Consider the following 72089-nt stretch of genomic DNA (forward strand, 5'->3'; position numbering starts at 1 on the left):
TCAAGTTACTTTGTCAATAATATTGTACAAAAGATTCCTAATAACCTTCACGAATTGGAATTGAAAAGGAACTCTCGCCCCCCAAAATGATCAAGTTACAAGTTATTATATAACTTTACTCATTTAGACAACTTCTCAAATCATGTGCAACGCATCTTTATTGAATGTGGTTGTAAATGGAACAGACATTTCCACAAGTCCAAGGGAGAAACAATACTTTTTTGTCCAACAGTTAGCTTTTGACAAGGTTGCATTGTTTTTGAGATTCAAATGTCATTTTTTGTCATGCATAACTAATATCTATATATAAGAGTTGCATACAGACAATGGCAAGTGTGTTTGCTTGATGATAATTATTGTCCTCAAGAGGCCATAAATGAAATGTAGGTCATTCATCAAGACACCTACATGATGCAATTCCCCTCTTATGGGATTGATAGTTGTGTGTCTCACAAGTACATGTAGCATCCTTGAAGTCGGTTTCCCCTTTAGCTTTAGAAGATCTTGGATTGTGGATGATAAGTGGGAACCTTGTTCTTATGTTGGCATATGCAACAAAATTGAGTATGCACTACTCCTCATCTTTGACCTCCTGATCCTTGCATATTATGCATGTATGTTGTGTTCCACCTCTTTATCTATGTGTTTACCACATTCCACTCTCAATGGTTTCAACCTCATGGGTACATGTTCTTAAGAGGATAATCACATGTCTTGTAGGAGAAATGTGAGGATGATGAGGTGGAATATGTGTGTTCGGATGTAGTTCGATAACACAAGTTTTAGAGGTTTTGGTAGTGTTGTAGTTTGTCATGCTTTCCCCCCACTTTATGTTTGGCTTTTTATGATGTTACCAAAATGGAGCTCAGTATTGACCATAGTTCTTTTTATCACAAAATGATTCTCATAAGTCTCACCTTGTCCTGTGTCCAATTCAATGAGAGGGTATTTTGTATATATTTTGAAGATGCGGTTTCATGTTTCCAATGGTGGACAATTTGATATATCCTTCATGTTGTTCATATACATCTCGATGATTTCCTGAACTTGTAATAACAATAACCTCACTTAAACACAATATTCAAAGTATCTCTTTCATGCGTAAATATTGCTTTAGATTTCAATATATCAAAAATGAGAAGACTTTCGCTACTAGAAAAGAACAAAGAAATTTTTAATACCTTATGTGGTGAGTTGTGACTCAACAGCTTGATTAGATGGTCATCATATATTTATATCTTGGAAGTACTCCAAATTGGATTATTGCCGAATTAATTGTATTATGGTATTTACATTTAAAGACTCTAACTTAAAGTCTATAAAAACTTAATGAGGGTAACAAAGTAAGGAGCGTATGAAATTGTCATCGGTTGAATTCCGTCTACACTAGTTATTATTTTGGAAACTTCTAGCATACTATTGCAAGAAGTTTTTGAAAACTCTTGAGAACTGCCGCATGATAGGCTCTATTTCCCTCCCTTAAAATAACAAATCTCTTACACTTAAATGATGAAACTAACCTACCTTCAAAATGCTCAACAAAAGTTTTGAGGCTAAACACTCATACATAAAATTGGTTACTTCAAAGGAACTACTAATATAGGAAGTTTAAGGGTTGTCACTGCGTATCTAGAAAAATAGACTAACTTCTAGTTAGAGGTTGACAAAAATTGGAAAGCCGATGGTGTCTATTGTGGATGACATGTATGTTGTGGCTTTGTAGGGAGAGAGAATATGAGAGTAGTCAAATCCTTACGATGGGTGGGTCACACACAATGGCACCACAGGTGTGCCCCGATTCACACAACACAACTAAGCTCATCTATACAAGAAAAAGAAGCATATGTAGTTTGTGGGGACGCAAGTTGTGACTCGACCCCAATATACAACAACGAATGGTATTATGCATTGTACGCCACACACAAGATCAAAACAATAGAGGATCACACAAGATCAAAACAATAGAGGGATCCTCTATTCGATATACAAGAGTGTAGTGTAGGATCTCAAAATTATGCATCGTAGCCAAAGGACTTGCGAGTTGGATGTCCGGGCAGGTGCTAGAAGGTCACGCGTTTGAAAGTAAGAAACGAAGGTATGTAGTAAAGAGAAGAGGCCTTTTGCTTGTATTGGTGGTAGTAGGTAGTTGTCTTGTCTCTTTGTTTATCTAGCAACAACACAACCACCATTAAACCTAAACTAGTTGTTAATTATGAGAAAAAGAAAAGAAAAGAGAGATTAATTTATTTATCATTCATTCTCCATCATCAATCAATCAATCATCAACGGAAATAGCCGATCGACGCCAAGTCCCCACCCAAGTCACAACACCACACAAACCCCATACATACCCATACATACATACATACATACATACATACATACATACATATATAGAAGAAAGGGGCCGAGAAGATGAGAGAGAGAGAGAGAGAGAGAGAGAGAGAGAGAGAGAGAGAGAGAGAGAGAGAGAAGGATAGCAAGTAATAGAAGTGTAGGAGCATGGAGGGGTAATCCTTTGTGTCTAAATTAAGCGAAGCTGTAACCAACTCACGCACTGGCTGCCTATTCATTCTTGATACATACATACATACATACATACATACATAATGAGAATGAGAAGAATATGGGTAGGTAGGTGGGTTAGTTGGCTGGCGGCGTTTAAATGATCTCCATTCCATTTTGCTTGCTTTACATCAGTAATAATAGGAAGGAACTCCCCCCCCCCCCCCCCCCCCCCCTCTCTCTTGTCTCTCTTTGTTCTGTCTTTATACATACATACATACCAACACGTACCATATATGCCATACATGTATGTAATATATAGTATGTAATACATATGTATATAAAGAGAGAGGGGAGGGCATCGGAGAGGAGAGCTCAATCATATCATTACTATCAGTAGCGATACGACGTAGTAGCAGTAATAGTCTCTCTCTCTCTCTCTCTCTCTCTCTCTCTCTGACTGCAGAGTCAAGTCACATCTCGCGTATTTGGCGACAAGCAGCATCAGCAGCAGTTGAGGTTAGAGGTCAAATTTACACGTATCATAACCCGTATATTTTAACTGTAATGGGGCCTACGCTAGCTTAACTTAACTAATCAGGCGATGAGATGAGCAGTGACATACATAATCTAATGTCTAATCATCAGTCAATTGTTGTTCGCCAAGAGACTCATTTTGCGCTACAGTTATGAGCTAACCAGTTCTTCCGTCCTTTCCTTTCTGTTTCTAAGATCATTTATCTTTTGATATACATATACATATTATTATCAAATCCAGCTTGCGGCTCAGTCATAGTAGTGTGTGTGTGTGTGTTTTGGGATTGCAGGTCGTCAAAGTTATTGTAGTAATATATAGATTATTGGATCATGAAGTCGGCAGCGTGCGCTTTGATGGTGATGGTGGTGGCGTTGGTGGTGATGTGGGGGGCGGGCGACGAGGGTTTCACAGCCACGGAGGCCGCACGTGTGGGACCGTGGAGCATGGCGGCGGCCAAGCATTTTGTGAGGCGCCAAGCATTTGATGTGAGGAGGGAGGAGGAGGAGGAGCTCCCTCCCCTTGCAGAGCAAGAGAAGGTGATGGCGCTGCGGGAGGACATGGATGCTGCAAACAGGGAGCTCATGGCCGCCGACCCTTACTACACGCACTGGTAGACACTAGGACTAGTCTCACTTCACTTCACTTCACTTCACTTCACTTCACTTCAAAGTTTGGCGTGGCTTCCTTTTATATTTATAATTTATTGGTATGATTATTTCGTAGCAACAGCACTAGTAGTAGCAGTAGCAGTAGCAGTAGCAGTAGTAGTTGTAGTAATAGAAAGCTGTGGTTTAGCTAGAATTCCATAAGTACATGATTGATTACTTTTGATTGAAAGTTGTGGAAAATCATCATTTCCAAATGCTGCTGCTGGTTACCCCCAAACCATATGTTATCCTCACAATCAGAGTAGCGCTCCCATGTATGAGTGAATTCTTCTGTAAAACTTCAATCAATCTGAACATCTAATCACAAATATTTAATTCGTTATATTCCTTGTAGCGCTTCTTTTGATTACGTTTATGGAGCTCGTTTTAAAGCGTTTCTGATATATGGTGTTTTCTTTACTGCAAATAAGAATCGATGTTTTCCCTCCACATGAAGCATCATCCATGCTCTCTAATTCTGTTTATTGAGAGAGGAATTAGGCGTCCGTTTCGGAACATGTAACCATTATGCAAGATGCCTTTTCCTGCGTGATCATACGATTTCGATGTGGCCGTTTATTGCCATGAGAACAAGTGGCGTCAGATCCCCGGATCTTGACGATGGTTAATAGAGAGTGTTTGGGAAGTAACCGCCATAGATTGATTAGCCATAATTTGAAGACATACTTATATTCAGCTGTCTGTTCTTCCACTCTACTAGTAGCCATTTTAGTTTGATATTTCGTGTAATCATACAGTGGCGTTTTGCTAGTTAATAAATAATATGATTCCCATCTCCTACCCCGTTTCTTTGTTTGCATATTCTACGTGTACTCAACGCATTAGTTAACAATAACTAATGAATCGAATCCTAACCATTAGTAAGAGATTTTAATTTGTTGTTTTGGAATTATTAAACTGCCTAACACATGAACTAAAGAAGCGAATCCTAACCATTCATAAGAGATTTTAATTTGTTGTGTTAGAATTATTAAACTGACCTTACACAAGAACTAAAAGAAACGAATCTTAACACCATTAGTAAGAGATTAATTTGTTGTGTTAGAATTAAACTGCACCATTGGTAAGAGATTGATTTGCTGTTTTCGAATTATTAAACTGCCTTACGCATGAAAAGCGTGTCTCATCCTCAAAAACAAGGTACCTGGTAATCATGAATGAATGGTAGTCTTGCGGTAAAGATTGTACATATGATCATTAATTAGATGCTTACAGCGATAGAACACTGCATAGTGTGTACCGACGCTTCAACAACATATTGTGTGATCTAACAGTAGAAGCAAAATCCAACCACATGCTCCACATGATGGTTGCCTATTGAATGACCAATGACATTTTTGTGTTGAAAGTTTTTTGTTTTTCGGTTTCATGGAGAGACCAGACTATTACATCTCTTGAAAAGAATTGTCTGCTAATAATACAGTTTCCCTAGCACATTATTTAAAGACTCTCTCTGTCTGATGACCATATATTTGAACCTGCTTGAAATACAGGACCTTGCAATTCTGGATATATGCTATTTCATATTGTTGAAAGCTTATGCTGGCAATGGAAGATAAATCGCACGATGGGTTTATAATGTATGGACAATGAAACCAGCTTGCACCATGCTTTTAGCTGAAGAATGAAAATGCAAGTAGCTCCTCTACACTGCCCACAATCAGGATCAAGATCATCGACAGGATCATTCATTGAGACTTCTTGGCGGAGGGGGCAACAGGAGCAGCAGGAGCAGCAGCTGCAGCAACTGCTGCAAGGGAGGATGCAGTCGTAATGGATGCTTCCTCCAAGGTTCTCTTCTTCGCCACTAAATTAAATGCTTCAATTGTGTCACCTTCTTGCCATTCATTGAAGTTCTCGATGCCGACCCCACACTCGAGACCTGCAACCACCTGATAGAACCATCCCATGCTTGCAATGAGGACTGATGCTAACAAAAATTCTTTCCATATTTTTATAATCTTACTATTTTGTACTGATAATAAATCTCAAGAAGGGAAGTCTCTCACCTCTTTCGCCAATTCTTTAACTCTCCTTAAGGAGGACACAGTGCCAGTGTAGACCACATTACTGCCTCGAATGACCTTGCAACCACATCCCTTGACAAGTTTTCCATCTGTTACCATACAGCCAGCAACTTTGCCACTCCCACTGGTGAATATAGCTCTAACTTCAGCTGTACCAATGGGCACTTGTTCCTAGATCAAGAAAAAAAGGTGCAGAGATGTCACCAAACAAATGAATGCTGTCCGACCTTAAAAGAGGGCAAGTTTCCCACTAAGATGATAAATGTTGTCTTAACTTTTCAGGAGTGTTTTCTAGAATCAATACATGTACTGAGAAACCATGCAAATTTAATGCTCACCTGAACGACATCAAGCAAACCCTCCATCGCATTTCTAATGTCATCAATAAGTTCATAGATTACTTTATACAACCGAATCTCAACACCTTTATCGTCAGCATATGACTGCACTGCAGACGACACTCCCACATTGAAGGCAATAATAATACCATCACTTGCAACTGCCAAGTCCACATCACTGATCGTGACATCTCCTGCAGCTTGCATAAGCATTCGCAAGTTTACTGTATCTTGTGGCAGAACCTTTAAGACTTCTCGAATGGCCTCCAATGTGCCCTGTGATAAGTTGAAATCATCACCTTATTAAAAACATTAAAGTGTGTAGCTCCCAAAAGGGTGACAGCAAATTTGTTATTGAACATGACTTTACAATAAGTTACAATACTACAACACACCTGTCATACTAATAAGAATGCACTACTAGCACTTCACGTATATACAGGGAAGAAGTTGCACCCCAGTGTCAGGGCAAAATGATAATATCAGCTTTCATATCCAATGCACTTCAGGCAAAGTGAGTTTGGGTACTCTGGCCAACATGGATAGCTCGCAACCATATTCACTATGGTCAAGATTTACTTCGATACACATCCTATATTCTAGTTTCTCTGTGGCAAGCATTACATTATACCGATTCATGTCCTCTTCTTTGAATGTTTCCAGTCCAATGATATCCTGACCATCTGCTCATTTCTTTGGGTTAACCTATGAGGGGTTTTCACCTGATTTTGAGATCCCACCAGTGATAAATATTTATTGCTGTTGCAGGATAAGCGATTTGAACTCTACTGGTAATATGGACATTGCACAACCATATTCACTATCGTCAATTGGGTGCATATCCATATCATACATTTTAGTTTTATACTATCTCAATGTTTACCAGATAATGAATGCTGCTAATTCCCCATATCTCCTGACGCCCTAGACATTTATTTGTCATCATGTTTTGTGGTTTCACATCACATCAAAGTTTCCCACCAAGAAATATAAAACTACACTAATAATAATGATGATCGAAAATAAATACACATAGGGATATTCTGCTATAAATGAAAACGAGGGTTGAGTCACTACCTGCACATCAACCTTCAGGATGGCATTCAGTTGATGCCTTTCCACGCCTCCTTCTGCACCTTGTGCAACAGATGTAGCAAGAGATGCAAGTGTCACTTTCCCTTCAGCTGCTTGAGCCGCAAGACGAGCAAGTCTTGTAACTTCAGCACATTCTTCCGCTCTCTCCCGAGCAACATCTAGGGAATCGAGAACCTCAAATTCCTCTCCAGCAACAGGAACGCTGCTCAAACCAAATACCTGCAAACGCAAGTGTGCAAGTGCATGAGAATAATGACTCTAAAACTTAAAATTACGCAGGATTAGGTATATACAAAGTGTAAAATCCCTAACCTGTACAGCTGTGGATGGTCCAACCATATCCACACGAACTCCAGTATAATCAACTAAAGCACGTACCTAGATGCATGTTTTAAATGAGTGGTCACAACAACGAACCAGAATACATGTTTAACCAGTTCAAAGGAAAGAGACGCGACTGGAACCTTAAACATCACTTACCTTACCATAGGCCTCACCACAAAGAACTACATCACCCTTCTTCAATGTGCCATTCTGAACAAGTAGAGTGGCCAAAACTCCCTTTGTTTTATCGAGGCATGACTCTATGACAGTTCCTTTTGCACTTCTGTTTGGATTTGCTTTCAACTCTTGTAACTGTCAACATTTTGATAAATGTATGGTCTTAGTTTGCATGAACATATATTGGTAAATCCAAAATTAACTACTCGTACAGGAACCATACATACCTCTGCCATTAGCATTACAGTCTCTAATAGAGCATCCACATTTTGACCATTAAGAGCACTAATCTGAATATACAAAACAATGCTCAGGTATGTTAATTTGATGTAAATATGTTGTGGAAATAGGGTAATTACTGCTCATAAACTTGACGTGCATACTACGAGTATCATTACCTGAACCATGGGAACATCTCCACCCCAATCTTCAGGCAGGAGACCAATGCTAGAAAGCTCTTGCATCACCCTCTCTGGTTCTGCACCTTCCTTGTCAATCTGAAAACCACATTGATAGTCCAAGTTACAAATTAATATGATGGCATAGTTTCAACTTCCAAACACCCATTAGTCCATCAAAGCTAACAAGAAACTATCAACATTCACCTGTCACCTAGATCCATGTTTTTGAAATGTTTGCGATTCTTAAGGAAATACAATTCAAAATGTTCCCCATTATGAGATATTCCTAATACATGCTTGCAAAATTCTTTAACGTAGAGACCTAAACTGTAAAGAAAACTCAAAACAGCGAAGAAAGAAAAACAAGGGAAGAAATATAATAGTCCTAGGATAAGAAAAGAAATGCAAACAAGCATATAAAGACGTCCATGTGATGATGTGAATGCAAAGGTCTTGGCTCAAGGAATGCAAGGTACTCAACTTCAACATGCACAGACTGGACAGAAAACTGTTATGTCCACCAAATACCTGCAGGTTGTAACTGCTGGTGATGGCATATGCTCCCACGAGCTGAAGTCAGCCACGTGGTATGCTGTGTTAGTGCTGTGGTAGTCAGGAGAGATTCATATTCTACACCATTAAATGACCATATCATTTCTTTCGTATCTACAAGTCCATCCACATATTTATAATGTAAATTCCTTTTTCCACAGCTCAATTTGAATGGTTCAAATATCATATGCTAATCACACTGGGATCACCATTCCAGTTACTCTCACATCAATTCTAACGGATTCATTACACTTACCAAAATATTCCAATTACTCTCACATATGCATTACAAGCACAATGATTGACAAACTTTACCCTTCATCATTTTCTGGTGGTTCAAAGACCTGTTTGTTTGAGATTACATCCATACCTGAGAATCACAATATACCTCTTGCACCCTGATTTTCACTATGTAGTCAGCCTTTTCACCCCTTGATCCTTAGCTAGCGTTTCTAGTGAGGTTGGACTTTCTTTACACTTTTATGTTGGTTGTATGATATGTTTAATGTTGGAACTTGGCCAGAATATTCTCATACTCCATCATGATTTATTCAGGTTTTGATGCAATTTGTTTTCAAGGTTTTGCAGGTCCATTAGATTGCTGCTTCATTTTTGGTTTTAGCCAATCACTCAGCCATTTCCCTTTCATCACTGTGCTCACCTTTGCTATTTGTACTTTTTAATTGCGTTTGAAAAACCACACTAGCTAGAATTGATCAACAAATTACACAAATATAAAAGAAAGGTTGACCATAAGGGAGAGAATCTCTCGTCCCAATGTTCACTGAAACCTGTGACTGTCAATCAACTTTCATGCAAAAGTATGCGCATAGGGGGTCACTAAGAAAATCAACGAGACAATAACAAATAGAACTTGACCTCATTTACTCATTTCATATTCTACTCAATGTGAAGCTAAAGCTCGATCATAAAATATACCCATAAACATAGACGTGTTATTACCTATAATGCATCAAAGGAGGCTATGAAGACTATTATTTTTACAGCTAGAACCCAGGTTACAGACACCTTAATACATTCAATATGAAACGAATAGTGTCTTCTAGCGAAATTACTATTCATTTGTCACTGCCCACAAACTTGATGGTACATTCCTCGTAAATAGCTTCCTCCAGTATAGAAACATAATGACACATCCATGCTTGTAGCCCATTGAAAATAAAGCAAAGCCGGGAGAAACATAGGACATGGACCAAAAAGAACTCATTAGAGAAGAAGACAAACCTTATTGATAGCCACCACAATTGGAACATTTGCCGCTTTAGCATGAGCGATGGCCTCTTGTGTTTGTGGCCTCACTCCATCATCAGCTGCAACGACAATAATTGCAATGTCCGTCACACGTGCACCCCGAGCTCGCATTGCAGTAAATGCCTATGAGACAAAGCGACCAAATATAATATAACAATGAGATAGAAGAAATTGATGGAAGAAAGAAAGACATGAAACACTAGTAGGCTCATGGTCACAGGAATCAGAGGCTTCACCTGATGTCCCGGTGTATCTAGGAAAACACAAGACTGAACTTGGTCGTCAACAATAACAGGTACACTATATGCACCAATACCCTGAGTAATGCCTCCTGCCTCACTAGCTGCAACCTACATATTTATTACCACTTCCAGTTCAGCGACCAATTGAAGTTTACATCAATCAACAATAATTACAAAAGCTTTGTCACCTTGCTCTTCCTGATGAAGTCCAATAAGGAAGTCTACAACCACAAAACACACTTATATATCAGTATTTTTCAGGACAAGTGATCTAGGTAATATTAAAAAAAACAAGGGTGAAGACTCTGACCTTTCCATGATCAACATGGCCCATTATGGTTACAACAGGAGGCCGTACTTCCAGATTATCAAGGTCATCCTCATCCAAAAACTCAGTCTTCTTGGCCATATCCTCTAACTTCAGAGTTCCAGCTTCGACAACCTCCACATCAAATGCTTCGCAAACAAGTTTGATGGTATCTTCATCAAGAGTTTGATTAACAGTTGTTGCTATTCCTTTCATGAAAAGTGTCTTGACAATTTCCGCATCATTGACAGCCAATTTTGAAGCCAAGTCTGGAACAGACATTCCTTCTTTCCCCACTTCTAGAATGTCCACTTTCACGGGTGCTGCAGCTCGGGCAGCCTCTGCTCGAATAGCCTTGCGGCTTGCCTTGGACATCTTCCTACCCCCTCTACGAGCATCCATAGTACCTGTTTGACCATCATCAGCATTGATCGCCTTTCCGCCCGTCCTTCTCTTTAACCCTTCTCCTAATGATGATGAGACTGATTTCTTTTTCCAATCTTCCTTGCCCTTTGGAGCACCTGATTTTCCCGACTTGACTGTTGGATCTAAAACATTAGCTCCTGGAGATGTCGGCTTCCCAGTTCCAGGCTTACTAATGGGACCCTGGTTTACACCTGGCCTTGTAGCTACACCTGGCTGATCTCTCGCTCCCACGTTTCTTAAAATCACGGGCTTTCTTATAGCTTGGGCACCTTCCTGATTCAGAGGCAGTGGCCTAGGAGGGGTTTTTGATGGCGGCCCTCGCAATTCTGGCCTTTTCACCTCTGATTGTTGCTTCTGTTGTGGCCCTCCCATCCTAGTGATTGTTGCAGGCGAGCTTCCATTGCTTCTAACGCTGTCAGCCTTGTTGGCGTTGGACCCAGGAGAGGGTATGAATGCTTGAGGCACATTGGTAGGAGGTGTCGGAGTGGGAGGAGGGGGTGTTTCCAGCCCCACTCCTTTTCGCCATGTAGACTTGGTATAAGTCCTATCTTTCTCCTTCTCTTTTTGTGACAACGCGTCATTCTGCTCTTGCAATTTCTCAGCCTTTTCAAGTATCTGCCCAAGGGAATCAATAGGGCTTTTAGCTTCTGAATTTTCACTGGCGCCAGCTACCTTATTTGCAGGCCTAAATGTCTGCCTAACAGTCGAACCATCATCGGGCTTGCTTCCATTCAACCTGGGGGTCCATTTCTTGGTGACATTTGTACTGTTATCCAGAATGAGAGGGCTAAGCTTAGGCCTTGGCTGCGGCGAAGGCCTCCGAACTAAAGGGTCCGATACTTTGGTTGTTAACAACTCATCGGAAGATGATGATGACTGGTCTGAAGTATCCAAACCTGGCTTCAGGGTTGAGGATGAATTCGGGGTAGGTTTGGATTCAATACCTTGCTCGACCACAGCAGTGGTGACTACACATGTAGTCAAAACTCTCTTCTTGCGGGATGATCCAGAACTTCTGTTGCTGAATCTCTCGCCCAAAAACTGCTTGGAACCATTGAATTGGCACACAAGCCTTCGATGATGGTGATGGTGATGAGAATGAAGATAGTTCTGATTGTGATGATAAGGATGAGAATTCTGAGATGGAATGGTTACCTGGACAACACTAACGCCCTTCTGGAAGTTGACCACGTGTTGGGCGGCAGCAGCAGCAGCAGCAGCAGCCATAGTGGAGGCGGCAACGGTGCAGAGCCCTGCCATATCTATATGTATCTATAGGTGTCGACAGGAAATTATACTACAACAAATGATGCTGTTGCATTCATGGTGTAGCAGAAAGAAGAGAAGCTGAGAGAGAGGGGGAGGGAGGGAGAGCGCCCACGTCAATAGGCCATGAAGAAGAAGAAGAAGAAGAAGAAGAAGAAGAGCACTTGTGGTGCAGCGATGCTCCCTGTGGTAGTAGAGGATATTTTGATATGATAGTCTTTTATTTTTTGCTTCTTAGTTTCGCTCTCACAAATATATATGTACATATATACATACATATACTGTTATACATATTTTGTGTGTGGGTTTTCTTCTCAGCGCGTGTGTGTGTCATGAGCAACTTTATCTCTAACAACAATAGTTCTCACTAGTAGTAATTGAATTTTCGTGAGGGTGAGAATGAATGAGGAGAGAGGGGGGGGGGGGGGGGGGGGGGGGAGCGGTGTGAACTTTGACGTATCAAAACATTATCCTATCCCATCCAATCCAATGCAATCCATCCATCCCCATGAATCAACCCACATCATTCTTAATTCAGCTTCTGTCACGACTCGAGTGTCATGAAGTTATGCGCATGCATGTGAATTGTGCGCAGGATTGTCAAAGAATTGAACCCAGGAATATGGTTTTGATGGCGGAATTGACAATTAAGATAAACTTCTTAAATATCAATTTTATGTGGGTATCATCTCTCTTGGAATGTCCAATCGAAGTTTACATGGGCGCTTCTTCTTTTTTGTGTCTTTATATTGATGTGAATTTCAATTCCATGTGAGTAAGTTTATGAGCTTGTGTGCACCTATGACCGAGTACACACAAATTAATGAGTATGTGTAGAAGTATGTGCATGTACATATGTGCAGTTTTATGCATAGGAATACGTTTATGTCGACAAGCAAGGGATGTGCATTGGATTATATGTGTATATACATATATATATAGGTATATGAGTATGTGAGTTTTAATGAGCATGTATATGTGTATAAGTGTTGAGAATCAAATTCAACTCCCCTAGTGTGGGAGCACCCCTTGGGAATAGTCAAGTTTGTGAACACCCCACCGGGCCACAACTAGTGTGTCATAGAAGTTAGTCCTATGGCACATAGTTACGAGGTAGTTAAGTCTCCACCTCCCTCCCAAGAGGTGTTTGTAGTGAGAGAATGTAGATAGAAGATGATTACATAAGCATCTTCTCCTCTTCTTTGTAACTATTGGTTGTTTTTCTTTGTCAATACAGTTTTCTTGTTTTTTGTATACTGTGTTTCTCTCTCTCTCTCTCTCTCTCTCTCTCTCTCTCTCTCTCATACGAACACACACACACACACACACCTCTTCTGTTGCACAAAATCACACCCGATTCTTTACATGGTATCAGAGCAATTGCTAGCTTGATCCAAGCCCATCCGCGTGTGTTGTGTGCACGCCAACGTTCACGAAGAAACGACCGATAGTTGTAGCAACAACCCCCAACCCTACACAGTTCATATCACAGAGAAGAAGAAGAAGAAGAAAAGTTGTTTCAACCAAGTCAACCATCATGAACACTCAAATGGGCAGCTCTCTTCCAAGTGAAAAGCTGGACAAAAATAACTTCACATTTTGGGAATACAAGATGCGCCAATATCTTGTCGGCGAAGGTTATTGGAGTTATATTGAGGGAGCACAAGAAATGCAACCCAACACAACACACGTCGACTACCCAACATGGGAGCAAACAACAAGACGTGTGCACTGTATTGTCTAGCATCATTCATGATCACATGCTCGGCTATATTCGAGAGGCCAAAACGTCAAAGGAAGCGTGGGGGGACCTTAAAAAGATATTCGCAACCAACACAACTGCACGAAAACTTCAATTCCATCAGGAGTTGATCGGAAGCTACACCTTGAAGATCAAGGAGTCGTGCAACTCCCTTGGGTTGATCAATGTTAACATTGACGACGATGAAATGGTGTAAATATGCCCTGGTGGCCTAGCACCTCAGTTCAATACAATAAGGTCGACCGTCCTCACAAGGGAGAATCCTCCCTCCTTCGATCTCCAATCGATGCTATTGGTCGAAGAAAATCACGTCTGAATGAGGAACAATGTACAAGAAGGACACATGCTCTATTCGAACTCAGATGGAGGAAGGGGACACGACCGTGGAAGAAGAAGCAGATTCGGCCAAGGACAACCCCATGAACACAACAAATTCTACTACCGACAAGACATCACAAACACACGAGGAGGAGCGTCTGGTAGAAGGGGGAGTGTAAAAGAATATGATTGTGGAAGCTATGACAAAACCAGCTCGTCCAGATAACAAAAGAAAACAAACACAGGTTTAATGGAAACCTTACACAGGAGAGAGAGTTAGAGCAACACTGAAACGTTTATATTCCAAACACTAAAAACTCTCTGTACATACAAATGTCCTATAGAACACTTTTTATACAAGTCCCTAAAAGGATTGATAGAAGTATTGACAGGTACTTCAATGCTCATATGGGCGATTGACACTGACTCCCAAAAATATGCCTAAGTACTAGGCTAGATTTGTAGGCCTCCAACGGCCTACTGGTTCATCTTGATCCGTCTCTTTGATTCGGCTCTTGGTTTCGGATACCAATCCGGATACCTATCCGGTTCTCCATTGCGGCTATGGCTTATTCAGCTAATCCGGATCTGGTTGAGCTTGTCCGCTCAACACTCCTCCTCAAGCTCAACTTGAGGCCAGATCATAGTGTTTGTGTCGGTGGTAGCCGGTCCTCTCCTCCGGCTCCCCCTGGCATCCTCCCGTTGTCATGAAAATCCGTCACTATGTGCGGATCGTGAGGCAGAACCACTGGGGTTATGGATGGGAAGGAAATAAGGCTCACACACACAACACAAGGAAGGCTTACACAAACAAGGCACGAGTATTCGAACGTGTTTGTGAAAAGGAGGGGTGCATGGGCAATCCCGAATCAACCCCTAGTCACAAGGTGAATGAATGCATGTGAGGAAGGCTTACACATGGGCACACGAGGAAAAGGCTTACTTACACACACGAGAGACAAAGTTTCGAATGCCTTTGTGAAAAGAGAGGTGCATGGGCAAGCCCGAACGCTCCCTTGTTACAAGACACGCGAACACACAAGGAAAAGGCTTACTTACACACACGAGAGACAAAGTTTTGAATGCCTTTGTGAAAAGAGAGGTGCATGGGCAAGCCCGAACGCTCCCTTGTTACAAGACACGTGAACACACAAGGAAAAGGCTTACTTACACACACCAGAGATAGAGTTTCAAATGCCTTTGTGAAAAGAGAGGTGCATGGGCAAAGCCCGAACGCTCCCTTGTTACAAGACACGTGAACACACAAGCAAGGTTTACACACAGGAGACAATTTCAAACGCCTTTGTGAAAGGAGAGGTGCATGGGCAAGCCCGAACGTTCCCTTGCCACAAGTCGCACGAACACACAAGCAAGATTTACACTAACACGTAAGACACGAAAGTTTGAATGCCTTTGTGAAAGGAGAGGTGCATGGGCAATCCCGAAACGCTTCCTTGTGATAAGACACGCAAACAAATAAGCACAAATGACAATAACATATAAGACACGTAAGTTTGAATGCCTTTGTGAAAGGAGCGGTGCTCAGTACAGTTCGTTACTGTTTGACCAAATCATGAAAGGAATAAGGAGCATCTACAGGATCATCCACAACGAGAAGTGGGGGATTTCGTATAGGATTTCTAGAGCGGGCCCTTACAAAAAGGGGTTGTGATGGACCAAGGGAGGTAAGAAGCCCCATTCATAGCATTGAAGATAAAGTTAAATTATATGTTGCATCGGTAGATGGCACAACTATAATAGAAGATTTCAAAGGAAATAAATTCCGAAAAATAGAAAAAGAATTACAAGGTAGAGGCATGATAGATTCAGAAGTAAAATTAGCAAATATATTTGAAGAATATTGTTTTGAAGATATAGTAGGAGAGTTGGAGTCTCTAATGACGGAAGATGATGAAGTTGAAGTTATGGTAAATTCCATTGAGATGCTCAAAACCATCAAGGAGTATCTTCAAAATGAAGACACTCGAATAAACACAATGTACAAAACGGTGGAGAAGAAGGTCCGGCCAGTAGCAACACCGCTTCCAAAAGACAGTGAAAAGATAATGAAGGTGTTAAGAATTAGGTAAGTAATTAAGGGTTAATTAGTACCTAATTATGTGATTAAGTTAAGTGCAGAAGATTATGTGATATGTGTGTATATGTGTGTGAGAGGAAGAGAGGAGAGATACACTTATGAACAACACAAGATGGGGGATGAGTAACTATATTAAATTAGCTTTATCATCATCAAATACAAAAATACCTACAATGAGGTATATATACATCTCATGTGCAAGGATGCACATGTGTGAGGATGATAGAGGTACAAAAGTGTAAGTCCTATATTAAATGTACTTAGGAGTGGAGGATCTAGAATATCCCACTTAAGTACAAGGTCCTATTTAAGGCGTTATAGTCAACACTTCTAACTAGATTCTATCTAGGTAACTACGAAGTTACATGGTTGACTAACTAACGAAACTAAGTTGAGCTTGATCTCTCAACACGCCCCCTCAAGCTCAAGTGTGAGGCGTCCGACATTCGGCGTTGTTTTCGGCATTGTCCGGCTTTCGATGTCGGCTTCTGTGTGGCTTCCGTCTGGCCTTCGGCTTTCTTCGCTGTGGCAATCTCGGGTCCTCCCCCTCAAGCCGGTGACGAAGGCTTGTAGTGTGTGGGCGAAGGCCGACTACTTCCACCCATCGTGGGCGATGAGCCGCTTTGGTGGAGCTCTTGGGCTCTTGTTCGGCCGCTACCTTCATCGCGAAGGCATAGTGATGGGCCATATGCTTGTTGTAGCCGAGCCGCGTGACGGGGTTCTTAGCTCTAGATGAGCGTCGAAGTTTTTCGCTCGCCGATGTGAGCGCCTTCTTTACTCTGGGTGTCCGCATGATGGGTACACCAAACTCACTATCTAGTGAGGGAGCCGATCCATCGGAATCATTGTCGTCGGGGTGATCGACTTCGTATTCGGGCATCTTACCTTTGCCTTTGTCCAAGTTCGTACTTGGCCACGACGTGCTTGGGTCGCGTGGGGGCTCTTGTGGCCCACTAGGCTTTGTCGTAATCGAACTTTCTTCGAACATGTGTTCGAAGCGATCTCCATCTTCTACCTCTTGTTCGGTGGATTCCGGGTTGAGCGGAGTCGGAGTCGAAGTTATCTCCGGTGCATACCAAGATGCGGACTCATTGAAGACTACGTTGTCGTGAAGAAAACCGGCCATAGGCGGAATCGGAGAGAAAGCGCGTAAACCGACCCCTACACGGATGGACGCGTGACTGGATACTTTGTACACGAACCGGTGGATGTGACTACTAAGCCACACGCATTTATTAGAAGGGGATTGTGCGTATCCCAGAGAGGGGACAAGGAATAAAGGGAAGAGGAGAAGAGAAAAGAAAAGATCGCGCGTTGGGGGAGGAAGGAGGGCTGCTGCAGAACGGAAGGAGGAGCTCTCTCTCTTCGTCTCGGATCGTCGCACGCTCTGCGGGTGTCGGGAGGTCGCTGCCTCTGCTTCGTGGACAGCCCGAGTGCTTCTAGCAGAGTCGCTCCCTTTTCCCCTTTGTTTCTTTGAGTCGTGTGACTGTCGTCGGAGTGCGTCAGTAGGGTCCCTGTGTCGGGTCCGTCGCTGCTTTGCCGGTTGTAACTGTCGGAGTTTGTAGTCTCTTGCCATTATAATTAAGTGTTACGTTCTATATCTCTCTTTCTCGCTTCTACGTGTCGGTGAATCTCTCTCTCTGTTTCTCTCTCTCTCGCTCCTCGGTCCAAGATCCCCGTGGTCCCGCCCCTTTCTACACGTACGCGCGTAACAACGCGACATCTTTGGTGAACCCGACGTGAACGGGCAGCAAAGGAGTCGAAAGATGAGGGGATCGGAGCTAGCAGAGGCAATGGCGGTGGCCGTCGACCGGCTGGTGAGCACTTGTGAGGGAACGGGTACCCTCGACAGAGCCATTGAATCGATTGTCGGCTCTATAGGCCGTTTCGGAGGGAAAGACGCCACAAGTTATTTGGAGGCTTACCGGGCCGAAATGATCATGAGGGATATCCCGGTGGATAGGCGGCTGTCCGGATTCCCTCGGGTGGTGACGCTGGGCATCCATGCGGAGGTGCTCGAGGTGCTGGCCGGATGCCAGACTTGGGAGGAGTTCGAGCTGCAACTCCTTGAGAAGTACGGGTTTGACGACTCGCTCCGGCTGTCGAGGCGGGACTTCATGGCGTGGGTGGAAAGCCCCAGAAAAGGGAGGAACATGTCGGTGCTCCTCCAGGAGTTCGAAAAACGGTTCGCGTGGCTGTCGACGCTGGACCGGACGGTGCTCGAAACAAGTCGAGTACTGCTGTTTGTCAAGTCGGTGGATGTGCTCGATAGGGAAAAGGTGGGACCCCTATCCGAAACGGACGAAGGGTTCACGACGGACTAGGCCGTGGTAAAACGGGTCTGCAGCCGTTTCGACAAACGACGCGATTGGAGCGACGGAAGCACGTCGGGGTCGGGGCCGGTCCCGGGGAGGAGGCTCGAGGAGCTGGTTTCGGTGCCGGCTGGGAGGAAGGAAGAGACCCGAATCTGGCCGGAGTCGGGGTCGGCATCGAACGACGTGGTCAGAGGCCCATCCGGAGGAGCGGCTCTGGAGGAGCTAACACAGATGGTGCGTGACCTGCAGATCGCACAGACCCGAAGAGACAGCGGTGAACAACCTCGCGACCGGAGGTCGCCGGCTGGGCAGCGGTGCATGTGGTGTGACGCGATCGGTCACATTCGGAAGGACTGCGCAGATTTTGTCGACGCGCTCAGGACCAACGTGGTGTACCTCTGGAACAGGCGGGTGCACGCGAGCGAGACCCAGAGAGCCCTGGAACTGAATACGGGGCGCGGAGGAATGAAGAGGTTGATGGAAGAGGCCGCGACACGGCACGTCGAAGCTGTTAACTACTCAGTGTCGGCGGGAATTCGGGTCGGGGGTGATGAGACCCGGAAGGCGAAGGACTCCGGATTTTGGTTGCTAGTGCTAGAAGGCCTCTCCGGAGTTCGGCTGAGGAAGGAAGAGGCAGACCGCGCGAAACAACGGGTCCAGGAGGTCACCGGTTGGGACGATTCGGTCGAAGAGAAAATGGGCTTCGTAGAAGCCGCTTGCCAGAACTACGAGGTTCTGGTGGAGGACAAACGGGCAGGAAAGGCCGGAGGGGTAGGCCCCCCGAGGTATGAGACCCGGTTCGGACCGAAACCGACAGGTGCCGGCAACCCAGGCGTGCCAAATGGGAAGAAGCAGGCGGGGTTTCGGTTGAGCACCGAAATCGAGAGAGCAACGGACCTACGGAAGGTCCTTGAAGAGCGAATCCTCGACAGTAAAGTGGAGCTGTCATTGCGGGAGGTGTTGGGGATCGCCAAGAGGGAGTTCGACGACTCTATCGTAGACTTGGTGAAGCGGAAGAGGCTCTCGACGGAGCCGGAACCGGAGAAGCCGGTGGAAGTGCGGACCACGCACCTGGAAGATGGAGCCTTGGAAGATGAGCTGGCGAGAAGCCACTACACGAAGCCGCATTGGGCCAGGGCGATTACGGAAACCCCTGTACGGATCGGCAACGTTCTAGAACCGGTGGTGGCATTGGTAGACCATGGATCCGAAATCAACCTGATGTCCATGGATTTCTACAAGAAGGGTAAATGGCCGATCAACACCAAGCATGGCTGGAAGATACGGGCAGCGACGCGCGCCACGAAAGAACTACATGGGGCCTGTCTGAACGTATGGGTGAAAATTGGCGATGTCGAGATTGACCAGCACTTCTTCGTGTAGGAGACGTCCTCGCATCCGGTTATACTAGGAGAGCCATATATCACGACAGCACGGATGGAGACCAAGGTGCTGGACAACGGTTCAGCCTATGCAAGAGTCAAAAGCCAGGACGGGCGTCACTCGGTCCAGTTCCTAACGGTGCGACCAAACCACGAGCGTAACCGCGAGGCCCTCAGCAGCGAAACCCAAGGGGATTTTTAGAGAGAGCTATCAAGGCGTGGGGCCGCGATAGTTCGGATTCCCGGGAACAACCCCACCAATGTACAGTACGAAAGAAGACTTGTACCATGGGTAGGAAGTTTTGGTTCTCCGACAACAGAGGTTGTACTATGACCGGCGTCAACGGCCGGGAGAGGAAGCGAGCGGAGGAGCAGCTCAGGGGATGCGGAGTCCTCTTCCCCGACGAGGACATCAGCGGCGCCGTGGAGGCGGTCTCTTTTGACGACACCTTGGGCGAACTACGAAAGGTGATCGGTGAAGACCTTAGGGAAGACTGGACCGTTCCGGTAGGGTCGATGGGAATGTATGAGGTCATCGCAGACTTCGGGGAAAGGATCGGGTCAGATCGGACGGCCCGCGTGGATACGAAATACAAGACTGTGGACTAGAAGGTGAGGCCAATCGCGGCACCCTTGCCGGAGGGCAGCGAGGAGCGGATAAAAGGGGTCCCGTCGGACCCAAGTTTACGAAATCCGGCTGGCATAGGGCACCGGTTCACTGACATAACACTACGGGAGCTCAAGGTCGGTGGGGGCGGCTTCCTACTGCCGGCGAAGGAGGACCGGTTTCGGAGAATGCTCGGGAGGCACGGGAACACTTTCGCATTCTCACCGGAGGAGATCGGGTGCGTAGACCCGACAGTTGTCGAACCGATGGTGATCTTCACGGTACCGCATGTACCGTGGAATCTCAAGCTGATTCCGGTGCCAAGAGCTCACATCCCGAAGTTGATGGAGCTCCTAAAGCAAAAGGTGGAGATGGGCATCCTCGAACCGTCGAGTGCCCCGTATTCGAATCAGTGGTTTACGGTGCCGAAGTAGAACGGCACGATACACTTCATCCAGGACCTACAACCGGTCAACAAGGTGACCATCCGTAATGCAGGGATCGGACCGACCATAGACGAGTTCGCGGAGGCCTTGGCTGGAAGGTCGATCTATTCTGTCGGTGATCTGTACTCAGGGTACGATCAGTTCCAACTAGCCGTGGAATCTCAAGCCGATTCCGGTGCCAAGAGCTCACATCCCGAAGTTGAGTGCCCCGTATTCGAATCGGTGGTTTACGGTGCCGAAGAAGAACGGCACGATGCACTTCATCCAGGACCTACAACCGGTCAACAAGGTGACCATCCGTAATGCAGGGATCGGACCGACCATAGACGAGTTCGTGGAGGCCTTCGCTGGAAGGTCGATCTATTCTGTTGGTGATCTGTACTCAGGGTACGATCAGTTCCAACTAGCCGTGGAGAGCAGAGACATTACGACGATGCGGACTCCTCTCGGCCTAGTGCGGATGTGTACCCTGCCACAAGGAGGGACGAACTCAGTGGCTCACATGGTGAACGCGATGAACAAGGTGCTCAGGGATTGTATCCCGGACATCACCATGTCGTTCTTAGACGACATCCTGATCAAGGGATGCCCAGTGGAGAAAAGGGACGAGGGAATCGGGCCGGATGGATGTCAGAATTTCGTGGCGTCCCACATCGATGATTGCGAGAAGGTGCTGCAGAGACTGGAGCGCATGAGGCTCACCTTCTCCGGGGAAAAGTCGGCCTTCGGACAGTCGGAGATCTTGGTGGTCGGGCACCTATGTGGGCCTTACGGTAGGAAACCGTCTCCGGCAAAGGTAGAGGCCATCTTCGCGATGAGGAATGTTTGCGGGTCGGTCACGGAGGTCCGCAGATTCTTGGGGGCATGCGCGTTCTACCACATCTGGATCCCGCACTACGCACATGTCGCGGAACCCCTCTACGAACTATTGAAAAAGGGGCGTAGCTTTTAGTGGAGGACGGAGCACACGGAGTCGGTTCGGAGACTAAAGGAGGTGCTTGCAGCATCGCCGGCTCTCCGTAAAGCGGTTTACGGCAAGGATGTTCCCATCTGCGTAACGGTGGACACCAGCCCGACCGGGATCGGGTGGGTAATCAGTCAGGAGGACAAGTGCGGCGTACGATTCCCGATCCGGTTCGGGGCGAAGGTATTGAGTGAGCGGCAGCGAGGGTACGCCCAAGTTAAGCGCGAACTTTGGGGTGTCGTTTCGGCAGTCAAGGCTGACAAGGATTATCTGATCGGGACGAAGGTGATTATCGAGACGGACTGCCTACCGATACTCAGCATGGTTTCCGGATGCGCGACGCCGGACCTAGCCATGCTCCGGTGGATAGCGTACATTAAGTCCCTGAACCTGGAGATACGGCACATCTCTGGAAAGGACAACGCCATGGCCGACATGCTTTCGAGGGCAAGCTTCAACGACGAAGACGGCATGGTTTCGGAAGACGAAGAAGTCGGTGAGGACTTCTTCGGGTCGGCTAATGTAACGATGAGAAAAGGGAACACTCCGGCGCTTAACGAATTTGTCGAGAGCAGGTACGACGGGGAGTGGCTCCAAATCGGGAGGTTCCTATGGACGATGACGCCGGACGCAACATGGGCGAGAGAGGAGGCGAGCCGGATACGGAGGAAGGCGTACCGATTCTTCCTGCGGGACGGGTGCATATGGAGGCACCCAAAGAAGAGAAGCAGCATTCTACTCCGAGTAGTGGCAAGGAAAGAAGAACAGGGGAAGGTACTGGCGGCATTTCACGAGAGCCCCTGGGCCGGACACCGTGGAACGTGGGCCACTTTCGAGAAGCTGTAGGAGAAGTACTGGTGGCCAAGGCTATACCAGGACGTGCATCGGTTCGTAACGACTTGCGAAAGCTGTCAGATGCACTCCGTAGTCCAACACCGGGACGAGCTACACTCGACCTACCCGCCTACGGTCCATTTCAAGTGGATGGTGGACTTGGTGACGATGCCGATGGGGGTAGGACAGATGCGATACCTAGTGCTTGCACGGGAAGACTTAACAAACCAGGTGGAAGGTCGGTTCCTGATCGAAGAAGTAGTGTGTCGGTATGGGTGCGTCAGGAGGATCGTGGCGGACCGGGGAGAGCTGGATGCGCGGGAGGCCGAGGAGCTATTCGACCGGCTAGGCGTCAAACTCTCCCTCACCACGGCATACAATCCAGAGGCGAACGGAAAGGTGGAACGTGGGCACAGACCGATTGTAAAGGCGTTGGTGTGTGCATGCGGTGGGCAGGTCAGGAATTGGCCGCGACTCCTTCCTTACGCACTATGGGCGGACCGGACTACGCACAGTTCGGTGACAGGGTTTATGCCGGCGAAACTAATCTAAGGACAAAAGCCGATCATGACGATGGAACAAACGGTTTCTTCGTGGGCGGTGGTAGATTGGAAGGACGAAATGAGCCGGGAGGAGTTGCTGGCGGCGCGGATACGGCAACTTGAGCGGAGGCCGGAGGACGTGATACAGGCGAAGGAAAAGCTGCGAGCGGTGAGGGAGCGGAACAAGACCCGGTTCAACCGGACGCACCAGTTGCGACCAAAGAAGATCGAGGAAGGCGACTGGGTCTTGGTATACGACAGCAGCCTCGACAATCAGCACAAGGCGGTGCGAAATTTTGCCAGGAGATGGTTCGGGCCCTACATGGTGACGAGCGCGAACGGCAACGGCACGTACCACCTCATGGAACTCGACGGTGTCGTGCCTTTCGGCTCCGGATCGTTGCGTGAGTCGGGTGGGAACCACAGAGGTCTTGGACTAGGAGAAAGAAGTTCGTGAGATAGAGATTAATTATGAGTAAATAGCAAAGAGAAAGATAAGAAACTCGTGAATCACACGAGTATACTATATTAATTGGTACTTAGGGTGTTAAGAGAGAAGTAGATGTATAAATCGTGAATCCCACGAATAATTTTTGTATTGATTAATACTTAATCCAAATAATCAACAACCCTTTATATATTTCTCTCCTCCTTATATAAGGAAGGAAGAGCTAAGCATGGCTTCATGCTTTTTTTTTACAAAAAGTGTTCATGTCCACTAAATGTGCATGTGATGCTTTTTTATTTCCTAAGCATAGGGCTCATGCACACTAGATGTGCATGAGTTATTTTTAGTGTCTCGTGTTTTTTTTTTTTTTTTTTTTTTTTTCATATATTAAAAAAATACACGATTTACCTTTTAATAAAGGTATGCATAAATAAAGGTCTTATACGTATTAAATCTATATTTAAAACACTTAAGATAAGTTAATGTAATGGTAAGGTTGGGGTTTGTCAACGTGGAGGTGCAGAGTTTGAATCACGCCCTGCGCAGTAGTGAGTATTTCCGTTTTTTTTACATTTATGTCTCTTTATCCGGCTCTTCCTTGCCGGTATGCCGTTTTCTTCCTTGCCGGTATGCCGTTTTCCTCCTTGCCGGTATGCCGTTTTCTTCCGGTTCTCACCGAGCACTCCATTTTCTATCCGGAGGGACAAAAATATAATTTCCACATAGTGTGCAACCTACACTACGACACTCGCCCCCTCCAAACCCGCACATCCTCCGGTATGTGCCGAAGTTCTTGATTCTTCGTATCCGTCTTCATTCGAAGCTTCCTCCGATTCTCCCCTTATGTCGACTATGAGTTGTAATCCACTTTCTTCGCTTCCCGCATCATTGTGGTCTTCGTCCGATTGCTCCTCATTGTCGGCCTCGACTTGGATCACATAAGGTTTGTCGTCGGTCCGCTTCTTGAAAATCTTCACCCGCTTCCCGGCTATAGGCACTCGTAGTATTGTTCCATCCAACTCGGACAGTCGGTACGTCCCGTTGTCGAAGACCTTCCGAACCTCGTACGGCCCGAACCACCTTTTCGCGAATTTCCGCATCGTTGTATGTTGATGGTCCAAGCTACTATCATAGACGATCACCCAATCTCCTTCTTCAATCCTCCTCGGTCGTAGTCGGTGCTTTGTGTCGAACCGGCTTTTGTTCCGGAACCGTGCTTCTTGTTGTCGGCGTGACGCTTCCGCTACATCTTTCGGTCTTCCCTCCAGTTGTCGTATCCAGACCGCTAGTAGTTCTTCCCGGCTCATCTCTTCCTTCCACGGTAGTATTGTCCATGTCGCGATTGCGGTTTCCGTTGGCATTACCGGTGCTTGTCCGGTCATGAGTTCTGCCGGCATGTAACCGGTCACGGAGCTATGCGTCGTCCGATCCGCCCATAGTGCATACGGAAGCATTTGTGGCCAATCCTTCACCCTTCCGTCGCATGCCTTCGCAAGTGCTTTCACGATCGGACTATGTCCTCGTTCGATCTTCCCGTTGGCCTCCGGATTGTAGGCCGTTGTCAACGTTAACCGAACTCCATGTTTGGCGAAGAATCCCCTAGCTTTGTCCGAGTCGAGTTCTCCCCGGTCCGCAATCACTTGTCCTACGCAGCCGTACCTACAAAACACTTCTTCCAAAAGAAATTGGCACACCGCGGCACACGTTTTCCTCCGAAGCGCTCGACCTTCAACTTGGTTTGTGAGATCTTCTCGAGCTAACACCAAGTATTTCTTTTGTCCAATCCCGGTCGGCATAGCTACAATGTCGACCATCCACTTGAAGTTGATTGTCGGTGAGAATGTCGGATGCAGCTCATCTCGGTGTCGGACCCCGGAGTAGACTTGACATTTCTCGCAGCTTTCTGTGAACTCCGCGACATCTTTATACATGTTCTTCCACCAATATCTTTGCTTGATTTTCACAAAAGTTGCCCATGTTCCTCGATGTCCAGCCCAATCGGATTCGTGGAACTCGGACATTATCCGGTTTCGTTGCTCTTTCGTCCCGACTACTCGAAGTGGTATCCCATCCGGTCTTTTCGGCGTCCTCCATATTAAACCGTTTTCCAAGAAGAACTTTTGGACTTGCCTCTTCTTCCTTCGGATCTCGGCTCTCCTTTCTTTATCATTGGTTGAATCCTCGACCTCTTGTAGCATCTTCCCGATCATCAAGGTTTGCCCCTCGTATTCTTCTTCCCGGAATTCTCGGATCACGTTCACTCGGCATATGTGTTCTGACGTGAAGTAGTCTTCGGAAACTTCTTCATTATCTGATTCGGTTATGTCGTCTTCAAACCGCGCCCTCGATAACATGTCCGCTACCGCGTTGTCCTTCCCCGAGATGTGTCGAACCTCCGGATTAAGTGACTTGACATATGCAATCCACCTTAGCATAGCCACATCCGGTATCGTACAACACCGCATCATCCCGAGTATCGGAAGACAATCCGTCTCGATCACCACTTCAGCTCCGATCAAATAATCCCGATCCGATTTTATCGCCGACACGACTCCCCACAATTCTCTTTTGACTTGTGCATATCCGCGTTGCCTTTCGTTGAGGACCTTTGCTCCAAATCGGATCGGATACCGCGAACCATCCGAGTCGGCTTGATTGATGACCCACCCGATACCGGTTGGACTTGTATCAACCGTTACTATGATTGGCCGCTCGTAGCTTGGCTTCTTAAGTGATTCCGCCCTCCATAGTGTCTTCTTGAGCTTCCTCATGGCTTTAGTGTGTTCCGGTTTCCACTCGAATTTCTTACCTTTCCGCAACAAGTGATAGAGCGGGTCCGCTATATGTGCATAGTGCGGAATCCATATGTGATAGAATGCACACGCACCCAGAAACCTTTGGACTTCCGATGTTGACTCACATACTTCCTTCATAGCTTGAATCACATCGATCTTTGTTGGTGACTGTCTTCGGCCGTAGGGTCCACATAGATGTCCGACCACCAATATTTCTTCTTGCTCGAATGCTGATTTCTCCCCGGAAAGTGTTAGGTGCACATCTTCTAGCTTTCGCAACACTTTCTCGCAATCATGAATATGGTCGACCATGAGCTTTCGGCATCCCCGATCATCCATAGTCTCATCTTTTTCTTCCACCGCGCATCCTTTCATCGGAATGTCATCTAGAAACGGCATCGTTATCTCCGGGATGCAATCTCGAAGCACCTTGTTCACGTCGGGTTCACCAACTGTGTCGTGCCTTTCGGCTCCGGATCGTTGCGTGAGTCGGGTGGGAACCACAGAGGTCTTGGACTAGGAGAAAGAAGTTCGTGAGATAGAGATTAATTATGAGTAAATAGCAAAGAGAAAGATAAGAAACTCGTGAATCACACGAGTATACTATATTAATTGGTACTTAGGGTGTTAAGAGAGAAGTAGATGTATAAATCGTGAATCCCACGAATAATTTTTGTATTGATTAATACTTAATCCAAATAATCAACAACCCTTTATATATTTCTCTCCTCCCTATATAAGGAAGGAAGAGCTAAGCATGGCTTCATGCTTTTTTTTTTACAAAAAGTGTTCATGTCCACTAAATGTGCATGTGATGCTTTTTTATTTCCTAAGTATAGGGCTCATGCACGCTAGATGTGCATGAGTTATTTTTAGTGTCTCGTGTTTTTTTTTTTTTCTTTTTCTTTTTCATATATTAAAAAAATACACGATTTACCTTTTAATAAAGGTATGCATAAATAAAGGTCTTATATGTATTAAATCTATATTTAAAACACTTAAGATAAGTTAATGTAATGGTAAGGTTGGGGTTTGTCAACGTGGAGGTGCAGAGTTTGAATCACGCCCTGCGCAGTAGTGAGTATTTCCTTTTTTTTTACATTTATGTCTCTTTATCCGGCTCTTCCTTGCCGGTATGCCGTTTTCTTCCTTGCCGGTATGCCGTTTTCCTCCTTGCCGGTATGCCGTTTTCTTCCGGTTCTCACCGAGCACTCCATTCTCTATCCGGAGGGACAAAAATATAATTTCCACATAGTGTGCAACCTACACTACGACAACGGGACACGGTTAGCGGTGCCGGTGGCCGGAAAGTGGATCAAAGCTTTCAAAAAGCGGTTCGAAGACGAGCCAGAGCCTGCGAGCGGGAGCGACAACGACAATCAGTTCGGGTCCGGCGAAGAACCGGAGAGCAACGAGTGAGGCCGGGTTTCTTCGATATCTACCCGTCTCTGGCGCATACCGGTGGATGCGCGGTTTGGTGGGGGTGGATGTCGTGAAGGAAACCGGCCATAGGCGGAATCGGAGAGAAAGCACGTAAACCGGCCCCTACACCGATGGACGCGTGACTGGATACTTTGTACACGAACCGGTGGATGTGACTACTAAGCCACATGCATTTATTAGAAAGGGATTGTGCGTATCCTAGAGAGGGGACAAGGAATAAAGGGAAGAGGAGAAGAGAAAAGAAAAGATCGCGCGTTGGGGGAGGAAGGAGGGCTGCTACAGAACGGAAGGAGGAGCTCTCTCTCTTCGTCTCGGATCGTCGCACGCTTTGCGGGTGTCGGGAGGTCGTTGCATCTGCTTTGTGGACAGCCCGAGTGCTTCCAGCAGAGTCGCTCCCTTTTCCCCTTTGTTTCTTTGAGTAGTGTGACTGTCGTCGGAGTGCGTGAGTAGGGTCCCCGTGTCGGGTCCGTCGCTGCTTTGCCGGTTGTAACTGTCGGAGTTTGTAGTCTCTTGCCATTATAATTAAGTGTTACGTTCTATATCTCTCTTTCTCGCTTCTACGTGTTGGTGAATCTCTCTCTCTGTCTCTGTCTCTCTCTCGCTCCTCGGTCCAAGACCCCCGTGGTCCCGCCCCTTTCTACACGTACGCGCGTAACAACGCGACAACGTCTCGACTTACTTGAACCACTTAGGTAGAAGGGTTGTAGCACTTGTACGCCTTCTTCTCGGACGATTATCCTATGAGATTACATTCCTCCGACTTTGCTTCGGGCTTCTGTTGGCTTTCGATCGGGATGCTTACATTCGCAATGCTACCGAACACCTTGAGGTACGACAGGATCGGCTTCCTTCCAACGAGGAGCTCGTATGGAGTTTGCTCATGGACTCCATTGGTGGTGCATCGATTCATGAGATAGATGGTCGTGGATGCCGCTTCAGCCCAATAGAAATTCGGCATGTGCGTCTCATGCATCATGGCGCGTGCTACCTCAAGTATTTGTCGATTCTTCCTTTCGGCTACTCCATTTTGTTGTGGTGTGTGTCGGCACGAGAATTCTCTCCGAATGCCTTCACTTTGGAGGTAGGAGGTGAATTCATCGGAGAAGTACACCTTTCCTCCATCCGATTGTAGGCATCGAATGTGCCGACCGGTTTCTTTTTCGACTTGCCCCTTGAGCTTTTGGAAGTGGGAGAACACTTTGCTCTTCTTCTTCATTGGGTAGATCCACACGTAGCGCGAATAGTTGTCAATGAAGGTTATGTAGTATTGGCATCCGCCGATCGTCGGCGTTTGAGCCGGCCCCCATACATTTGAGTGTATGATGTCGAGGAGGCCTTTGCTTGCGGAGCTCTCCTTCGGGAATGGGAGTCGATGTTGTTTGCCGAGTTGACACGCTTCGCATACTCGGTCGACTCATTTCGACTCGAATGTCGAAAGTCCAATGACGACTCCCTTGGTTTGCATCGCTTGAAGCCGTTGGAGGTTAATGTGGCCGATTCTCTTGTGCCACAATTCGATGCTTGTCTCGGTTTTGAGACCTTTAGCATACATTGCTGATTTCACCTCGTTCGAATCGAGGATGAACATTCAGCCGTCTCTCCGCCCCTTCGCTATGAGTCGGTCATCTTTCTCGATGAAACAACCTTCGTTGTTGAAGCGGACTTGCATGCCTTGCTCCATGATTTGGCCGACCGAGACCAAATTCTTCGTTATTGTGGGCACGTGCAAGACATTCTTTATGCAAGTTTGCTCGCCTTCTTTCCCGAATGGGACATTGCCGATGTGCCGAATGGGGTGCGTGGTGTCGTCTCCCGTCTCTATGAAACCGGGTCGATCCGGCATTCGTAAATCACGAAACCACTCTTCGTGAGATGTCATGTGATGTGAGGCGCTGAAATCGACGGACCACACGTTTTCTAAGTTGGAGGCCATCATAGAGTTCACTCTATGCCTCATTACGAATAGTCCGCCGTAATCATCGTATTCGGAGTTGACGGCATAATCTGTGTGTTGTCGACTTGTGGAAGCCAACTCGCTTCTTCTTTTTCGGCATTCCTCCTCGTGGTGGCCGATTTTGCCGCAATAGTTGCAAGTTGCGGGCCTCATTTGCCGACCATGTTTGGCGTGGAAGCTCCCCCTTTTTCCGAAGGTTCCTCGATGGCTTCCGTGAAGGTTTGAGTTCCCTTCGTGTGATGGGCCGAATTGGCCTCTTCTACTGCCGTGACCTCCTCCTCGGCCACCATTTGAATTCGAGAAGAACATTTGTCCTTCTGACGTCTTGCTTTTGGTTCGGACATGGTTCTCTTCAACCAATAGCATTGATTGGAGGTCGAAGAATGAAGGAGGGTTTTCTCTCGCCAAGATTGCCGTCCGTAATGGATCGAATCGTTGTGCGAGGCCGCCCAAGCATACTTGAACCATCTCGTCTTCGTCGATGTTTATTTTGATGGAGGCAAGCGAGTCGCAAATGCTCTTGATCTTGGCGGTGTAGTCCGACACGGACATGTCTTTTTGCCGAATGTTGTTCAACTCTTGTCGAAGTTGAAGCTTTCGGGCGATCGTGTTGACGGCGAACATTTTCTTTAAGTTCGCCCACGCTTCTTTAGGCGTCTTGGCGTTTCGAATGTGGCTAAGCATGTGGTCGTGGACACATGTTGCCAAGGAATACATGACTCGACTCGCCGCTTGTTCCCATGTTGCGTAGTTTGCGTTCTTTGAGTCGGGTCAATTTTCTTGAGCGTCGTTGATGTAGCTCCAATACCCTTGACTGACGAGGTATTGGGTCATCTTGTACTCCCAAGATGAATAATTGCTCTGGTCTAGCTTTTCACTAGGGAGCGTACTACCCATTTGTGTGTTCATGTTGATTAGTGTCTTCTCTTCTTTTACTTTTCTTCGTTCGATCACGTGCACGTGCTACGTAGCGGCACTACGGTAGCTGATAGCCGGATTTTGTTGTCGGCGTCTCGAACACACAATCACGGAGTTGGGTGGGCTCAGTGGATTTTCTAAACCACACGCTCTGATACCATGTTAAGAATTAGGTAAGTAATTAAGGGTTAATTAGTACCTAATTATGTGATTAAGTTTAAGTGCAGAAGATTATGTGATGTGTGTGTATGTGTGTGAGAGGAAGAGAGGAGAGATACACTTATGAACAACACAAGATGGGGGATGAGTAACTATATTAAATTAGCTTTATCATCATCAAATACAAAAATACCAACAATGAGGTATATATACATCTCATGTGCAAGGGTGCACATGTGTGAGGATGATATAGGTACAAAAGTGTAAGTCCTATATTAAATGTACTTAGGAGTGGAGGATCTAGAATATCCCACTTAAGTACAAGGTCCTATTTAAGGCGTTATAGTCAACACTTCTAACTAGATTCTATCTAGGTAACTACGAAGTTACATGGTTGACTAACTAACGAAACTAAGTTGAGCTTGATCTCTCAATAGAAGGAGGTGTCGACTAAGCCAATTCTTCGGGATCCAAAGAGAATTGGGCACAAATTCGCGGAAGAAACGATTAAAGAACTAAGAATTGGAGGGGGGGACTTCCTAACGCCTACAGAAGAAGCAGAATTTAGAAAAATGCTAGGGCGGCATGGGAAAGCATTCTCCTTCAACCCTGAAGAAATTGGATGTGTGGATCCGAAAGTAGTTGAACCAATGGTCATCTTCACGAACCCACACATTCCATGGAATCTGAAGCCAATCCCAATGCCAAGAGCAAGGATACCACAGCTAATCGAGCTTCTAAAAGAGAAAGTGAAGAGATGAGTTTGTAGAGATGTTCGCCAGAAGCGCGATCTACTCCATGTGTGATCTCTACTCCGGCTACGACCAGTTCCAGCTTGCGGTCGGTAGTCGAGATATCACCTCGATTAGGACTCCTATTGGATTACTTCGGATGTGTACCCTACCTCAAGGTGCAACCAAATCGGTTGCTCACATGATGAATGGTATGCACAAAGTTCTTCGAGATTTTATTCCTCACATAACCATGCCTTTCTTGGATGATATACCCATTAAAGGATGCGAGGAAAGAATGAAGAATGAAGAATTGGATAGTGGTAGATGTCGGAAGTTCATTCGGAATCACATAGAAGATTGTGATAAAGTGCTTTCAAGACTAGAGGAGGTACACCTAACACTTTTGGCTCCAAAATCAATATTCGGGGTTCAAGACGTATTAGTGGTTGGACATATGTGTGAGCCATACTGAAGGAAGCCAGCACCAGTGAAGATCAATGCAATACAAAATATGAAAAAGGAATGATACTCTGTATCTCAAGTTCGGAGGTTCTTGGGTGCATGTGTCTTCTATTGTAGGTGGATTCCACATTATTCCCACATATCAGATCCATTGTATCGACTATTAAGAAAAGGGGAAGCATTCGAGTGGACAGAAGAACACTCAAATGCAATTAGAAGACTGAAGGATAATTTGGCGAAAGCTCCTGCTTTGAAACAACCTGACTACACCCGACCGATAATCCTCATAGTTGATTCAAGTCCGATTGGAATCGGGTGGGTGATTAGCCAACAAGATAAGGAAGGAGAAAGACATCTGATTCGATTTGGTGTGAAGGTACTTACTGGACGTCAACGAAAGTACGCGCAAGTGAAGAGAGAGCTTTGGGGGATAATCATCGCTATCAAGATGGATAGGGACTATGTGATTGGTGCAGAGGTAATTGTGGAGACAGATTGCTTGCCAGTTCTTGGGATTATTGCAAATTGCAATATTCTAGACCAAGCAATGCTTAGGTGGTGTGTCTACATCAAAACCATCAACCCAGAAGTTCGACATATATCTGGTGAGAAGAACACAATGGCTGATATGTTGTCTAGAGCGAAATACGAAAATGAGGAAGTGGCAGAATCAGATAGCGATGAAGAAGAATTAGTTTTAGCCAGAAATGCAATTAGCGGGGATGAGCCACATGAAGAACATGAGTTTAAAGAAGAAGAATATAACAAAGAGTTTAAGGAAATTGGGAAGTATCTACAAGCACCATGGAAGGAAGGAACTTGGAGTGGGAGAAACTTCTCAAATTTCCGAAAGAAGGGACACTGATTTTTCTTGCATCGAGGTTACCTTTGGAAGCACCCAAAGTGTAAAATGGGAAATCCACAACGGGTTATCTGTGGCCAAGTGTAGCGGGAGCTCATATTAAAGGAATTACATGACAGGGAGTGGACCAGACACCGTGGAGTTTGAGCGACATTCAGTAAAATAAAGGAAAGATACGGGTGGCCAGGATTCTACAACGAAATCAAGAGGTATGTCGAGACATGCGCAACCTGTCAAATCTACTCCAACATTAAGCATACAGATGAGTTGCACCCGACCTACTCGCCGGCCATACATTACAAGTGATTGGTAGATATAGTGGTGTAAAGAATCAAGAGATGGATTCTTGTGAAGCGGAAGAGATATGAGTTATGTGTGTGTATGAGAGAGAGAGTGAGTGAGAGAGAGACAAGGAATAAGACACAGAGAATACGCAAGGTAAGAGTATATTAACAAAGGAGAAAGACTCAACTCAATACAAGGTGGGAGGAGGGTGCTTTATTTATATAGTCACCCTCTCTCTTCATTAACTACAAGACTCATGGAGCATGGGGAATGTGAAAGCTCATAAGTTATGTGTCATAGAATATGATTCTATGACTCATACTAAATGCTAGAATACAAAGAGGTGACATAATGGTGACTCTTGACCGTTGGAGTGTCTATTCACTCTCGAGGTGAGTTCACACACTAGACCAAGTTGAGCTCGATTCTCAACACGCCCCCTCAAGCTCAAGTCGGGTCGGTTTCAGACGGTATCCGAAATCCGCTTTGACTCGCATTCCGAAGTCTGCGTCGACTCGTGTCGACTCGCATTTATGCGGAGTTGCGGAATCCGTGCTCCAGCTTGCGTTGTGCGTAGTTGCGAAGTCTGTGCTTCGGCTTGCGTCTTTCTTCGCGGCTTTGCGCGGTAGATCGGCTCTTCAGGGCTTTGTTGCGTGGTTGCATAATCCAGGCGTTCTTGCGTAGTGTGCGGGGTTTGCAAAATCCACGCATTATTGCATAATGTCTTCAGTACTCCCCCTCAAGCTTGGCAGGTCAGGGATTGTCAATCCGAGATCGGTCATGAATTGCCACAGCTTGTCGGCTCCTAAGGCTTTAGTGAAGATGTCGGTCGTTTGAAGATTTGTGCTAATGTGTTGTAGGTCAACATCGCCAACAAGAACGCGCTCTCGGATGAAGTGATAGTGCACTTCGATGTGCATTGTCCGTGCGTGGAACACTGGGTTCCGAGCCAGATAGATACTGCTCATGTTGTCGCAGTAAAGGAAAGTTGGATCCTTGATGGGTACGCCCAGATCCTTCAAAATCCTCTTGAGCCATACGGCTTCACACGCAGCTACGACTGCGCCCCTGTATTCCGCCTCCGTACTCAAAAGAGCAACGGTAGGCTACCGAGGGAGAAAACAAATCCGGAGGTTGATCTTCTATCGGCTTTGTATCCGGCCCAATCGGCGTCTGTGTACCCCTTGAGGCGTATTGACATTGTGGTCTTGTAGAGGATGCCGCAATCCATTGTGCCGCTCACATATCATAGAACTCGCTTAGCGCAATCCAAGTGAGTATCACGCGGTGTTTGCATGAATTGACTAAGGAGACCGACTGGATAACTGAGATCGGGTCGAGTGATCGTGAGGTAGATGAGACTCCCGATGAGTGTCCGATACTGATTCGGCTCACACGCTTTGGTGTTGGAGTTCGCATCCAGTTTGAGATTGCGATCGAGCGGGGTATCCACGGATTTGCACTTAGCCATACCGAACTTGTATAGTAAGTTGAGGATGTAGTGTCGTTGAGAGATCATGATTCCGGCCGGAGTCCGAATGATCTCGATGCCGAGGAAGTAATGGAGCTCCTTCATGTCCGTCATCTCGAACTTGTCGGAAAGGAGGGATTTGACCTTATTGATTTCGACGAGATGCTCATCTCCAATGACTAGGCCATCCACATATAAGATGATGACGATCGAACTTCCGGAATTGCTTCGTATGTAGAGGGAGTTGTCTGATTTTGACATACGGAAGCCGATTTGATGAAGATATTGCATTATCTTCGAATGCCAAGCACACGGTGCTTGCTTGAGGCCGTAGAGTGGTTTTTTGAGTCGACATACAACTTTCAGATGGATGCTCGAGTTGAAGCCGAGTGGTTGTATCATGTACACCTCCTCTTCTAATTTGCCTTGTAGAAAGGCGTTCTTGACGTCCATTTGATGGAGGTGCCACCCTTTCGTTGCGGCAAGCGCAATTACGGTCCGCACCATTGTCATCTTTGTCACTGGGGCAAAGGTTTCTTTGTAGTCGACGCCATGCGTCTGAGCGTATCCTTTCGCTACGAGTCGCTCTTTGTAGCGGTTGACGGAACCGTCGGCGTTGTACTTCACTTTGTAAATCCATCTGCATCCGATCGCCTTTTTGTGTGGTGAGGTGGGAATGAGATCCCACGTCTCGTTCTTGCGTAGTGCCCGCATCTCCTCGTTCATGGCTTCCATCCATCGCGGATCCTTGGCTGCTTCGGAAAAGGTTTTCGGCTCCTGTATTGTTGCTACCTTCATCATAAAGGCGTAATGGTACGCCATATAATCGTTGTAGCCGAATCGGCTTACGGGGTTCTTTTCACGAGTGGATCGGCGAAGCTTTTCATTTGTAGAGATGAGGGCTTTCTTAGCTCCGATTGATACATCGAAGCCGCCGAACTCACTGTCGAGTGAGTGTGTCGACTCATCTTTGTCGAAGCGATCGTCTTCGTATTCCACCATTTTCGCCTTGCCTTTGTCCATCTTCGGGCTAGGCCGTGATGTGCTTTGATCGCTCAAAAGCTCTTGTGGTCCGCTCAGTCGGGTCGTGATCAGACTTTCTTCGAACATGCGCATAAGGCGATCTTCATCCTCTATCTCTTGTTCAGTGGATTCCGGGTCGAGCGGAGTCTGAGTTGGAGTTGTCTCTGGTGCGTACCAGGATGCGGACTCGTAAAAAATTGTTAGAAATTGGCGCTTTCCAATACCTTCACCTCCCGGCCACAACCGAGGAAACACGAATCAGTGCAGCAGTAAATCGAAAACACAGAGAGAGAGACTCGAATGCACAGGGTTTAGCGTGGAAAACCCTAGACGGGAAAAACCACGGGAGTGCAAGACTCCAACTATCACTATACGCAGGGAATGTACAATGGCGAGCTGCAAGGCGACGACCTTGAGCTCGCTGTCCTCGCCACAGGCGGCGGTATTACACAGAGGCGTCGACCTCTTCCTTTCTCTCTCGCTCTCTCTCACTCTCTCTCTCGGCTGCTCTCTAATGAAGTCCTTCATCCATATCATTTCCTTGCCGGCTTCAACAGCCGCCATGTACTCCGCCTCCGTGGTTGACAATGCAACCGTCTTCTGCAGCCTCGACTGCCACGAAACAGCTCCCCCTGCATACGTCATCACATACCCTGATGTGGACCGGCTGGTATCTGCATCAGCTGACATATCCGAATCGGTAAAGCCGTCGAGTTCGGGCTTACCGGAGCCGAATCGGAGGCACACGTTTGCCGTGCCCTTCAGGTATCGGAGTATCCACTTGGCCGCGTTCCAGTGCTCTTTGCCGGGATTGCTCATGTACCGGCTCACCACTCCGACTGCATATCCTATGTCCGGTCTTGTACACACCATTGCGTACATCAAGCTTCCGACGGCAGAGGCGTATGGTACTTTCATCATGTCCTCCTTCTCAGCCTTTGTCTTGGGGCTTTGCTTGCTGGACAACTTGCAGTTTGCCGGGAGGGTTGACCCGACCGGTCTTGCTTCCGACATGTTGAACCGGTGAAGCACCTTTGTCACGTACTTCTCCTGTGACAGCCACAACTGCTTCTTCTTCCGGTCCCGGATGATGTGCATCCCTAGTATTTGCCTCGCCGGACCCAGGTCCTTCATTGAGAAGGTTCGGTGAAGCGCTTTCTTCAGCATCCGTATCTTGACCTGGTCCCGTCCGACGATCAGCATGTCGTCCACGTACAGGAGGAGTATTAGGAAGTCTCCTCCTTCGAACTTCTTCACAAACACGCAGTGATCGGACTGCGTTTTGTGGTACCCTTCGTCAGTCATGAAAGAGTTGAACTTCCGGTACCATTGCCAGGGAGCCTGCTTCAGTCCGTAAAGGCTCTTCTTCAACCGGCATACCAGGTGCTCCTTCCCTTTCTTCTCGAATCCTTCTGGTTGCTGCATGTAGATCTCTTCTTCGAGGTCACCGTGAAGGAATGCCGTCTTCACGTCCATCTGTTCTACCTCGAGGTCCATGCTTGCCGCTATGCTCAGCACCGTCCGGATGGAGGTCATCTTCACTACCGGGGCAAATATCTCGTCGAAGTCGACGCCCTTCTTCTGCTGGAACCCCTTCACCACGATCCTGGCTTTGTATCTCGGGGGGTTTCCGGCATCTCCCGGTTTCAGCTTGAACACCCACTTGTTTCGAAGTGCCCGCTTTCCTTTCGGCAACTCCACAAGTTCATATGTGTGGTTCTCATGCAGGGAATCCATCTCCTCCTGCATGGCACTTAACCACCTGCGACTATGGGTGTCAAGCTTTGCTTCTTCAAAACTCTCCGGCGCCCCTTCGTCGGTTAGCAGCACGTGCTCTGGTTCCGGAAATCTCGGGGGGCCCTTCTCTCTCTTAGAGGATATCTCCGTTCCGGAGCTTCGGTAACCGGCTCCTCCGTTTCCTCTTCATCCGAATCCATTTCGGGATCGGGGCCGGTTCCGGTATCAGTTTCATCTTCCTCGGCCGGTTCTGTTTCTTCACCGTCTTCGGCCGGATCCTCGAGTGCTAACCGGTCCCTTGCCAGTCGGGATTGCTCCTCGTAGAATTGATCCTCACCGGTTGACTTGGAGCTCTTCATCTTCTTCTCCGACTCCCAGTCGGCGAGTGTCTTGTCCTCCATGAAGATGATATCACGACTCCGGAATATCTTTTTGTCGACCGGGTCCCATACTCGGTAGCCGAACACGTCATCGCCGTAACCGAGGAATATGCATGGCCGGGTCTTTGGATCTAGCTTTCCTCTCCGGTCCTTTGCCACATGCACGTATGCGAGACACCCGAACACCTTCAGATGCCGGTAGGATACTTCCCTACCGGTCCACACTCTCTGCGGCGTGTCTCCGTCCAAAGGTACTGAGGGTGATCTGTTTATCACGTATGTCGCCGTCGACATTGCCTCAGCCCAAAACCCCTTGGGTAATTTCGCATGCGCCAGCATACTCCGGACCCTCTCCATTATGGTCCGGTTCATCCTCTCGGCCAGCCCGTTCAGTTCCGGCGTCTTCGGCACAGTAAACTCGAGCCGGATTCCCTTCGAGCGACAGTACTCCTGGAACTGCCCCCGGTATTCCCCTCCGTTATCCGCTCGTATCGCTTTCAGCTTCTTGCCGGATTCCCTTTCCACTCTCGCGTGGAGTTCTTTGAAGACGCACAACACTTGGTCCTTTGTCTTCAACGGTGCCGTCCACAGCTTCCGGCTGTGGTCATCAATGAATGTCACGAAGTACTGGGCTCCGCCATGTGACTTCGTTTCTACTTGACACACGTCAGTGTGCACCAACTCCAATGGTGCGCTACGTCTCGTCGGTGGCCTTGAGTGGAAGGAGGTTCGGTTCTGCTTACCGGCCAGGCAATCGGTGCACTTCTCCAGGTGCACATGCTTTACTGGAATAAGGTTGTCTTCTGCAAGCCTCTTCATCCCCTTCTCGCTCATGTGGTACAGTCTCTTGTGCCACAGCTCACCGGTAGTGTCAGCTGCCACGTTCAGCTCCTCCGGACATAGCCGGGAATTCATCAGGTACAGTGTGTTGACCTTCCGGGCCCGAGCCACTATCAGGCTCCCTTTGCTGAACTTCATGACACCGTTCCGGATGCTACCCGTGTAGCCTTCATCGTCTAGCCTCCCGGCCGAAATCAGGTTCAATTGAACCTCTGGAACGTGTCGAACATCCTTCAGCAGCATCTTGCATCCGGTTGATGTCATCAGCCACACGTCTCCTATGCCGGCAATCCGGCATGTACCTTCATTTCCCATCCGGACACAGCCGTGCTCACCGGCTGTGTAGGATGAGAAGTATCTTCTTTCCGGGGTCAGGTGGAACGACGCTCCGGAATCGACCACCCAGGTAGTCTCATCGCCGGCAATGTTTAGTTCACCTTCTTCGGTGATGAGCATGATCTCCTCTTCACTTGCCGCGAGTGCCGTCGTTCCTTTCCGGTCCTGCCCTCGCCGATCCGAACCATTCCGGTCCGTGGCTCCCCGGTAAGCACCGTTTCGTTCCGAAGACTTCTTCGAATCGGTGTCGTCGGCTCCGTTGTCTTTTCGGTAATGCCGACAATTCTTTCGGAAGTGCCTCGGCTTCCCACAGTGGAAGCATGTGGGCCTTCCTCTTGACTGCGACCGGGTCCCCGACTTCTCCCGTCTTTGTGGACTCCGGTTCCGTTGTCTTCCCCGATCCGATTCGGCAAGCAACATCTTCGGATCAGAGGCCGGTTCTTTATCTCTCCGACGCGCTTCTTCGTTCAAAATGCTTGTCTTTACCGTTTGTAGGGACAAGTTATCTTCGGTGCAGGAGGTGCTGAGAGGCACCACCAAGTTCTCCCAGCTTGCCGGCAATGTACACATCAGGATGATGGCTTGCATTGCATCCTCCAATGGGAACTTGATCGCCGCAAGCTGGTTCACGAATCCCATGAACGTGCTTACGTGTTCCACCATACTCTCGCCGTCCCGGTACTTGAGGTTCACTATCTTCCTCATCAGGGAGGTCCGGTTCAACGCATTCTTCCTCTCGTAGAGGCCCGACAGCTTCTGCCACATCTCATATGCGTTGGTGTCGTTCGCCACATGTTGTAGAACGCTCACGTCGACGTATTGCCGAATGGTTGCAACGGCTTTCCGGTTCAGAAGCCTCCATTCCGTCTCAAGTACCCCCTTGGGTATTTCCGACCTGTCGATCGGTTCATACAGGTCCCGAACAATGAGCAGATCCTCCATCTTTATCTTCCAGTCGGCGTAGTTCTGCGCATTCAGCACTATCATCCTCGGCTGCCCGCTGCTGCCGCCTTCCATTTTCTGCACTGCAGTCGCTCTGATACCAGATTGTTAGAAATTGGCACTTTCCAATACCTTCACCTCCCGGCCACAACCGAGGAAACACGAATCAGTGCAGCAGTAAATCGAAAACACAGAGAGAGAGACTCGAATGCACAGGGTTTAGCGTGGAAAACCCTAGACGGGAAAAACCACGGGAGTGCAAGACTCCAACTATCACTATACGCAGGGAATGTACAATGGCGAGCTGCAAGGCGACGACCTTGAGCTCGCTGTCCTCGCCACAGGCGGCGGTATTACACAGAGGCGTCGACCTCTTCCTTTCTCTCTCGCTCTCTCTCACTCTCTCTCTCGGCTGCTCTCACTTCGCTCCCTCTAAGTGGAAAACAGAAAATGAGCAACAACTACAAAACTGTTTGCCCTAAGTCATATTTATACACATATGACTTTCGGGCTATTTACAAATATAGCCTCAAGGGCCCTTGGCAAACATATTCACAAATATGTCCCCGCATCCGGATCTCTCTCCGGGTACATTCATCATCCGGCTCCGTAGCCGGGGTCTTCATCATCCGGATCCGTAGCCGGGGTCTTCGTCATCCGGCTCCGTAGCCGGGGTCTTCGTCATCCGGCTCCGTAGCCGGGGTCTTCATCATCCGGCTCCGTAGCCGGGGTCTTCATTCCCGATTCCCGGACATCTGACCATCCCATCCGGAGGGACCGTAATCCCAAAACTGTTTGCCCTAAGTCATATTTATACACATATGACTTTCGGGCTATTTACAAATATAGCCTCAAGGGCCCTTGGCAAACATATTCACAAATATGTCCCCGCATCCGGATCTCTCTCCGGGTACATTCATCATCCGGCTCCGTAGCCGGGGTCTTCGTCATCCGGATCCGTAGCCGGGGTCTTCGTCATCCGGCTCCGTAGCCGGGGTCCTCGTCATCCGGCTCCGTAGCCGGGGTCCTCATCATCCGGCTCCGTAGCCGGGGTCTTCATTCCCGATTCCCGGACATCTGACCATCCCATCCGGAGGGACCGTAATCCCAACAAAAATGACGTCTTGACTTACTCGAGATTTTCGAGTTGAGGGGTTGTAGCACTTGTACCCCTTTTGCTCAAGTGAGTATCCTATGAGGATACATTTCTCCGACCTCGGGTCAAGCTTTTGACGCTTCTCGTCGGGGATGTCCACGTACGCTATCGCGCCGAATATGCGGATGTGCGATAAGTCCGTCTTCTTTCCGAAGTATTTTTCTTGCGGAGTGACCTCATGCACGTAGGATGTTGTGCATTGGTTCATTACTTAGACCGTTGTATTTGCAGCTTCGGCCCAATATGACTTGGGCATATGCTTCTCGTTCATCATGGCCCGCGCTACTTCGAGGATGTACAGATTTTTGAGCTCAGCTACTCTGTTTTGTTGCAGAGTGTGTCATATGGTGTCATATGGTTTGAGGCTTCGGAGTCAACAAACCATACGTCCTCCGACTTGAGGGCACTAGTTGAGGTAGAGGCTGACATAGAGTTTGCTCTATGTTTCATCATGAACATTCCGCCACGGTCGGAGTTGTATGCGTACATTCCGCCATGATCCTCGTAGTCGGAGTTCTGCCCGTACATTCCACTATACTCTTCGTAGTCGGAATTGTGCGCGTAATTCGTGAGTTGTCAGCTTGTGGAAGCCGATTCACGCATCTTCTTTCGGCACTCTTCTTCGTGGTGGCCAAGCTTTCCGCAATATCCGCATTCGGTTGAGTTTTGACGGCTCGGGCCGGAGTGGAAGCTCCCCCTTCTTGCGAAGGTTCCTCGTTGGCTTCCATTTTGCGGCCGAAATTGGGAGTTGTTATCGTAGGTCATACCTCGTCCGCCTTGTCCTTGGCCGAATCGGCCTCTCGACCGTCCGCGTCCTCTTCCTCTGTTCGAGTGCGTGTAGAGCATGTGGCCTTCCGGCTCATTGCTCCTTGTACGCACGTGGTTTTCTTCGACCAATAGCATTGATTGGAGCTCGAAGAAGGAGGGAGATTTCTCCCGTGCTAGAACGGCAGTTCGCATCGCGCCGAACCGTGGTGCGAGGCCGCCGAGGCATATTTGAACCATCTCATCATCATCGATATTTACGCTTATTGAGCCGAGCGAATCGAAAAGCTCCTTGATCTTCAAGGTGTATGTCGTGATGGACATGTCCCTTTGTTGAATGTTTTTCAACTCTTGTCGGAGTTGAAGCCTTCTTGCGGTTGTGTTCGCCGCGAAAGTCTTTCGTAGTTTTTCCCATGCCTCCTTCGGAGTCTTGGCTTCGTGAATGTAGCCGAGCATGTGATCGTGAACACATGTCGCCAAGCAATACATCACGCGGCTTGCGGCTTGTGGCTTGCTCCCATGTCGCGTATCCGGGAGCCGCTTCGGCGGGTCGGTCTTCATGCGCTCCTTTGATGTAGCTCCAATAGCCTTGTCCGACAAGGTATTAGTGCATCTTGTACTCCCAAGATGCGAAGTTGTTTCAATCCAACTTCTCGGTAGGGAGAGCGCTCCCCATTTGAGTATTCATTATGTTGAATCTTCTTCTTCTTCTCTCTTCGAATGCAAGTTATGTAGCGATGAGCCGGTTCTTGGTCGTCGGTGTAGAGCACAACACACGATCACGATGAGGTGAATGGGCTAGATCGAGCTACCAAATCACTTTGATACCATGTAAAGAATCAAGAGATGGATTCTTGTGAAGCGGAAGAGATATGAGTTATGTGTGTGTATGAGAGAGAGAGTGAGAGAGAGACAAGGAATAAGACACAGAGAATACGCAAGGTAAGAGTATATTAACAAAGGAGAAAGACTCAACTCAATACAAGGTGGGAGGAGGGTGCTTTATATAGTCACCCTCTCTCTTCATTAACTACAAGACTCATGGCGCATGGGGAATGTGAAAGCTCATAAGTTATGTGTCATAGAATATGATTCTATGACTCATACTAAATGCTAGAATACAAAGAGGTGACATAATGGTGACTCTTGACCGCTAGAGTGTCTATTCACTCTCAAGGTGAGTTCACACATTAGACCAAGTTGAGCTTGATTCTCAACAAGTGGCAATGCCAATGGGAGCAGGTCAAAAGAAGTTCTTGGTACTTGCTAGAGAAGACCTTACAAATCAAGTTGAAGGAAGAGCACAAAGATCAAAGACCACATCGGCAATATGGCAATTCATATTAGAGGATATAGTATGTAGATATGGGTGTATAGGAAAGATAGTGGCTAATATAGGTGAGCTCAATTATGATAAAGCAAGGGAGTTCTTTGATAGAATTGGAATTCGGTTATCATTGACAACAACATATAATCCTGAGGCAAATGGTAAGATAGAAAGAGCTCATAGCCCAATAGTTAAAGCACTTGCAAAGGCGTGCAAAGGTAAAATAGGTAATTGGCTGAAGGTCTTGCCATATGCATTATGGGCGGATAGGACCACACACAGTTCGGTGATAGGATATATGCCGATAGAGCTCATGACAGGACAAAGGCCGGTGATGCCGATTGAAGAGAAGATTGTTACATGGGCAATGCCAGCATGGGAGTCAGAGATGAGTAGAGAAGACTTGCTAGTTGTTTGTATCCAACAACTACAATGTCAAGCAGAAGATGTAGAAAGGCTGCTAAGAAATTGAAGGACGCTCGGATAAAGAACAAAGCAAGATTTAACAAAGTAAATAGATTATGACCATGAAAGATTCAAGAAGGAGATTGGGTGTTGGTATTGGACAGTAGCCTCGAGAACCAGTATAGTATAATGAGGAAGTTCGTAAAATGGTGGTTTGGGCCTTACAAAGTAAGGAAGGTGACTGATAAGGCTACCTACTACCTGAACGGGTTGGATGGGACTGAGATACATACGCCGATTGCGGGAAAAAGAATAAAGATTTTTAAAAGAAGAGAAGATACTGAACCTAATTTCATAGAAAATGAGGATGAATTTTTTTCGAAGAGGATCAAAATGAAGTGGTGTGAACTCGCCCATAGGTGTGCAAGTTTAGAGGGGGTGGGTGTCGTGAAGTTGTTGCTTCACGATGTCAAAACAATGTCAAAAATCTATAGAAGTACATTTCCCGTCTAGAGCTTATGACGAGGAGCATGTAGGAATTTTCGGTTCGTGAATCGGAGTTCAGAAGCCCAAGATACAAGCTTCGGATGGACTAATGCAACTCAGGACACAAATGTAATTATGTAAAAAGAGGGATTCGAAATTAAATAAGGGTCTATTTTTGTAATTTCTCAAATGTACAACCACAAAATCGAATTTGTAGAATTTATACATAAAATAAATAAATAACCACCTGCATGAGGTGGTCTATCAACAGCCTCAAGAGGGTGGTAGGGCGGTTGACCACCCTATAAAAGCCACGCCCATGGTGGCTAAAGAGGAAGGGGTAGAGGGGGGAAAAGAAGAGGAGAAGAAGAAGGGAGAGAAGGAAGGAAGCGAGGGAGGAAGCTTGCAAGAAGAAGGGATGTAGAGGTCGCTCATGAAGCTAGTGACCTACTGAAAAGAAGACAAAAAGTAAAGAAAAGAGAAAGAAAATGAGAAAACCAAGAAGTTGAAGTGGTGTATCTCAAATGCCTCTTTGCAAATAAAAGGTTGTGAGTTTAAATCCTCTCAAAACAACTTTTTCTGGTAAACAAATTTTGTAATATAAATTTGGTATATATAAGGAGAAAGAGACTTGAATAAATAGAAATCAAAGAATTTGAAGCGGTGTGTTTAAACGTTTCTTCTCAAATAGAGGTTGCGAGTTCAAGTCTTGCCAAGTAACTTTTGGCAAATAAATATTGTAAGTGGTGTTTTACAAATAAATTTCTTTTCATGACAACGTCACATCTATCTTGCTTTCTCGGCTTCTTGTCATCACACCATCTGTGATTACGCCTTGTCATCCCGATCATCCCCGAGTCGCAGAACCCCGACGATTGCGACACACAACCACAATCTTCTTGACACCGCCATGTTTGCCAAAGGGTAGAAAGTCGAATCAGATATCGACTTGTGGCAAAAGCGGTTCGGTCACGTCAACTTCCCGTGGTTTCGGGAAATGCAAACGGAAAACATCGTTTTCCACTTGCCGAAATCTAGTGGTTGAAAGGGCCAAGTCTGTGAAGCCTGCCAGTTAGGGAAGCATCACTAACTTCCATTCACAAATGAAAGAAATCGGAACCAAAACAAGCTCGATTTAATCCATTCGGATGTATGGGGGACCGTCGTAGAACATGAGTATTGGTGGAAGTCGTTACTATTGATGTTCAACAGTTTTGTTACTCCTTAGGGCCGGGCAATAGCCTAACACAAGGTGTCTAAAGAAGACACTTCACCAAAGGGTGTTACAGTGAAACAGAGTTAGACCGACAATTAATCGGACCTTAATCGGTTACTTAATCAACATATCATTAATCTTAATACACACGTAAGATAGAAAGTAGTTAGCACAGAATGGTAATCAATTCATCGAGATAAGACAATAGAACTTTATTAATTATCCGTCATCATTTACAATGTAATCGGGCCTTTTTATAGATCACCGGCTCTACCTACAAAACGGTGCCAACCGGCACACTAATATGAACTGGTCCAGATCCGGATCGGCATACCGATTCTGGTCTGTCCGTTCACTTCTCAAAAATCTACTTAATTACTTAATATCCTAATAACAACTTCCGATTATTCCTGCCCTTTCACATTCTGGACTGTCCTCCACTCCTTGCCGGTTGGCTAACAAGTTTGAGGAAACATATGTATGTGTGTATGTCAGGACCTGTCGTATGTGTTTAGCAAGCTAAACAGAATGGAGGCAAGAAGATACAACAGAAGATGGACACAATTTAATCTTTAATGGAAGCTCTGTTATTGCATTCATTCTCTCTCTCTCTCTCTCTCTCTGAGACTCGATGTACAAGATGATCAAGAATATTCTTTACAACCTTAGGTTATTGCTTATATACTAAGCCCTAACTCTTTGGACAAGTTCACACTAGGATACAAATTGGAAGGAGACGGCCTTTTATGCCAACAAACTCCCCCATAAAAGGACTACTCTTTCCTACATATACAAATGTTTCAGGTTATCTCCGCTATAAATCTAGATTACAAGATTAACCTAAATTTATATTACAAGTCGGTCGACCAACATGTAGCCAAGTCGGCAGAGGTGATGTTTGTGTCAAGCCTAACATGGCTAGTCATTATGATTGATTCTGTTGAATCTTACCTTCTGCTCCTTGTCCGACTTTCTTCTGCTTGGTCGTTTGTCACAGTCCCATCTTTGTCCTTAGTGCTCCAAAGTGTTGATCTGGGAGTGGTTTCATCAAGCAATCGACGATGTTCACTTCGGTGTCGATCTTCCGGACTTTGAGTTTCTTTTCAGTTATGAGCTCTCGGATGTGATGATACCGCACCTCAATATGCTTTGTCTTTGCGTGATAGACTGGACTGTTGATGAGGTGAATTGCGCTCTATGAGTCGCAATAGATGGTCAGCGCTGGTTGGTTGATTCGGCTTGTAGCTGAGAAGTTGGTAGACATTCGGTGCAACCAGATCCCTTCCTTTGTTGCCTCCGATGCGGCTATGTACTCGGCCTCTGTGGTTGACAAAGACGTGCACTCTTGAAGTTTCGACCTCCATGATATCGCACCGCCACCATAAGTGAAGATGTAGCGATGTCGACTTTCGATAGTCCGTATTTCCGGCATAGTCGGAGTCAGTGTAGCCTTCGACTTCGGTTGAGGTTGTCAAACCGAAAATCAGCTATGCATCATGGTTCCTTTTAGATACCTAAGCATGTGCTTGACAACCTCCCAATGCTTTCGTCCTAGGTTTGACATGTACCAGTTGACCACCCCTACGATATAGGCTAGGTTGGGTCGGGTATCCACGGAGTGACTCCTTGGCCAGTCGCTGGATCACTTTGGAAAATGATTGATCCGAATGAATCTCTTCCACCTCCTGCTGGAAGGCCTCTCGCTTCCGCAGCCACTCAACGAGTCTCCTTGCTCGATCCGTAACCGGTCCGCTCGTTGGTCTAGTCATCCATTCCCGTCGTTGTTCGTTGCGCTTATGCAGGAATCATGGTCGCCAAAAACTGTGTTACTCCTTAGGGCTGGACAATAGCCTAACACAGGGTGTCTACAGAAGACACTTCACCAAAAGAGTGTTATGGTGAAATAGAGTTAGACTGACAATTAATCGGACCTTAATTGGTTACTTAATCAACATATCATTAATCTTAATACATGCGTAAGATAGAAAGTAGTTAGCACAGAACGGTAATCAATACACCGAGATAAGACAATAGAACTTTATTAATTATCCGTCGTCATTTACAATGTAACCAAGCCTTTTTATAGATCACTGGCTCTGCCTACAAAACGGTGCCAACCGGCACACTAATATGAACCAGTCCGGATCCGGATCGGCATACCGATTCCGGTCCGTCCGTTCACTTCTCAAAAATCTACTTAATTACTTAATATCCTAATAATAGCTTCCGATTATTCCTGCCCTTTCACATTTTGGACTGTCCTCCACTCCTTGCCGGCTGGCTAACACATGGCATGCCCGTGGGACAGTACCTTGTATGTCGAATCCCACTATCCGGCCTTCAATCCTCATCCAAAATGTCCAGAATTCTCTGATCGAGGGGCTCTAAGGGTTCTTCGGAAGGCTGATCGGATCACTGCTGCTGTTGCGCCTACTGTTGTTGCTCCTGTTGTTGTTGCTCCTCTTGCGGCTGCTCCGTTGGTTGTGACCGTAGCTCCGGCGGCTGCTCCGTTGGCTATTGCTGTGATTCCTACTGTTGCGTGGTCTCCGGCTCTTCTGGGCATTGTTCCTCCGATGGTTGTTGCGCGGCTCTTGATGCTGGTGGTTGTTGCGGATCTTCCTCCCTTGGCTACTCCTCCTGAGTTACATTCAGTTGGCTTGTCCCGGCCTTGTCTCTGTCTGTCCCTTGCTCCGACGATGGCTCTTCATCACTGAGATTGATTGTTGCCGTGCTCTTCGTCGTCTCTTACCATAGCCTCTCCTTTTCGTAACTTTCAAACTGGATTTGGTTATCCAGCCGATCATCGTCCAGTAGTACCACTAATTGTTGGACCACCGTTATCTCTTCATCAGCCAACGTTACGAAGTTCTCCACCAATTCATCTTTTATGGCAGCAAAGTCTTCCTTTTCTAGCTTATAGAACTCATCTCCTTCCTTTTGCCGGTTTTCCTGCGTCCGCTCTCAGCAACTGTAGCTCGGCAACATGCTTCGCCCATTTTGACCACCATAATATTGAGCTATCTTCAATCAAGCGCTTCATTCAATTCTTCCATGCATGGACAATGCATCGGATCCGCTCCAACCCCATCTTTGATTTGTCTTCAGTGGCCTGTCGGTCATCTTTCAACTGTTTGATCAGGTTCGCCGTCACCACCTCCTGGTCCTTGTAGCGCACCAGTTGATTTTGATACGTTGTCTGCACTCTTTGTAAGACCATGGTAGCGCATTCCGTTTCCTCATGATGTTGCATCTAGAGTTCCATGCGTTGTTGCGCCGCTTCAGGTCATATGGTTTCCTTCTCAGCCCGTTCTTCCGCTAGTGCCGTCTCCGCCCTTTGCACTTCATTCTGGAGCTCGAACATCTTCTCCTACTGCCGGTCGCTGTCGGTGATGAGCTTCTTGTATTCCGACTTGACATGTTTATAATCCCGGTGCAGGTAGTCAAAATCTTATGTTTTCTACTTCAACTTCTGATTGGTTTGGCGGCGAGCTCGGTCTTCCCTATCCTTTTGCTGTCGATGCTCTTCTTTGAGTCTCTCTATCTCCGTTTCCGCCATCCTTCGGAGTTTATCCTTCTCTTGCAACACTTTTTCTTTCTCTTCTTTAAGCCGGTCATAGGCTTGGTGTCCCTTCCGCAGACTTTCTTCTGCTCAGCGGAGGTTGTCGGCAGTCTTCCGTTGTTCCTCCTCCGCCGCCATTTTTAATTCTCTTTCCCTGGCCTGTAATGCTTCCTGTGCGGCTAGGTCTTCTTTGAGAGCGGCAAGCTCTTGTGCTTGCGCTGTAATTATATCCGAGTTTGTTCCCGTCACCGGGGTCGTATTATTATGTACAGTTGTCGGTGTTTCATTATTCTGTACATGTATCGGAGCCACCGGTTCTTGTTCCTAGGGTCCTGTGATGACCTTCTTAGCCAATTCATCCTTGGCTATTTCCAATTCTTGTTCCAAGCTCCGGATCCTTGACCAGGCCTTCTCTAGTTCTCCGGTTGTGGCTACCAACCGGTCCACTTGTGCTTTCTCCTGTACCTCCATATAATGGACCACTCCGGCTCTTTGTTCACTGATCCACCACAACCATTGGCTATCGGGAGCTTCTTGTTGTGTCGGCGCGGAAGGTTGGCTGATTTCTGCGCTTGCCAGTGTCTGATCTTGCCTGGTTGGCAACTTTGGCTCTGGTTGGGTACCACTTGGCAGTACCGGCTCTAGTTGTGCCTCAGTTGGCCGTTCCGGCTCTAGTTGGTCCTGGTGTGTCGGTGATGTAGACAACTGAATCACGGGTCTTGTCATGCTCTAACCCGCCGGCGGAGCCTGCGGCGCAAGGACTTTTGTGACCGGTTCTGTTTGAACCGCTTCCGCTTCCACCCTTGGCTCTGGGCCCTCGGTGTGGGGTATCGGCGTCCTATCCTTTTCTAGACCCGATTGCTTCCCGGCATGGTCTGCAATGCTCTTCTTCTGGCGTCGCTGGAGGTGCTCGCTGGGCTCCTCCGCCGTTTCCTCCTCTTGAGTCCCAAGATTGATTTTGATGGTCAAGGGATCTGGCTCCTGTTGACCCGGTCGGCAAAATGTAATTTTTATTGGCCGTGCCGGTGTTGCCTCCTACGTCTCCGCCTAGTTAGGCTGCTCTTTCTCCGGTTTTAGAGTATCGGCCTCCTTCCCTTTGGTTGCCTTAGCAGCCAATAGTTGCTGCTGTTTTGAAAACGTTTTGGAGGTTCCTTCGGTTGATCTTCCCCGCTTCTTTGTCGTGATGGGCTCCACTGGTGGTGCCAACAGTGTGAGCCATTGCGCCATCGCCAACCATATTTTCCTGCCATCCTTCCCTCTTACTGAGTCGATGGCCGCGCGCAGTCCATCGGCGATCAACACCGACCAGTCCACCTGTATGCCTTTATATGTGGCAATAATTAATCCGGCCCTGCTCCTAAGCATTGCCGGGGGTCGAGGGTACACATGGCCAAACTCGTGGAGTACACGAGCAATCTCTCGGAATAAGCCATCCTCGCCGCCCTGTGTGCCATATGCCTTGCTGGCTAGAGAGTACTCACCGAAGTATTTCGTGAGTTGCTCCGGGGTTGGGTTGTCGATGGTGAAGATGTCGCCTTCGGGTAGGCCCGTCAGGGCACGGATGGCCTCCTCTGTGATTACTTCTGTGTCGATGTCTTTGACAACCCTTTCCGCCTCCATATGTGGTGGTGCCTCCATGATCCTCAAGAATCCTTCCAAACCGTGTTGCTTTAACCACTTCTTGGCTGTCTCAGAGAGCGTCATGCAGTCCATTTCTCCTTCTCAGTCGGTGGTTGGTGGTGAGCTAGGTGCGTTAGGGGGCTCTGGGTGCTCGCGTTTGATTATCCTTAATCGTCTGTGTGTGTTTGCGATTCTCTGTTCGCGAAATGAGAAGGCCTCCATGCGGTGTAGGTTTTCTTTCTACATGTTGGTGCCTTTCTCGATGCTTGCGCACGTGTATGTCGTGTACTATAATGGCAATGAAGTGCCACGTAGCTTTTCAAAGTGCCTGTTCACTCCTCCCCTTTTAATTGCATGTGGTCGTTCGCTCCTCCCCATCGCATGATTTGGAATTCATTGGATATGATTTTATTTTATTTTATTATTATTATTATTAATCCGTGTCCGGCCCAAACGAACCTTTCTCCGGATTGTGGTCCCTTTCCCCGGTTCCGTACTTTCCGATTGCTTGACCAGTTATCATCTTCTCGTGCTCACCGATGTCCGGTTCGGTGTCAGCCTTTGTCTGTTCAAACGGGCTTAGGGGCATGGGTCCATAATATGGTTTGAGTCGAAACCCATTGACCCATTTACCCATAACTTCTCTGGCAAGTGTCCCTAGCTGGTAGGAACCATTGAACTCTCGTGTAATCTAATATGGTCTGGTCCACCGAAACCGTAGCTTCCCCGACATCTTACCCATCCGGGTCTAGAATACAAGTACCGGCTTGCCGATCCTGAACATTTTTTCGTTACCTTTCTAGTGTCGATCGACGAACACTTTCCTTCTCCGTTGCTCTAGTTCCATGTGCATCAGGCTAGTTATCCAGTGTTCCTCCAATTCGCATAGTGTTGCTAGCCGGATTGTTTCCGACTCCTTCTCGTTTAGACGTTCCCGAACCTTTAACCGCAGACTGGGAACCTGGAATTCGATCGGCATTACCACTTCCAATCCGAATGCTAAACGGAAAGGTGTTGTCTAGATACTTGTCTTATATGTTGTCCGGTAGGCCCAGAGTGCACTGTGCAACTTTGTATCCCAATACGTTCAGTTCTCATTTACGATTTTCCGGAGGATGTTTTGTAGTGTCTTATTTGTGGATTCGGCTAATCCGTTGGCTTGCGGATAATACGGAGTGCTTCGCTTGTGCACCACCGCATAGAATGTCGTTAAGCTCTCCACCACTTGTCCTAGGAAATGCCCACCTTGGTCGCTGATTAGCTCGATCGGACATCCATACCGGCACCAGATATATTCATATAAAAACTTTGTCGTGGATGCCGCGGTGTTGTCACGTAGTGCTTTGGCCTCCACCCACTCGTCGTAGTAGTCCGTAGCGACAATCACGTATCGGTTGCCGGTTCTGATTGCTTGTCGTATAAATGGGCCGATGAAGTCCAGGCCCCATTTCTGAAATGGTTCCAATGGCAGCACAGGCTAGTGAGGCATTCTTGCCTGTTCCGTTGGTTGGCCCATCCACTGACACAAATCGCATTCTTTAGCATACCGGACGGCGTCTTTTAATGTTATCGGCCACCATAGGCCACTCTGCCATATTTTCCTTGCCGTAGCATCCCCAACATAATGCCCTCTAGCAACGCCGCAATGTGCTTCGCACAGTATTTGGTCTTTCTCATCGTTGTGCACCGCACACTGCCATATGCCAGCTGCGCCTTTATGGTACAATGTGTCCTATAGTAGGCAGAAGTGTCGGCTTTGTACTGCTAATCTTTTCCGCTCGTCTCTGTTCATCTCCTCTGGAGGTAATCCAGTGCTCAGGAATTGGTACATGTTAGTGAGCCACTTGTCCTCCTCGGCGACCGTACCATCTGTTGTCGTTTCTACTATAACCCTAAACAAGTCTGCATCCAGAAATTTGTCTGCGACTCCGTCACTGGTTTCTCCGGAGTCTAACCGGCTCAAATAATCTACAACCGCATGTTGTATGCCTAGTCGGTGAAATATCTCGAACTCAAATTCCTGTAATAATAGCGTCCACCGGGCCAGCTTACCTGTGAGTGATGCTTTCGAGACCAAGTAAAGTAGCGCCGAATGATCTACATGAAAGGAAAATTTCCTCCCCAATAGATAGTGTCGGAACTTGGTGACGCTATAGATCATGTCCAAGGCTTCTCTTTCCATCATAGAGTAATTACGTTCGGCCTAGGACAGCTTTCGGCTGGCATAATACACGGGCCGGTACCACTTGGGTTCGATAAGCTGCATTAATGTACTCCCGATTGCTATGTCGGACGCGTCTACAAATACGTGGAATTCTTTAGACCAATCCAGAGGTTGCACCACTGGTGCTTGTGATAGTAGTACTTTTAATGCCCGGTAAGCCATCTCTTCTGTGTCCGTCCATTGAAACGGTGTTCGGTGCACCGTGGCATGCAATGGTGTGGCTAGGTCTGCTAGATACCGGAGCAACCGGCTATGCCACCAGATTTGTCCTAGGAATTGACTTAATGCTTTCGCCGTGGTGGGTGCTGGTGCCTCCAAAATTACTTTGACCTTGTCCAGGTCTACTGCAATACTGTCCTTGCTAACAATGTGGCCTAGTAATGCACCGCTTGACACACCGAGCACGCATGTCGGCAGTTTAAGGCTTAACCGGTAAACCCTACATTTCTCAAGACATAGTCGGAGGTATTGGAGGTGTTCCCCTTCCTGGCTGTACATGACAAAATTGTCTAGGAACACCTGCATGAATGCTAGAATAAATTCTCCGAAAATCTCCATGATTATCCGCTAAAAGGTTGTCGGCGCCATTTTAAGTCTGAACATCATGACTACGGTGACAAATACTCCCCATTCGGTAACAAACTATAAACTTCGTGACCGGCTATTGCATCTAGGACTCCATCCGTAAAGGGAGTGGGAAGGTGTTGGTTACCGTTGCCGCATTCAACTTCTGGTAGTCGACACATACCCGGATTTTTCCGTTCTTTTTCTGTACGACGACTATCGGGCTTAGTCATGTCGCCTTTTTGACCGGTCAGATGAACCCTACCCATAACAATTTGTCAATTTCATCCTTTACTTTTGCTGCATAGTTAGGGTTCATCCGATAGCGTCGTTGCGCCATCGGCTTGGCATCCTTACTCAAATGTATCTGGTGTTGATACAACTGGGGATCTAGTCACCCGCATGTCCTCGTAAGACCACGCGAACACGTCCCGGAACTCCTTTAATAAGGTGATCATTGCCGTCTTCCTTTTGGGAGTCATTTCTTTGGCGATGTGAACCGGTCTTGCGTCTTCTGCGATGCCTAGGTTTACCTCTTCCAGCTGAGAGGCTTTTACGCATTGAGATATTTCCAATTCCTTCTCCAAAGCTTCCTGCGCTTGTTGTAACTCTCTGATGGCTTCTTTATCCGGTTCTTCATCGGCATCCTCCAGTTGTATTGTATATGGAGCCACTGCTTCAACGACATCAACTTCAAATAAGGGTACAATTTTTGGATTCTCCTGTAAGTACTGACTGGCTTCATCAGCCAATCCTTCAAGCATGTTGACACATTCCGCATACAGCGGTGTCAGCTCCTTGCCGGCACTCAAACGTGGTTGTGTAGGTACTCGTACTTTCGCTTTGCCGCGCCGGAAAGTAATTATGTTTTTCCGCTAGTTTTGCTTGATGTGTGTTGTTTTTAACTGCAATAGCCGACCTAATGGAAGCGTGATTTGGCTTTCTTGCAACGCCTGCCATGTTGGGTTTTCCGCTTGGCTATTGCCAGTGGACTCCTCTAGATTCTCCTTTTGTTGTTCCAGTTCTGCCACATTCTGCTCATTTGCCTTCTTTACCCATTCGGTGGCCTGCTTCTGGATGGCTTCTTGGGTTTCCCACTCTGTTGCTTTTCCTTTTGCCCTCGTGGTCACTTGTTGTATGTCCGCGACCTCCGCTACCACCATGTTTACCGTTGGTCGCTTTTCGTAGCTTTTCGCCGGACATTGGTTACTGTAGTGTCCCTCTTGTCGACAATAGTAGCAATATGCCTTCCAGGTGTTGCTGGATCCTACTTTCGCCCCGGCACCCGGTTGAGGTCCTATTGTAAGTGCTTGGCCTTGGTCCGGTTGGTTGCTTGATGTACCCTGTTCCGGCTCCCATTGGTGACCCCCTTTTTTATTGAAATGCCGTTTTTTGTTGAAATGCTTTTTGTTCCGGTAATCCTATCGGAGCCGGTCGTCATACTTGCCATAATCCTCCCTTTGGGGGTTGTAACCGGGGGAGTGATCCCGGTTATATCGCTCATTCCATTCCCCATTATAGTCCCGATATCTATCATATCTATCATACCGGTCGTGGTCATAAGCGTTTCTTCGATCACCGTACCGGACATCTTGTGCCGGTCGGTAACGCTCCTCTCGCCGCCAGCGCTCTTCTTCCTCCTCCTGGTTGCTCCGTGGTTCGATTTGCCGGACCGGTGGTGCTTGCCGATTCAGCAAATTATACTCACACCTATCCATTGTGTGGTTTCTGGAATGGCAAAGTAGGCATTGAGAACGCATGGTGCACTCCAGTGCCGAGTGTTCGGCATTCAGGCAAGTCGTACATTGAATTGCTTGTCGAAAGCGGAGGTCTTCATCAGTTGGTAACATTCGTTGGAGTGTCCCCATCATCAGCCACAAGCTGGAGTTTTCCATTTCCCTAACTCGGTCTATGACCTGGTCGACGGAACTCGTGCAAAAATCAATGATTGTGCACACCGTTCGTAGGGGTTCCCGGAGTGCTACTAGGAATATCGCCTTAGTCTCTTCCTCCGGTGGTGCCCGATTGAGCTGGTTGTGCATTCTCTGGAATCAGATTACAAATTGTTGAATGTTCTCCCTGGGCTCCTGCCTGATGGTATAAAATAGGCCGACCATTTCCCATTCATCCATCTCTTTGTGAAAAAAGTGTAAGAATTTAATTTTCAAGGCCTCAAACGTCGTGATGGTATTGGGATCTTGCATCAGGCATCATCTGGCGGTGGGCCCTTCCAGGGTCATGCCGAACTCCGCCATCTTTGAGCGTTCTGCTTCGGCCGTGGTTAAGCGTTGTGACACATGATTCGTTTCCCAGGTCTGCTGAAATGCATAGACGTGGGCCTCTACGTCCGGATCATCCCGGTACTTGGGATATTGAAACGGCATGTCGTCGTCCGGTGTTGGAACGCAGGTTGGTGGTGTCAGAGGTCTTTCTTCCTCTACGGGAGGTCTTTCCGCCTTTGCTTTGGGTGTTGGGGTTTGCTCAGTCCTTGGCCGGTCTTTGGCTTCTAGCTCTGTCAATTCTGGTTCCGGTGTCGGTAAGGTATCCGATTCTTCATCCGCCAGTCCGTCTGGGGTGTCGTAACTGTTGCGGTAATTGGAATGAGCACTATATTCACCGTTTGAGTCCGATTCAAAGGCCAAAAATGGTTCTGAATCGCCGTCTCCTGCAGTTAATGCCTGCAGAAGGGATTCCATTTCCTGAAGACTACTTAAGCTGCTTCCTTCATCGGGGTGGAAATCTTGTTGCAAACGGAGTGACTCCTCGGCCACTTGCCGGATCAGTTTGGAAAATGATTTATCCGAACGAATCTCTTCTGCCACCTGTTGGAAGGCCTCTCACTTCCGCAGCCGCTCAACGAGTCTCCTTGCTCGATCCGTAACCGGTTCGCTCGTTGTTCTAGTCATCCATTCCCGTCGTTGTTCGCTGCGCTTATGCAGGAATTGTTGTTAAGAGTCTATTACTAATCAATAGACCAAATCAAGTAAAAAGGAAGAAAATAGATTGGATAGAAGAACCCGTTCCACCCGACCACCCCCGAGCTATGATCTAGACATAGCCAACCTACCACCGACGTCCCATACCGCCGGATATTAGGATGACTAATACCTTGGAAGAGATAAACACGATCGTCGAGACGAAAGCCTAGCCCGCACCACCGGTGTCTACGACAGCAGCCTTCCGACGTGATGATCTCTATGAGGGTAGCTAAGCCTCATATTTATACCTTTTCCTAGGCCCCTTGAATAGATGTGCCTTTCTAAAAGGCTCTCTATTCATTGGTTGTCTAAATCATGATAGTGCATGCACATATCATTCATTCTATCCAATCATTAGTCCCCTTTTTAATAATAGTGAACATACCCTTCACTAATGTAAATATTAGTGACCTACCCTCACCAACGTTATGTGTACATAACATACTCCCCTACTTCAAAAGATTGCACTCTTGCAATATAAAGTGAGGAAATTGTGCCTTAAGCGAATGCTCGCGTTCCCATGTGGCATCATCAATAGGTTTATCCATCCATTTGATCTTGAATAGCCGAATCTCTTTAGAACGTAAACGTTTAGTACGAGAATCAAGAATTCGTTCAGGAACATGAGGTTTGTAAGAAAAATCCTCTAATGTTACAAGATCTTGGATTGTGATGGTGTTATCACCAGAGCCTAAAAATGGTTTTAGACGACTGACGTGAAAAACAGGATGAATACCAACGTTACGAGGTAAGGCAAGGTGATAAGCAGATGACCCAACTTGCTTAAGGATTTCAAATGGGCCACAATATCGTGGGGCTAACTTAGCGCACTTGCCCGTAGATAATGACGTAGAATCAGTCGGGACACGCAAAAAAACTTTTTGACCAATAGTAAATGCACGAGGACGTCTATCCTGATCAGCATAAAATCGAGCACGATCTTGAGCTGTCTTGACATTTTCTTTGGCAATATGCAACATTTGGTTCATGTCTTGCAAAAAATTGCGTGTACTGTCTAATGTATCACGATGAATCGTGACATCAACTGGGGCACGTGGCTGAAAACCATACATCAACATAAAAGGACTATATCTAGTGGATGTATGTTTAGAGCTATTATAGGCAAATTCTAAGATAGGAAGGTATTGCTCCCACTTAGAAGGGTTTTTTGCTACATAAGCTCGAAGCATGTCCTCAATAATTTGATTAACTCGTTCAGTTTGTCCATCAGACTGAGGATGATCTGCGGAACTCATGCTCAACGTAGTTTCTAGTTTCTTAAAGACCTGAGTCCAAAAGTCACTAGTAAACTTGGAATCTCGATCACTAACAATATCCATCGGTAATCCATAAAAACGAAATAACTCATCAACAAATTGATAAGCCAACTGTTGAGCGGTTACCGTGGTTTTTGTAGGAATAAATCTAGCTAATTTTGTTAGCCTGTCAACGACAACCCATATGGCATCATGACCCCTCTGTGTACGAGGTAAACTAACAATAAAATCCATCGAGATACTTTCCCATTTATTGTTGGGAATATCTAAGGGATGTAAAAGACCAGCAGCTTTAAGTCGTTCCGACTTATTAATCTGACATTGTAAGCATTGAGTTACGTATTTATGCACGTCAGAGCGCATCTTAGGCCAGAAAAAAGTACACGAGATGAGAACGAGTGTGCGTTGTATTCCAGGATGACCAGCAGATGGTGCATCATGACATTCATGAAAAATTTTCTGTTTAACATTTGGTAAATCTGGAACACAGACCTTTCCACTACGGTAGAGCAAACCGTTTGTAATGTGAAAGGTCGCCTTCGAGGGTAGGGTGCTAGTATCGGCATCTAAACCAGATTCGGCTTTCGTCCAGTATTTTGAGAAATAACTGTCATCAAGGTATTTCCCTCGAAGGTGATCTAAAAGATCAGATTTTATTTCCGTGAAGCTAAGCATGTTAACTTCTTTAATGCGACTAAGAGCATCAGCAACGGTGTTCATAGAACCCTTGCGATATCGTATGGAAAAATCAAAATCTTGCATAAGGTCAGCCCAACGGCCTTTACGACCAACAAGATCGGGCTGGTCACAAAAATACTTTAATGATTGATGGTCTGTTGTAACCACAAATTTATTTCCATAGAGATAGTGCCTCCATGTTTTAAGTGCGTGTATCACCGCAAACAACTCTTTCTCTTGAACCGAATACCGAGATTGAGCAGCATCAAGCTTCTTACTTTCAAAAGCAATAGGGTGACCACCTTGATAAAGAACGGCACCAATAGCATAATCACTAGCATCGGTTTCAATTGAGAAAGGCTTAGAAGGGTCTGGTAATAGAAGAGTGGGAGCCTGACACACATGCTCCTTGAGTGTCTCAAATGATTTGTCAAGTTGTTCATTCCATGAAATTGGTTTGACAGACTTACGTGGATGACCTTTTAAAAGATCAGTTAATGGCGTAGTCAATTTGGAATAGTTACGAATTGATTTTCGTAAAAATCCAACAAACCCTAAGAATGATCTAAGTTCACGAATATTACGAGGAATGGGCCAAAGTTTAACCTTTTCAATACGAGAAGGTTCAATTTCAACGCCCTTTTCTGTAATTAAATGACCTAGGTACACAATAGATTTTTGGAAGAAGTCACATTTTGAATGTTTTGCATAGAAAGAGTTGTCACGCAACTTTCGCAAAACAAATCGAACATGTTGAACATGATCTTGCAAGGTACGGCTATATATCAAAATATCATCCAAGAAGACGACAACAAAATCACCGAGTTGATCTCGGAAAACATCATTCATCGCTTGTTGGAATGTGGCTGGAGCATTAGTCAACCCAAACGGCATGACTAAAAACTCATAATGGCCATAGCGCGTACGAAAAGCGGTTTTAGGAATATCATCCTCGGCGATGCGAATCTGATGATAACCAGTTCGTAAGTCAATTTTCGTAAAATATCGAGCCCCGTGCAAACGATCAATCAAATCATCGGCACGAGGTAATGGATATGCATTCTTAATTGTCATTTTATTCAAACGGCGATAATTGATACACATTCGCCACGAACCTTCCTTCTTCTTGACTAATAGAACTGGCGCACCCCAAGGTGATTTACTATACCTAATGTGGCCCATACTCAAGTATTCCTTAAGTTGTTTAGCGATCTCATCCTCTTCTAATCGACTAAGTCGGTAAGGTGGAATGCTCACAGGAGCAGCCCCAGGGATGAGTTCAATTTGATGGTCCACATTACGTTTAGGTGGTAAAGTAAGCGGTAATTCAGTAGGAAACACATCTTGAAAATCCTCTAAAATAGAGTCGAGTAATCGTTGCTCAAAATGTGGTAATTGTGTGGCGTCAATATTAAAATAATAAAATTGAACCGCAGGATCAATTACACACGAATAAATTAATGAACTAGAATACTCACTTAAAGATTTAGAAGACACAAGTGAATGAGAAGGAAGTTTGGAACATTGAATAAAATGTTTACAATTATTAAGTTCAAATGTGATTGAGTGATTAACCCAATCAATGGACAAAGAAGGGTTTTTATTAAAAAACCAAGGATATCCTAAAATGACATCTGCGGATTGTAATTTCATAACATGAAAGTCAAGCTTCTCCAAATAAGTATCTATTTGAATTGGCAATTGACAAACAATGCCACTGATGTATTGAACGTTTCCATTTGCCATGTGAACTTGATAGATATGATCACTTGCGTTTATGTGGAGCTCCATTTGCTGCACAAAGTGATCATTAAGAAAATTGTGAGAACTACCGGAATCAAACAAGAAATGTGCTTGTGTTCCATTGATATATCCGACTGCTCGGAGTAAATCATTAGGTCCAAGTAAATGTGAAGGAAAAGTGCATTCACATAAACTTAAGTGATTGGTATGAACTTCAACAATATCAAAAGACTCACCTGTGTGACTCGTAGATTTGTCTTGAGGAGGGGTGTTCATTGACTTCCTCTCAAGACGACGACAGGTATCCTTTGTGTGGCCCCGCTTCTTGCAATATGCACAGAAGAGGTTCGGTTTCTTTGAGTCGCGGTCAAGAGTGTCACTGGATTGCTTACGTTTCCCAATGAACTTGACATTCGGAGTTTTGGCGAACTCAGGTTTATTGTGGTCTTTCTTGGAAGTCCTATGGTATCGCAGCACAATGTTGACGGCTTCCTCGAAAGTTGTGGGGTCCTTGTCATGGACAATCCAATGATAATCCCCATTGGGAATACCATTCAAAAAACAAGCGACAAACCATTTCTCACCCGTAAGTCCCGATTTTTGGATCTGGGTCCGAGCGTGATGCACATAATCCTCGAGAGAGGTAAATGGCTTACTAGACAATGTGAGCAAGTGTTGCGCTTGTTCGGTTTGAGAAGGTGGCTGCAAGAATTGTTTCTTAAAAACATCAATGAAACCTTCCCAAGTTGTGGGTAAGTTTTTTTGCGGTCCTTAGGCCACGCCACCAAGCAGCAGCTCGGTCACCTAACTCACGACCGACATAACCAATTTTTACTGCATCGGGCTTGGGATGAAGCTCAAAGTGAGACTCCCAACGACCAAGCCAAGTGCTAATGGCCTCCTCGGTTCTTTCTTTCTTATCTCCCTTGAAAGGCGTGACTACGAAGGAAGGTTCACCTTCTTTCTTGGACTCAATAGTTAATTCTTGGAATTTCTTTTCCAATGCCATATTGGCCTGTCTCATTTCGGCCAATTGATTCAAGGTAGTAGTGAGCAATTGCTCAATAGTGATCTCAGCTTGTGTGCGAGATGCGGATTGGGGTTGAGAGGTCTCATTTGGAGAGATCGTTCCAACTGCGTTCAAAACTTGTTCCATGATGCACGCTGTGGGTATGCAATAAAATAAGGAGGTTCAGAAAATACACAAGCAAAATGAATGCTTGAAATTTTGATTGAAAGAACTTTATCCAAGAAAGTATCTCATGTCTTTACCCCTCTAGATATATGAGATGTGATTCGAGATCCGATAACTATGGTAACACTATGGTGTTTTAAAAACCATGGGGGAAAACATAGCTAAGATGTATTTCTCGGATCTCTATCTTGAGTAATCATGGCGGCTCCCCGAGGCTCAACCATGGTTCTTACATCAATGAAATTTCCTAGATAGCCTTATATTAATGCCAAGCCATCATGTATTATATGGTCGAGAAAGTGTATTACGTGAAAAACAAGTGCACTCACAAGTAATATTCTAGTCTTGCGAGCAATAAGCAAACGTGATGATAAAATGATAAAATAAGGCACTACTCATAAGAGTTAAGTAGTGACGAAAACAAGGGTAAAAAAAAGAACCCATGTGTTACCTACGAAAAAAACAATGTCACAAATAAATGGGAAGTGCAAGGTATGCACATATACATCCCAATATGATTGTTATAACTTGCACAATTGTGACATAAGCCACAAATTGATACAAGTGATGACGGTGTTGTGCGCAAAGATGTAATACTCAAATCCATGAGTAAAACATCAATAAGGGAACTCATATGGTTTTACTCGTTTTCTAAGGCTTGATGATAAGAGTTAAACCTAGATGACCCGTTGAAAAAAAATCGTTCAACAAGCCACTCCATACGAAAAAAATAGTCTACACGTAAAGGTTACATTAAAAATAAACGATGTAAATACTTTATACATGAAAAGGAAGTGGAAAAAGGATAGTTAATTGTGGGCGGGTAAATAATAATTACTAGAAAATCATATAAGTGAAACAATACTTATGAAATTAAAATTTAATTAGAATAATCAACAATTAGGTGTATGGAATCAAACATGCCCTAAGATACGAAACCCTAGGGTAGTTGACATGCACCTCCTCAAGACCACCACATATCCCTAGAATCGGCCAAGTAATGGCTAATTAAAGAGGAAAGTGGCATAGGTAAGTGACATATACCTCGTCAAGGCCACATCATCCCTTAGAATCGGCCAATTGATGGCTTAATAGAGAGTAGAGTGGCATAGGTAGGCAACATACACCTCGTCAAGGCCACATCATCCCTTAGAATCGGCCAAGTGATGGCTCAATAGAGGGGAAGAGTGGTATACTCAACATCATATGCAAAACGGCCATGAGATAAGCGTGTGCGATTAGAGCAAACACGCTCGACCCAATGCACAAGAATAATTATTATCGTAAGAGTTCAAGAGAGGAGAGAGTGGGATATATATCGCAATATGCAAAAGGCCATGAGTTGAGCGTGTGCAATTAATGCAAACACTCTCGGCCCGATGCATAATAATAAGTAAAATCGTAGCGTAGTAGGAGGTAGAAAGAAAGAGAATAAAACGTAATACCAATTTGATTCGACCATAAAGAACGCATAATAGAAAAAGAGAAGAGATCAAAAAAGAAGAATACCGGGTTTAGAGTGTTGTTTTGATCCTGAGAAGAGCATGACGAGCCTTGTTAGATCCCCCTCGCTCACACGCAAAAAACATCAAAACAACAAAAAAATTGTTAGTAAAAGCTCTGATACCACTGTTAAGAGTCTATTACTAATCAATAGACCAAATCAAGTAAAAAGGAAGAAAATAGATTGGATAGAAGAACCCGTTCCACCCGACCACCCCCGAGCTATGATCTAGACATAGCCAACCTACCACCGACGTCCCATACCGCCGGATATTAGGATGACTAATACCTTGGAAGAGATAAACACGATCGTCGAGACGAAAGCCTAGCCCGCACCACCGGTGTCTACGACAGCAGCCTTCCGACGTGATGATCTCTATGAGGGTAGCTAAGCCTCATATTTATACCTTTTCCTAGGCCCCTTGAATAGATGTGCCTTTCTAAAAGGCTCTCTATTCATTGGTTGTCTAAATCATGATAGTGCATGCACATATCATTCATTCTATCCAATCATTAGTCCCCTTTTTAATAATAGTGAACATACCCTTCACTAATGTAAATATTAGTGACCTACCCTCACCAACGTTATGTGTACATAACAATTGTGGTCGCCAAAAACTGTGTTACTCCTTAGGGCCGGACAATAGCCTAACACAGGGTGTCTACAGAAGACACTTCACCAAAGGGTGTTACAGTGAAACAGAGTTAGACCGACGATTAATCAGACCTTAATCGGTTACTTAAGCAACATATCCCATAATCTTAATACACGCGTAAGATAGACACTAATTAGCACAGAACGGTAATCAATACACCGAGATAAGACAATAGAGCTTTATTAATTATCCGTCATCATTTACAATGTAACTGAGCCTTTTTATAGATCACCGGCTTTGCCTACAAAACGGTGCCAACCGGCACACTAATATGAACCGGTCCGGATCCGGATTGGCATACCGATTCCGGTCCGTCCGTTCACTTCTCAAAAATCTACTTAATTACTTAATATCCTAATAACAACTTCCGATTATTCCTGCTCTTTCACATTTTGGACTGTCCTCCACTCCTTGCCGGCTAACAAGTTTGAGGAAACGTATATGTGTGTGTATGTCAAGACCTGTCGTATGTGTTCAGCAAGCTAAACAGAATGGAGGCAAGAAGATACAACAGAAGATAAACATTGTTTAATCTTTAATGGAAGCTCTGTTATTGCATTCACTCTCTCTCTCTCTCTCTCTCTCTCTCTCTCTCTCTAAGACTCGATGTACAAGATGATCAAGAATATTCTTTACAACCTTAGGTTATTGATTATATACTAAGCCCTAACTCTTTGGACAAGTTCACACTAGGATACAAATTGGAAGGAGACAGCCTTTTATGCCAACAAACTCCCCCGTAAAAGGACTACTCTTTCCTACATATACAAATGTTTCAGGTTATCTCCCCAGTAAATTTAGATTACAAGATTAACATAAATTTATATTACAAGTCGGTCGGCATGTAGCCGAGTCGGCAGAGGTGAAGTCTGTGTCAAGCCTAACATGGCTAGTCATTATGATTTATTCTGTTGAATCTTACCTTCTGCTCCTCATCCGACTTTCTTCTGCTTGGTCATTTGTCGCAGTCCCATCTTTGTCCTTAGTGCTCCAAAGTGTTGATCTGGGAGTGGTTTCATCAAGCAATCGACGATGTTCACTTCGGTGTCGATCTTCCGGACTTTGAGTTTCTTTTTAGTTATGAGCTCCTGGATGTGATGATACCGCACCTCAATATGCTTTGTCAGACTGGGAGAGTTGGAGAAACTTTGTTGTCCGATTTCACTCGATCCTCATGCCCAGTATGTGACGGGCTTGTCCAAGTTCCTTCATCGCGAACTTGTCGTGAAGGTTCCACTTTAGCTTCCTTATTTCTGTTTGATTGCTACCTGCAATTAGCTTGTCGTCAACATATAGGATTAGATAAATCCTAGACTCGTCGGCCAAATGTCGAATGTACATGTACTGTGGATCGAGTGTGTGCAGAAACATATGTACGAGGATCAGTTGTATGTGCTTGGCAAACAACAGAGAAGGAAGGCAAGAGAATAAACAGAAGATATATGTGGTTTCAGCTTTAATGGAAGCTTTTGTTATTACGTTCTCTTTCTCACTCTTTGAGACACTATACAAGAATGATCAAGAAGTCTCATTTTACAACGTTAGGTTATTACTTATATACTAAGCTCTAACTATATGGACGAGTTCACTCTAGTATACAAAGTGGAAGGAGTCGACCTTTTATGCCAACAAACTCCCCCGTAAAAGGATTACTCCTTCCTGCATGTACATGTGTTTGGGGTTGTCTCCCCCGTAAACCTAGATTACAACGCTAATCTAAATTTATGTTACAAGTCGGTCGGCATGTAGTCGAGTCAGCAAATGTGAGGTCCATGTCGAACCTAGCATGGCTCATTATCATGATTGATTTGGTCAACTCTTACCTTCTGCTCCTCGTTCGGCTTTCTTCTACTCAGTTGCTTGTCATAGTCCCATCTTTGTCCTTAGTGCTCCAAAGTATTGATCTGGGAGTGGCTTCGTCAAGTAATCGGCAATGTTCATCTCGGTGTCGATCTTCTCGACTTCAAGCTTCTTCTCAATTATGATCTCTCAGATGTGATGATACCGCACGTCAATGTGCTTCATCTTTGCGTGATAGACGAGATTGTTAATGAGGTGAATTGCACTCTATGAGTCACAATAGATGGTCGGCGTTGGTCGGTCGATTCAGCTTGTAGATGAGAAGTCAGCAGACAAGGGTGTAGCCAAATCGCTTCCTTCAATGCTTCGATGTTGCTATGTACTCAGCCTCTGTGGTCGACAAGGTCGTGCACTCTTGAAGCTTCGACCTCCATGATATCGTACTGCCACCATAGGTGAAAATATAGCTTGATGTTGACTTCCAATTGTCCGTATTTCCGGCATAGTCGGAGTCAGTGTAGCCTTCAACTTCAGTTGAGGTTGCCAAACCGAAAGTCAGTTGTGTATCTTCGATCCCAATGCTTCTGTCTTGGATTTGACATGTACCGGCTGACCACCCCCACGGCATAGGCTAGGTCGGGTCGGGTCGCCACCATTGCATTTACTTCCTATGGTTGATGCGTAGGGCATCTTTCCATAGGTGAAAATATAGCTTGATGTTGACTTCCAATTGTCCGTATTTCCGGCATAGTCGGAGTCAGTGTAGCCTTCAACTTCAGTTGAGGTTGCCAAACCGAAAGTTAGTTGTGTATCTTCGATCCCAATGCTTCTATCTTGGATTTGACATGTACCGGTTGACCACCCCCACGGCATAGGCTAGGTCGGGTCGGGTCGCCACCATTGCATATACTTCCTATGGTTGATGCGTAGGGCATCTTTCCATTAATCTCTCTCTCCTTGTCCGTTGAAGGAGAGTCTCTGTCCAATAGTCGGGTCGACATCGGAAGCGGTGTTGGTGTTGGCTTCGCATTCTCCATGTTGAAGCGTTTCAGCACCTTTCAGATATTATAGTCAGAGTTGGAGAGTTGGAGAGTCTTGGTCATCCAATTTCGCTCAATCCTCATGCCCAATATGTGACGGGCTTGTCCGAGTCTTGTCATGAAGGCCCTGCTTTAGTTTTCCAAGCTCTACTTGATTGCTCCCTCCAATCAGCATGTCGTCGACATATAGGATCACATATATCCTGAACTCGTCGGCCAGTTGCCGAATGTACATACATGGGTCCGAGTCAGATCGACAATATCCTCTGTGCTTGTTTCAAGCCATAGAGACTTTTCTTCAGTCGGCATACGAGGTGACTTTCCTCCCCCGTTGCCGTGAAGCCCGCCGGTTGAGACATGTAAATTTCTTCTTCCATATCTCCGTGTAGGAATCCTGTCTTTATGTCCATCTGCTCGAGCTCTAGATCTTTTGTCGCCACATCTCCTAGTAAGAGTCGGAGGGTGATCATCTTGTCGTAGTCAACCCCATGTTCTTGTTTGTCGAGCTCTAGATCTTTTGTCGCCACATCTCCTAGTAAGAGTCGGAGGGTGATCATCTTGTCGTAGTCAACCCCATGTTCTTGTTTGTGTCATGTGTATATAAAACCCAATAAGCTTTATGATGATTCGAACCCATGACCTCCTCAATGAAGGAATATAACCCCAACCATTAAGATACATCATATTATATATATTAAATAACAAATTCTATTATATCAATAGGAAATATATATAATAATATTGTTGAAATGTCGCCACCTTGTATAGGCTAATGCATGATTGCCAAGTGGCGATCATGCATGCCTATAAGGTGGCGAGCATGCATGTATCCAAACCATGCTATGTAAACATGTATTTGACTATTGATGAACCATTCTGGTTCAATGCCATTCTTCGGCATATTCTTGTAAACATTGCTCTCGTTGTTAATACATTATCAAATTCTTCTTATCTCTCTTATTTCTCTCATATCTTTCGTTTCTCATTCTCTTCTCCGTTCTTGTTCCTAGCTTTAGCCTTGACAGTTTGAACCAGAATTTTCCTCCCTTCTCTCTTTCTTCCTTTCGCTCTCTCTCTCTCTCTCTCTCTCTCTCTCTCTCTTTTCCTTCCTTCCTTCTCCTTGAGAATCTTGCCAAACGTTATCCTCTCCATGGAGTCAGTTAGCAAGCAAGAGTATGTTCGAGTCATCTCTGAACTAGAGCATCTCACAAATAAGATTGTGGCGTTAGAACAAGAGAATCAACGATTGCTTGGAGATTTTGCAACAAGTAAGCATAGAAAAGGCACAACAATATGATGAGTTATCGACACGCGTATTGCAACTCGAAACATTGTGATCTCTTCATCAACAAGCTTCAATGCAACAAACCTCTCCCAAAGAACCGAAGATTTGTTTGCCTGGGAAGTTCTATGGTAATTGATCACAGTTTCGAGGGTTTCTAAACCAAGTACGTCTAGTAATTCATATGCACCCTAATAGGTATTTGACTAATGTAGCTCAAGTTGGACTAGTTGGGACCCTCCTAACAGGAACTGCATTAGAGTGGTTTGCACCACTGCTAGAAAAGAAGTATCCTCTTCTCCAAGATTGCGAAGGTTTTGTTAGAGAATTTCAAGCAAACTTTGGAGACACTGATAGTGTTAGAACAACGATTAACAATATTTGAAGACTGCATCAAGGGGACCGTCCTGCCTTTACCTATGTCGTAGATTTCCGCCTCTTAGCTTGTGATATTCCGTGGGATGAAGAAGCCTTAATGGATCAATTTCGCTATGGACTACGAAATGATGAAAGGATTTGCTATTAACTTTTCATGAAGATCCAAGATCACTTACAAAAGCGATAAGGCATGCAATGTGATGTGACAACCGCTTATTCGAGCGACGTTCAGAGCATCAATTAATGGCACGACCAAGAACGGATCAAACATATGCTTCGGTAGTAGCCGCGACACCTACGAGCACTACTCAAACTTCACACATGATTCCATCAGGTGGTCCAAGTCCAATGGAGATTGATGTAAAACTTCTTCGAGGGCCTTTATCTGAAGCTGAGAAGCAAAGACGAGCAAACCGTCTATGTTTGTATTGTGGTGGCCCATGACACATCGCAATCACATGCCCACATAGGCCAAAATGACAATTAAATCAAGTAAGTATTAGTGAGAATCTTCATTCCAATTCTCCAGTTAGATCATCTAGCCCTAGTAGTCCCACATGTCATGGTCAGTCCAATAGTTTTGAAGTCTTGAGTCAACTTGATGAAATATTAAACGAATAAGTCCAACCAAAATCGGATCCATTTGGTTGCACAATCTTGAATACGTAAAGTCAACCCCAAGTAGTGGTTCCATTTTATCGAATCGTGTTAGTAGAGTTTTTTCAACACAAGTTGAGCTTAGCACTTCTAGGTGTTATCGAGTTCTTGCCTCTGCTCTCTTAGATTCAGGAGCCAACTCTTGTTTTATGGACAAAGAATTTGCTTTATCTGAGAAAATCCTATTGAAAAACCTCCCTTGCCCTGCATCTATTGTTAGGTCTCCGGTCGGATACGGTACAAACCAGCAAATAAGAACATATTAGTAAATATGTTCAAACGTGACCGTTGAGGTCATATTTATAAATAGCCCTAAATTTATATAAGTATAAATATAACTAGGGCAATAGTGTTCATTATGTTGTTATTATCATTGTATAGAGAGAGACAGAGAGAGAGTGAGAGATACAGAAAGTAATTTCTATTGTAACCGCCGATTAGCGAAGCTAGAGCTCGAGGTTGTTGCCTCTAAGTCTCACAGTGTTTTACCTCTCATCTATAGTGATCTCGTTTGGAGTCTATGGGCTCCCGTGGTTTTTCCTTATTGGGGTTTTCCACGTAAACATTTGGTGTCATCTCTATTGTTTGTGTAAGTGCATTGCTTATTTCTGTTTATTTCTTCCATCGTGAGATTGAGACTTGGTTGTGGTCGAGCACTATTCCCCACAAATTGATATCAGAGCGAAGGTTCTAAACCTTGAAGAAAAATGGAAGAGTCATTCAGAAGCATGTTCAAGCTCACCGTCTCCAACTACCCAGTGTGGAAGTCGAAGATGAGGGACATGCTCGTGGTCAAAGATCTCTAGCTACCGGTATAGTTCAGGGACAAGAAACCGGGCAAGATAGATGCCATGATGTGGGAGGTGATGCATATGAAGATGAAGGCATACATTAGATGCTTCATGGACATGATCCTGTACAACAACTTTAATGAAGAAAGTAAGGCTCATATGCGCTGGGAGAAAATCGGTACCATGCTGGAGAGTAAAAACGTCGTAAATCGGGTTTCGGTATTCTGGAAGTTAGTGAGATTCTAGTACCATGACAGATCCAGCATGGTGGAGCACATGAATGCATTCCAGGGGCTAATAAACCAAACAACCTCACTGGAAGTACCTCTAGTCGACGAGGTACTCATGTTGCTACTGTTCGGTTCCCTCCCAAATAGTTGGGAGACGCTAATTGTCACCTTGGGCAACGTTGGGCCGGAAGGAAAACAATTGTCCTTGGCAAGGGTAAAATCAAGCTTGCTGGATGAAGAAGGTCTCCGGAAGGACCGGGAGTCCAAAACCGAACCAAAGTTATTGGTTACGGAAGATGACCATAACCGGGGAAGAGGCCGGAATTGGAATCCCCAGAACCTAGACAAATCGGGGACGAGGTCAAAGTCAAGGGGGACACCCATTTTCTTTTATTGCGGAAAGTCGGGGCACTTCCAAAGAATTGCCGACACTTCCGGAAGGAGAAAGGAACCGATAATGCTGACTCAAAGAAGGGTCCGGAAAGGAACATCGGCAATCGCGACAAGTGAAGAAGAATTGTTGCTCATCATCGAGGAAAATGAGATGCACCTTGTCAGCGACGAGACGACATGGGTGGTCGACTCTGAAGCGTCGTTCCATCTGACCCCCGACCGGAAATGCTTCTCATCCTATAGAGCCAAAGATCACGACTATGTCCGGATGGGAAATGAAGGTGTGTGCCAGATTGTCGGCATAGGAGATGTGTGTCTGACAACATCAACCGGGTGCAAGTTTCTCCTGATAGACGTCTAACACGTTCCGGAGGTTAGGTTGAACCTGATATCAGCCGGTCGGCTAGATGATGAAGGCTACATGGGTAGCATTCGGAACGGAGTCATGAAGTTCAGTAAAGGAAGCCTGGTCGTGGGCCGGGCCCGGAAGATCAACACACTGTACTTGACGCATGCCTGGATATGCAGGGAGGAAGTGAACATAGCATCCGACAATGTTGCTGAGTTGTGGCACAAGAGGTTATGTCACATGAGCTAGAAAGGGATGAGAAGACTTGCCGAAGATAACCTCATTTCGGAGGTGAAGGACATGCAGCTTGAGAAGTGCACCGATTGCTTACCCAGCAAGCAGAACCAAATCTCTTTCCAGTCGAGACCATCGTCGAGACGAAATGCATTGCTGGAAATTGTGCATACCGATGTATGCCAAGTGGACACGACGTCACATGCCAGATCGCAATACTTCATGACGTTCATAGATGACCACAACTGGAAGTTGTGGGTCTCACCACTGAAGACAAAGGACTAGATACTATCCATCTTCAAGGAGTTCCACGCAATCTGGCTCGAATTCACTGTGCCAAAGATGCTGGAATTGAACGAGCTAGCCAAAAGGATGAGCTGGACCATAATTGAGAGAGTCCAGAGCATGCTTGCACATGCTAAGTTGTCTAAGACGTTTTGGGTGGAGGCGCTGATGACAGTGACCTATGTGATATACAGATCACCCTCAACGCCCTTGGACGGAGACACACCACAAAGAGTATGGATCGGTAAAGATGTATCTTATTGGCACCTGAAGGTGTTTGGTTGTCTCGCCTACGTGCATGTAGCAAAGGACAAGAGAGCGAAATTGGATCCGAAGTCCCGACCATGCATATTCCTTGGATACGGTGATGATGAGTTCGGCTATCGAGTGTGGGACTTGGTCGACAAGATGGTCTTCCGAAGTCGAGACATAGTCTTCATGGAAGACAAGAACATTGCCAACTGGGAGTTGAAGAAGAAGATAGTGGACTCTGGGTCGACCGACAAAGATTGGTAGGAAGATACAAGGACTCATCCGACCGGAAGCCGGATGACACTCGAAGAATCGGCCAGATTCAGACAAGAAACTGAATCGACCGAAGAAGAATAAAATGTAGATACCAGAACCGGACAAGACCCCAAATCGGATTCGGATGAAGAACAAACAGAGAAACCAGTGGTCGAAAACCAAGGATGGAGATACCCTCTTAGGGAGAGAGGACTCCCCTAGAGATTTTTGGATGCAAAGCATGTGTTGCTGACCGACGAGGGGGAGCTGGAAAGCTTCGAAGAAGTAAAGAGAGAGACTCACATGCGCAAGTGGTTAAGTGTTATGCATGATGAGATGGATTCCCTGCATGAGAACCACACATATGAGCTAACAGACCTGCCGAAAGGAAAGAGGGTGCTTCGGAACAAGTGGGTGTACAAGCTAAAATTGGGAGATGCCGAAAATCCACTAAGGTACAAAGCTTGCATCGTGATGAAGGGCTTCTAGCAGAAGAAAGAAGTGGATTTCAACGAGATCTTTGCCCCAATAGTCAAGATGACTTCCATCTGGACTGTGTTGAGCATGGTGGCAAACATGGACCTTGAGGTCGAGCA

The 72089-nt window shown here is 46.0% G+C and overlaps 2 protein-coding genes across 2 annotated transcripts; one reads left to right on the forward strand and one right to left on the reverse strand.

The window, feature by feature from the left end:
• Positions 1-4859: 4859 nt before the first annotated feature.
• On the reverse strand, positions 4860-12361 carry FUG1 (Translation initiation factor 2, small GTP-binding protein). The gene is made up of 12 exons (XM_087316648.1): positions 10450-12361; positions 10328-10360; positions 10134-10247; positions 9871-10020; positions 8071-8169; positions 7900-7962; positions 7652-7807; positions 7484-7549; positions 7154-7390; positions 6077-6352; positions 5721-5909; positions 4860-5603 (listed from the first exon to the last, which is right to left on the reverse strand). Exons 1-12 carry the CDS (start codon positions 12130-12132, stop codon positions 5400-5402), a joined length of 3270 nt encoding a protein of 1089 aa, XP_087172774.1. The 5' UTR covers positions 12133-12361; the 3' UTR covers positions 4860-5399.
• A 30981-nt stretch (positions 12362-43342) lies between these two features.
• On the forward strand, positions 43343-43915 carry LOC147866276 (uncharacterized). The gene has a single exon (XM_087316731.1). The coding sequence runs from the start codon at positions 43343-43345 to the stop codon at positions 43913-43915; it is 573 nt and encodes a 190-aa protein (XP_087172857.1).
• Positions 43916-72089: the final 28174 nt, after the last annotated feature.

Source organism: Azolla caroliniana, unplaced genomic scaffold, assembly GCF_043228905.1.
Source record: "Azolla caroliniana isolate FFs.n. ecotype wild unplaced genomic scaffold, voAzoCaro1.0.p SCAF_3, whole genome shotgun sequence".
NCBI classification, from domain to species: Eukaryota; Viridiplantae; Streptophyta; class Polypodiopsida; order Salviniales; family Salviniaceae; genus Azolla; species Azolla caroliniana.

Bases quoted from the DNA above. Each gene is read 5' to 3' on its own strand.
- LOC147866276 (XM_087316731.1), top strand. From the start codon at position 43,343: ATGCCAATGGGAGCAGGTCAAAAGAAGTTCTTGGTACTTGCTAGAGAA.
- FUG1 (XM_087316648.1), bottom strand. From the start codon at position 12,132: ATGGCAGGGCTCTGCACCGTTGCCGCCTCCACTATGGCTGCTGCTGCT. The intron at 8,170-9,870 runs GTTTGTCTTCTT...TGTGGTTTTCAG, and splicing joins TTGTGGTGGCTATCAATAAG to ATTGACAAGGAAGGTGCAGA. The intron at 5,910-6,076 runs GTGAGCATTAAA...TTCTTGATCTAG, and splicing joins GTTTGCTTGATGTCGTTCAG to GAACAAGTGCCCATTGGTAC.